At 41.7% G+C, this 72,089-nt stretch overlaps 1 long non-coding RNA gene across 1 annotated transcript; it reads left to right on the top strand.

The window, feature by feature from the left end:
* The first annotated feature begins 891 nt into the window (after positions 1-891).
* LOC128655661 (uncharacterized) lies at positions 892-32,252 on the top strand. The gene is made up of 3 exons (XR_008401871.1): positions 892-929; positions 4,394-4,542; positions 32,197-32,252. It is a non-coding gene; the product is annotated as an uncharacterized LOC128655661 (long non-coding RNA).
* The last annotated feature ends 39,837 nt before the right edge of the window (positions 32,253-72,089 follow it).

Raw genomic sequence — 72,089 nt, forward strand, 5'->3', positions numbered from 1 at the left:
CACACACAGCCCCATACCCAGTACCTCATATAGAGATATATAATGTTATAGAGAGGTCCCCTCACATACACACAGACCCATCCACGGTGCCTTATATACATATATATAATATTATAGAGAGGTTCCCTCTGTCTCTCACAGAGTCCCCTCCCCAATACATTATATACAAATATATAATATTATAGAGAAGTTTTCACGGCCTCCCACATATAAATCCCCCTCCCCAGTACCTTATATACAGATATATATTATTATAGAGAGGTTCCCTCTGTCTCTCACAAGCCACCTCCCCAGTACTCTATATACTGTTCTACAATATTATAGAGGTTCAATTTTTCTCACACACAGCCCCCTCCCCAGCACCTTATATACACTTATAAAATATTATAGATAGGTTCTCCACACACACAACCCCCTCTTCAGTACCTAATATAAAGATATATCATTGTATATGGAAGTTATCTCTGCTTCACACGCACACATATTTCCCTCCCCAGTACCATATATACAGTTAAACATTATAGAGATGTCCTCTTCCACACACACACTGTACCTTATATATAGATATATAATTGTATATGAGGTTCTCTCTGCAGGTACTGCAGAAAAATCGTCTGCAGTACCTTTTAAATAAATAGCTATTATCAAAAAGGTATTTATTCTGACACACATAAACAGTTACCTACATAAAAAACACCATACTAAGTGCTGAGACTGTAGCAGCTTATTCCATACAACAGTAACTACATGTCTGCAGCGATCTAATTGCACTGTCTTCCACTGAGCTACCGGAAACTGCTTTTAAACTTCCTGTAGTCCTCTTTCCCGTGTGGCCACAGCAGTCATGTGACATGTGACGTCACAGGTCATTCAGCTCGAAGGGATCTAGTTGCTATTTTAAAAAGTAGTAATATAGCGGTTTCACGAAGGTAAATATGAGCAAATACATAATTGCTTAGTATATACTGTACTAAAGACTGAGTCTGTTTATTAGGCAGCAGGCTCTGGTAGGGAGCTGATGGCCCAAGTGTGAGGCATAGGGAACCTGTGTATACAGTATTATAAATCTATATGTTGCTGGGGAGGGGGCTGTGTGTGAGAGGGAAAGGAAACCTCTCTAAAATATATGTATATCATGTACTGGGGAGAAGTTGTGTGTGAGTGAGAGAGGCAGAGGAATCTATAGTATATTTTTCTATATAAGGTACTGTGGATGGAGTTGTATGTGTGAGGCAGAGGGGAACTCTTTATAGTATTTTAATATGATGCACTGGGGAGGGAACTCTGTGTGAGAGGCAGATGAACCTTTTTATATTATTATATATCAGTAGTTTATATAAGGTGCTGGTGACGGTCCATGAGTATGTGAGGCAGAAGGAACCTCTCTATAATATTATATATCTGTATATAAGTTACTGGGGAGAGGGCTTTCTGTGTAAGACAGAGGGAACCTCTCTATACTATTATATATTGATTTATAAGGTACTGGGGACTCAGGGGGGCTCTGTGTGTGGGGCAGGGGGAACTTATCTATAATATTATTTATAGGTATAGACAAGGGTCTTTCTGTTTAAGAAAGAGGGAACCTCTATATACTATTATATATTGATTTATAAGGTACTGTGGGAGTTGTGCGTGTGAGGCAGAGGAAACCCCTCTATAATATTACTGTATATATCATTCTGTTTACAAGACACTAGGGAGGGAGCTGTGTGTGTATGACAAAGAGAACCTCTCTGTAATATTATATATCTGTATATTAGGTACTGTAGAGGGGATTGTGTGTTTGAGGCAGAGAGAACCTCTCTCTATAATATTAAATATCTGTATATAAGGTACTAGGTAGGGAGCTGTGTGTGTATGGCAGAGGGAACCTCTCTATAATATGATATATCTGTATATAATGTGCTGTGGAGGGGATTGTGTGCATGAGGGAAGCTCTCTATAATATCTTATATCTCCATATTAGTTATCCGGAAAGGGAGTTGTGCGTGTGTGTGTGTCAATTGCTACATAAATATCTATTAGTGTTAAATGTGTACATATAAAGTGCTGTCTGTGTTTGTGTGTTTAAGACATATGGAACCTCTTTATAGTACTGTGTATCTCTACATAAGGGGCTGTAGGAGGGGGTGGTGCATGTGAGACAGGGAATCTCAGTTAAATGTCTGTGTATAAGGTGCTGGGTTGGAGGTGTGTGGGTAAGACAGATATACAGGGATGTAGAATGTGGCAATGGCTATGATAAATGCATAATTAATTACAAAAAGCTTTATTACATTGTTTTATACACACTGGCACCAATGTCTGCTATATCCCTTTCAATACAGCAGTCTTTTTTTTTTTTTTTAAGTTCTGCAGTGTAGTTCTTAAAAGGACGTAGAACCCACACAATTTATTTCATGATTCTAACAAAGCATACAGTTTTAAACAATTTAGTCTATTATGAAATGTTATTTGTTCTTTTGGTATCCTTTGGTGAAAATCAGGGAGGTAAGATCAGTAGCATGCATCATGCACGTGTCTGCAGCAGTTCTAGTGTTATACTTTTGCAAGAGCACTAGATAGCAGCATTTTTCCTGCCATATTGTCCTCCAAACGTGCACACTACCTACTTAGATATCTTTTCAACAAACACTATTACAAGACGGAAGCAAGTTTGATAATGGAAGTAAATTGGATTTTTCTTTTAAAGTGTATGCTCCCTCTGAATCACAAAAGAACAATTCAACAATGTACTGTACAAGTTTTAAGACAATTGTTACCAATTTGGTCACGTGATCTCATAAAGGTTCATTGCCTCTGTCTGTCTGTCTGTCTGTCTGTCTGTCCTATCTACATGTATCTATAATATGTATATCTATTTATCTGTCTGTCTTTCTGTATCTATAATATGTATATTTCTAATCTATCTATATATTTATTAGTCTGTATCTATATCTATATGTCTGTCTGTCTGTCTGTCTATCTATCTATCTATCTATCTATCTATCTATCTATCTATCTATCTATCTATCTATCTATCTATCTATCTATCTATCTATCTATCTATCTATCTATCTATCTATCTATCTATCTGTATCTATAATATGTATATCTCTATCTGTCTGTATATATAATGTGTATTTATCTTTATAACCAAAATATACACAAATACTCTGTATAGATGTTATTACAAAAATGTGTGAAAAATAGATTAGAACAATAATCCCCTCTATTAATGAACTGCCGTCTCACAGTCTCTCCCAAAAGAACTGTTTCAAATGTATGTGTTGGTAAAGGAGGCGCAGGAAGGACCCGGGGTTCCAATATGTTCAATCAAACTGCTCCAAATCAAAGTGATATCTTCAAATTCGGAATAGCCTCTGTTTGGCACTGGAAATTAAAGTTCACATGTATGTGCAAGCCAAACTCTGTGTGCAAAAATTCAAAATACTCACTGGGAGTCGTTTCCAAACTCAGGCAATTTATTTAGACCAAATGATCCTTCCAAGTAAAATAATACAACTTTTATTGTTGCTCTGTTGCTCAATGCGTTTCAACAAATACAGTCGTCTTTCTCAAGAGCTTTTAACTTACAGAAAAAAACAGAGGAATTGAAATTAAAGAGACAGTCAACACCAGAATTTTTGTTGTTTAAAAAGATAGATAATCTCTTTATTACCCATTCCCCAGTTTTGCATAATCAACACAGTTATAATAATACATGTTTTACCTCTGTAATTATATTGTATCTATGCTTCTGCAGACTGCCCCCTTATTTCAGTTCTTTTGACAGACTTGCATTTTAGCCAATCAGCGCTGACTCCTAGGTAACTTCACGTGCATGAGCTCAATGTTATCTATATGAAACACAGGAACTAACGCCCTCTAATGGTGAAAAACTGTCAAAATGCTTTAGGATTAGAGGCGGCCTTCAAGGTCTAAGAATTAGCATATGAACCTCCTAGGTTTAGCTTTCAACTAAGAATACCAAGAGAAAAAAACAAAATTGGTGATAAAAGTAAATTGGAAAGTTATTTAAAATGACATGCCCTATTTGAATCATTAAAGGTTTTTTGGACTTGACTGTCCCTTTAATTACAAAAATGTGCAAATTGTTAGAAACCGCTTCAGCACAGGGATGTTAATTGCCTGAGTTAAAATGGTTAAAGATCTGCAATTAGTAACATTAAAAAATGTCTTGTTAGTTAATTGTTTAATTAATTTTTGATCATCGCCATTTTCAGTTGGATTAATCAGTTTTATTCACTTTAATTACTTTGTGACCAAGCACAGTGATTCCTGTATCCTGGTCTGTTTATGATGCTCAGATGCGGGTGTTGGATGCTTCTTCTTCATATTTTCCCCTATGACAATGAACTGTACATGAGACCTCTCTCCCTGTGTTTAGGCTGTTACTGTGAAGATCACGTACAATAAACGTCACTGCATTTGTCAGTAAAGGAGAAACATTATAAGAATATCTGACACATTCAGTTGCGCTGAACAAGACGATGTCTGACAAGAACCAAACCTCAGAGCTTCCTGATGCGCAAGGAGGTAAGCAGGACGTCGCTTGCATGTCACCTGGTGCACGCGGAGGTAAGCAGGACGTCATGTGTATGTCACGCTCCGTGTCAATTTGTGCTTAAGTTCAGACAGAGCATATCATTGTAAGAAACTTTTAAATTCACCTCTATCAAATGTATTTTGTTCTCTTGGTTTCCTTTGTTGAAAAATGTATGTACATACCCTTAGCGGCAGCAGTGTACTACTGTGAGCTAGCTGGTGGCTATACAGTAGTCTCCTGTCATTGGCTCCCCAGGTGTGTTCATAGTTATATGCAAGCAATAGAGCAATAATAACGTGTTGTAACATATTAGAACATTTTCTGTGTTTTTCTGTCCTATTAAATTTGCTCTGATTGGTAGATAAGCTGTGTGCACACTGATAACATTGTACCTACCAGTCAATGCTTCTCTTAGCTCTAAGGTCAGCACCAGGCGCTTACACATTGTGCTGATGTAATGTTACAAAAAATGGCTAAAGTAATTTTATTTTTAGGTCAGTGTGTATTGTACAATCTCTTGCACTAGTGTGCTTGAACTGTTTAACACCAGCATACTACTGACGTCTATGCCTCTTTAAAGGGACATTGTACACTAGATTTTTCTTTGCATAAATGTTTTGTAGATAATCCATTTATATAGCCCATCTGGGAGTCTTTTTGTAACATTGTATAGTTTTCTTATTTTTATTAACATTGAGCTGATTTTCAGACTCATAGCCAAGCCCCAAAGTATCAGATGTAGACTCAGGTCTACAGATTCCTGCTGCTATTGTTTGTATAATCTGTCTTTTCATATGCAGGGAAGGGGAAGTGTCTACTCTTTCTGTTTTCTCAGCCCCTTTCACTGGGTGTCCCAGCCTAACCTCATCAACAGTGCTAAACTGGGAGCTTCTAAGTACGTTTTTAAAGGTTTTATACTGGATTTTTTTTATCAGTATTTGTGGATATGCTTCTTGATAGTATTGACTATTACATGCATTTAAATGAAAATTGGTGTACACGGTCCATTTAATTAACTGAATATTTGCTGGTTTAATAAGGTTTATAGACACAGAGCTGTGCATTTATTATAATGTGTATGTGCTGTTGTTTGTCACATACAGGGAGCATTAAATCAGGGGTTTAATAAGGTTTATAGGCACAGAGCTGTGTAGTTACTATAATGTGTAATGTGGTGTTGTTGGTCACATACAGGGAGCACTAAATCAGGCGTTTAATAAGGTTTATAGGCACAAAGCTGTGTAGTTACTATGTGTATGTGGTGTTGTTTGTCGCATACAGGGAGCATTAAATCAGGGGTTTAATAAGGTTTATAGGCACAGAGCTGTGTAGTTACTATAATGTGTATGTGGTGTTGTTTATCACATACAGGGAGCATTAAATCAGGGGTTTTACTGGTTTCTAATGACGTTTCCTACTGTGATGGTCACACTTCTTTTTTTATACTGTCATAGACATAGATCATTACAGATTTATCTAATATCCTATATAATAAAAGGCCAGGTATGTTTGACAGATGCAATCATGCGCAGTAGAGACTGTGCAAGGACAAACATACCTGGCAGTAATGAAGGATCAGTCAGCAGAGAGAGTGGGCGGGAGAGGGTGTGGTTGTGCCGGTGCGGCCGGACGGCTTCGTGTGTGATCTGACGGGAGCGTGGGCGGGACCGCTGCACTGCAGAAAATTGCCCTTGTCCATAGAGGGATGGGGCAGCTATACTACAGAAAAGGGTTTGCTACAGAACAAAAAAAAAGGGACATGGAGGGATGGGGTAGCTACACTACAGAAAAGGGGTTGCAACAGAACATAAAAAATGGGGCAACAACACTACAGAAAAGGGGTTGCTACAGAAAAAATGGGACAGGGAGGGATGGGGCAGCTACAATACAGAAAATTAGTTACTATAGAAAAAAAGGGACAGGGTGGGATGGGGCAACTACACTACAGAAAAGGGGTTGCTACAGAAAAAAAAGGGACAGGGAGGGGTGGGGCAGCTACACTACGGAAAAGGGGTTGCGACAGAAAAAAAGGGACAAGGAGGGATGGGGCAGCTACACTACAGAAAAGGGGTTGCTACAGAAAAAAAGGGACAGGGAGGGATGGGGCAGCTACACTACAGAAAACGGGTTTGGGGGTACTAAATGGCGATCGCGCGCGTGTGTGTGTGTGTGAAACAACATAATTTATGCTTACCTGATAAATTCCTTTCTCCTGTAGTGTAGTCAGTCCACGGATCATCCATTACTTATGGAATATATCTCTTCCTAACAGGAAACTGCAAGAGAATTACCCAGCAGAGCTGCTATATAGCTCCTCCCCTCACATGTCATATTCAGTCATTCGACCAAAGCAGACGAGAAAGGAGGAACCATAGGGTACAGTGGTGACTGAAATTTAATTAAAATTTAGACCTGCCGTAAAAACAGGGCGGCCGTGGACTGACTACACTACAGGAGAAAGGAATTTATCAGGTAAGCATAAATTATGTTTTCTCCTGTTAAGTGTAGTCAGTCCACGGATCATCCATTACTTATGGAATACCAATACCAAAGCTAAAGTACACGGATGAAGGGAGGGACAAGGCAGGAACATTAAACAGAAGGAACCACTGCTTGAAGTACCTTTCTCCCAAAAATAGCCTCTGAGGAAGCAAAAGTGTCAAATTTGTAAAATTTTGAAAAAGTGTGAAGCGAAGACCAAGTCGCAGCCTTGCAAATCTGTTCAACAGAGGCCTCATTTTTAAAGGCCCAGGTGGAAGCCACAGCTCTAGTAGAATGAGCTGTAATCCTTTCAGGAGGCTGCTGTCCAGCAGTCTCATAGGCTAAGCGTATTATGCTACGAAGCCAAAAAGAGAGAGAGGTAGCCGAAGCCTTTTGACCTCTCCTCTGTCCAGAGTAAACGACAAACAGGGAAGAAGTTTGACGAAAATCTTTAGTTGCCTGCAAATAGAATTTCAGGGCACGGACTACGTCCAGATTATGCAAAAGTCGTTCCTTCTTTGAAGAAGGGTTAGGACACAGAGATGGAACAACAATCTCTTGATTGATATTCCTGTTAGTAACTACCTTAGGTAAGAACCCAGGTTTAGTACGCAGGACTACCTTGTCTGAATGAAAAATCAGATAAGGAGAATCACAATGTAAGGCAGATAACTCAGAGACTCTTCGAGCCGAGGAAATAGCCATCAAAAACAGAACTTTCCAAGATAACAGCTTGATATCAATGGAATGAAGGGGTTCAAATGGAACGCCTTGAAGAACATTAAGAACTAAGTTTAAGCTCCACGGCGGAGCAACAGACTTAAACACAGGCTTAATCCTAGTTAAAGCCTGACAGAAAGCCTGAACGTCTGGAACTTCAGCCAGACGTTTGTGTAGAAGAATAGACAGAGCAGAAATCTGTCCCTTTAACGAACTAGCAGATAAGCCCTTTTCTAAACCCTCTTGTAGAAAGGACAATATCCTAGGAATCCTAACCTTACTCCATGAGTAACTCTTGGATTCGCACCAATGTAAATATTTACGCCATATCTTATGGTAAATTTTTCTGGTAACAGGCTTCCTAGCCTGTATTAAGGTATCAATAACCGACTCCGAGAAGCCACGCTTTGATAGAATCAAGCGTTCAATCTCCATGCAGTAAGCCTCAGAGAAATTAGATTTGGATGTTTGAAAGGACCCTGAATTAGAAGGTCCTGTCTCAGAGGCAGAGACCACGGTGGACAGGACGACATGTCCACTAGGTCTGCATACCAGGTCCTGCGTGGCCACGCAGGCGCTATCAGAATCACTGAAGCTCTCTCCTGTTTGATCTTGGCAATCAAACGAGGAAGCATCGGGAATGGTGGAAACACATAAGCCATGTTGAAGACCCAAGGGGCTGTCAGAGCATCTATCAGCACCGCTCCCGGGTCCCTGGACCTGGATCCGTAACAAGGAAGCTTGGCGTTCTGACGAGACGCCATGAGATCCAGATCTGGTTTGCCACAACGACGAATCAGTTGAGCAAAGACCTCCGGATGAAGCTCCCACTCCCCCGGATGAAAAGTCTGGCGACTTAGATAATCCGCCTCCCAGTTCTCCATGCCTGGGATGTAGATCGCTGACAGGTGGCAAGAGTGAGACTCTGCCCAGCGAATTATCTTTGAGACTTCCAACATCGCTAGGGAACTTCTGGTTCCCCCTTGATGGTTGATGTAAGCCACAGTCGTGATGTTGTCCGACTGAAATCTGATGAACCTCAGAGTTGCTAACTGAGGCCAAGCTAGGAGAGCATTGAATATTGCTCTTAACTCCAGAATATTTATTGGGAGGAGTTTCTCCTCCTGAGTCCATAATCCCTGAGCTTTCAGGGAATTCCAGACTGCTCCCCAGCCTAGAAGGCTGGCGTCTGTTGTTACAATCGTCCAATCTGGCCTGCGAAAGGTCATCCCCTTGGACAGATGTGGCCGAGAAAGCCACCATAGAAGAGAATCTCTGGTCTCTTGATCCAGATTTAGTAGGGGGGACAAATCTGAGTAATCCCTGTTCCACTGACTTAGCATGCACAATTGCAGCGGTCTGAGATGCAGGCGCGCAAATGGTACTATGTCCATTGCCGCTACCATTAAGCCGATTACTTCCATGCACTGAGCTACTGACGGGTGTGGAATGGAGTGAAGGACACGGCAAGCATTTAGAAGTTTTAATAACCTGGCCTCTGTCAGGTAAATTTTCATCTCTACAGAATCTATAAGAGTCCCTAGAAAGGGAACTCTTGTAAGTGGTAATAGAGAACTCTTTTCCACGTTCACCTTCCACCCATGCGACCTCAGAAATGCCAGAACTATCTCTGTATGAGACTTGGCAGTTTGAAAACTTGACGCTTGTATCAGAATGTCGTCTAGGTACGGAGTCACCGCTATGCCTCGCGGTCTTAGTACCGCCAGAAGTGATCCTAGAATTTTTGTAAAGATTCTTGGAGCCGTAGCTAATCCGAAGGGAAGAGCTACAAACTGGTAATGCCTGTCTAGGAAGGCAAATCTCAGATACCGGTAATGATCCTTGTGAATCGGTATGTGAAGGTAGGCATCCTTTAGGTCCACTGTGGTCATGTACTGACCCTCTTGGATCATGGGAAGGATGGTTCGAATAGTTTCCATTTTGAATGATGGAACTCTTAGAAATTTGTTTAGGATTTTTAAGTCCAAGATTGGCCTGAAGGTTCCCTCTTTCTTGGGAACCACAAATAGGTTTGAATAGAATCCCTGCCCGTGTTCCGTCCGCGGAACTGGGTGGATTACCCCCATTAGTAAGAGGTCTTGTACACAGCGTAGAAACGCCTCTTTCTTTATTTGGTTTGCTGATAACCTTGAAAGATGAAATCTCCCCCGTGGAGGAGAAGTTTTGAAGTCCAGGAGATATCCCTGAGATATGATCTCCAACGCCCAGGGATCCTGGACATCTCTTGCCCAAGCCTGGGCGAAGAGAGAAAGTCTGCCCCCCACTAGATCCATTTCCGGATAGGGGGCCCTCTCTTCATGCTGTTTTGGGGGCAGCAGCAGGTTTCTTGGCCTGCTTGCCCCTGTTCCAGGACTGGTTAACTTTCCAGCCCTGCCTGTAACGAGCAACAGCTCCTTCCTGTCTTGGGGCGGAGGAAGTTGATGCTGCTCCTGCCTTGAAGTTACGAAAGGCACGAAAATTAGACTGTTTGGCCTTTGATTTGGCCCTGTCCTGAGGTAGAGCATGGCCCTTACCTCCCGTAATGTCAGCAATAATTTCTTTCAAGCCGGGCCCGAATAAGGTCTGCCCTTCGAAAGGAATATTAAGCAATTTAGATTTAGAAGTCACGTCAGCTGACCAGGATTTAAGCCATAGCGCTCTGCGCGCTTGGATGGCGAATCCGGAGTTCTTAGCCGTAAGTTTGGTTAAATGCACAACGGCATCAGAAACAAATGCGTTAGCTAGCTTAAGTGTTTTAAGCTTGTTGATTATTTCATCCAATGGAGCTGAGCGAATGGCCTCTTCCAGAGACTCAAACCAGAATGCTGCCGCAGCAGTGACAGGCGCAATGCATGCGAGGGGCTGTAAAATAAAACCTTGTTGAACAAACATTTTCTTAAGGTAACCCTCTAATTTTTTATCCATTGGATCTGAAAAAGCACAACTATCCTCCACCGGGATAGTGGTACGCTTAGCTAAATTAGAAACTGCTCCCTCCACCTTAGGGACCGTCTGCCATAAGTCTCGTGTGGTGGCGTCAATAGGAAACATTTTCCTAAATATGGGAGGAGGGGTAAAAGGCACACCCGGTCTATCCCACTCCTTGCTAATAATCTCTGTAAGCCTTTTTGTTATAGGAAATACGTCAGTACACACCGGTACCGCATAGTATCTATCCAACCTACATAATTTCTCTGGAATTGCAACCGTGTTACAATCATTCAGAGCCGCTAATACCTCCCCTAGCAATGTGCGGAGGTTCTCTAGCTTAAATTTAAAATTGGAAATCTCTGAATCCAGTCTCCCTGGATCAGATCCGTCACCCACAGAATGAAGCTCTCCGTCCTCACGTTCTGCAAACTGTGACGCAGTATCTGACATGGCTCTCATCTCATCCGCGCACTCTATCCTTAACCCAGAGCTATCGCGCTTGCCTCTTAATTCTGGCAACTTAGATAATACTTCTGTCATAACAGTAGCCATGTCTTGCAAAGTGATTTGTAAGGGCCTCCCTGATGTACTTGGCGCCACAAAATCACGCACCTCCTGAGCGGGAGGCGAAGGTACTGACATGTGAGGAGAGTTAGTCGGCATAACTTCCCCCTCGTCGTCTGGTGATAATTTCTTTACATGTAAAGATTGACTTTTATTTAAAGTAGCATCAATGCAATTAGTACACAAATTTCTATTGGGCTCCACATTGGCCTTTAAACATAGTGAACAAAGAGATTCATCTGAGTCAGACATGTTTAAACAAACTAGCAATGAGACTAGCAAACTTGGAAATACTTTTCCAAATTAATTTACAAGCAATATAAAAAACGTTACTGTGCCTTTAAGAAGCACAGAAAAACTGACACAGTTGAAATAACAATGACCAAAACAGTTATAGCAACCAAATTTTCACAGTAAATGTATTAAGTTAGCAAAGGATTGCACCCACCAGCAAATGGATGATTAACCCCTTAGTACCCAAAAACGGATAACAATTATATAATTAACGTTTTTCTCACAGTCAAATACACTGTCACAGGACTGCTGTGCCTGATTACCTCCCTCAAAATGGATTTTGAAGACCCCTGAGCTCTCTAGAGACGATCTGGATCATGGAGGATGAAGTAGACAAATTGTGACTGAATTTTTACTGCGCAAAAAAGCGCTAAAATAGGCCCCTCCCACTCATATTACAACAGTGGGGAAGCTCAGAAACTGTTTCTATGCAGAAAACAAAAATGGCCATGTGGTAAAAATCATGCCCTAATAAGTTTTATCACCAAGTACCTCACAAAAACGATTAACAAGCCAGTAAACGTTTTAAACATACATTTGAAAGTTATGTATTATTATTAATAAGCCTGCTACCAGTCGTTTTTACTGCAGTTAAGGCTCATACATTATTTCAGTATTAACAGTATTTTCAGAGTCAATTCCATTCCTTAGAAAAATACATTCAGTGTACACACACACACACACATCAGCCTGATACCAGTCGCTATCACTGCATTTAAGGCTGAACTTACTTTACAAAGGTATCAGCAGTATTTTCTCAGTCAATTCCATTCCTCAGAAAATAAATTACTGCACATACCTCATTTGTTGCAGGGGAGCCCTGCATGCTATTCCCCTTCTCTGAAGTTACCTCACTCCTCAGATGAGAAACAGCCAGTGGATCTTAGTTACGTCTGGTAAGACCATAGAAAAAAACCCAGGCAGATTCTTCTTCTAATGCTGCCTGAGAATAAACAGCACACTCCGGTGCCATTTAAAATAACAAACTTTTGATTGTAGAAATAAACTAAGTTAAAAAACACCACAGATCTCTCACAGCTTCCTTTTTAGTTAGGCTGCAAGAGAATGACTGAATATGACATGTGAGGGGAGGAGCTATATAGCAGCTCTGCTGGGTAATTCTCTTGCAGTTTCCTGTTAGGAAGAGATATATTCCATAAGTAATGGATGATCCGTGGACTGACTACACTTAACAGGAGAAAATAAACAAAAGGGTTTATAAGTACTGGCAGACAGCTGCCAGTACCTCAGATGGTGGCAAAAGTTAGAGAGGGGAGGGTTAGAGAGCTGTTTGAGGGAGGATCAGGGAGGTTGGAGGGTTAGGGGTTCCTACACTGCAGAAAAATAAAGATAGAGGGATAGTGGGAGAGGGATAGATGGATAAAGGTATAGGAATAGGAGGGAGAGGAATAGAGGGATAGGGATGGATGGAAAGAGGAGGTTGATGGATAGAGGGATAGGTATATTTCTTTCCTTAAACATTTTGGCCCATGTACACAGGCTTTAAAACTAGTGAGACAATAAATAACCATCACTATTTAGCATTAAAGGGACATTAAACCGCTAGGCACAACTACAACACAACGGTCACTACTCACCATATTATTGTCTTCCCTCCTCTGCCTGCAGCTCTCTTTAGAACTTTACTCATATTTCACCTTTTTACAGGTGCTGAATGCTGTATCTTTACTTTTTAATACAGAGCAATGCCATATTTGAGTTTTCTCACAGCAGTATTGTACGCTTCAGGTTATCACATAATAAAGTGTGTGAGGTTTTATATTTGTGCAGTTTTTATACACAGTGTAATAGTTAAATAACTTGTATAAAAAGCCACATGAATAATATAGAGCAATGCAGGGGCTGCAAAAATATAAAGCTCCAGGTTAGTCCTAAACACTAATCCCAGGTGCACAGTACAGATGGTAAAAAGCAGAGAGCATCACTGTTCTGTGAATGCGCACGGCTACTGTCCCAGGGTGCGAGAATACCTACACTCCAAGATGGTGGCACCCACTGTAAATGTGCAGGACATCAGCAACTGGCACCTGTAAAGGGTTATAGGGATATGGAACCCACAATTTTTCTTTCATGATTCAGATAGATTCTGCAATTTTGAACAACTTTCTAATTTACGTCTATTATCAATTTTTCTTCATTCTCTTGATATCTTTTGTTGAATAGCATAGAGGTAAGCTCAGGAGCCGACCCATTTCTGGAGCACTATATGGCAGCAGTTTTGCAAGAATATTATCCATTTGCAAGAGCACTAGATGGCAGCAGCACTATTTCCTGCTATGTAGTGCTCCAGATGCGTACCTAGGTATTTCCTTAGCACAGAATATCATGAGAACGAATTTAAATTTAGAAGTAAATTGGAAACTTTTTAAAAATCGTATTCTCTGTCTGAATGAGAAAAAAAAATGTAGCAGACTCGGCAGGATGGCAACAATTGATGATCCATTTATGAAGCCCATCTGGTAGTGTTTTTATAAAAATGTATAGTTTAGCTTATTTTTTAAGAACATTGTGCTGATTTTCACACTCCTAACAAAGCCCCCACAGTGTCAGAATGGCTAATAATAGGATGTGACATGCATTCTTGCAATATACATGGGCCACCACCACTTGCCACTGCCCTCACAGCATAAAGTGCAGATGAATACTATGCACCAGAGGGTTTTTATGCAGCTGCACTAACAGAGCTACTACACCACAATCATCCACACAAAACACACACTACATACAACCCCCCCCCACACACACACATACATACCTACACAAACTCATGCAAGAAACAAGTAATCTGCATACTGGGCGACTTTTGGGTTGAAAATCTAAATTGTTATACTTAATATTGTCATTTTTTTTTTTTCTTTAAACTTTTGTTATACAACAGGATTTTATTTAAAATTGTTTTAATTGTTGGGTGGTGTAGATCAGGGTTCTTCAAACCAAGGGTCGGGACCCATTACTGGGTCACAACTAGATGTTTACTGGGTCGCGACCTGTGTGTGTTTGTTTTCTAGGAGAGTGTGTGTGGTGTGTTGTGTGTGTGTGTGTGTTGTGTTGTATGAGTGTGTGATGTGGGTTGTATGAGAGTTTGTGAGGTGTGTGTGTGTGTTGTGTTGTTTGAGAGTGTGTGATGTGTGTTCTATTACCTTTTACAACACTTTAAAGTTTGACTACAATGAGGAATTATGTACACACACATTGTTGCATAATACTTTAGAAATTTTCAGCCTAAGGGGCCGATTTATCAGGGCCCAAATGGGGCCGTGTACCCCTGTTTTCGCGCGAGCCTTCAGGGAGTTAAGAAGCAGCGGTCTTAAGCGTATGCTGTCGATGTCGGGCAGACATGATCGCTACAGCGGATCATGTCAATCCGACAGTTAGTAAATCGGCCCCCAAGGATACAAATAGGGTCACAAAGGTATATAGTATCATTGCACTGGGTCTTGGGGAAAAAAAGTTTTAAGAACCCTGGTGTAGATAGTACCCCTCTGTGACAAATATATTGGTCCCAATACATTTGCGTGTCAGGACAAGTAGATTGTCATAAGGGACAAGTAGACTAGGCTACCACTTTATTCCTGTGGACAAGTAGAATTTTTTTAAATTTCCACACCCCTGAAGATGTCTACACGCGTTAACATAAACAGGAGCCTGCAAGAGTCTGTAAACTGTCTTTTCATATGCAGGGGAGGTGGGGAGTGTCTGCTCAATTTGTTTAGCCAGCCCCTTTCACTGGGTGTCCCAGACTACCTCATCAACAGCGCTAAACTGGGAGCTTCTATGTAAGTTTTTAAAAGGTTTTATACTGGATTTTTAGATCAGCATCTGTGCATATTCTTCTTTATGGTAGTGTCTATTACATGCAGTTATATGAAAATTGGTGTTTACTGTCCCTTTAAAGTATGCTTTGAAGCACGCTCTATATATGAGAGTAGTGCTTGTCATGAGAGCATACTGAGGTAGGCAGAGGGGTGTGCTGTTTATATAGCAGCAGTGCTTTTTATGAGAGCATACTGATATAGGCACAGGAGCGTGCTGTATATATAGCAGCAGTGCTTGTTATGAGAGCATACTGAGGTAGGCACAGGAGCGTGCTGTATATATGGTAGCACTGCTTGTCATGAGAGCATACTGAGGTAGGCACAGGAGCGTGCTGTATATATGGCAGCAGCGCTTGTCATGAGAATATACTGAGGTAGGCACATGAGAGTGCTGTATATATAGCAGCAGTGTTTGTCATGAGAGCATACTGAGGTAGGTACAGGAGTGTGCTGTATATATAGCAGCAGTGCTTGTCATGAGAGCATACTGAGGTAGGCACAGGAGTGTGCTGTATATATAGCAGCAGTGCTTGTCATGAGAGCATACTGAGGTAGGTACAGGAGTGTGCTGTATATATGGCAGCAGTGCTTGTCATGAGAGCATACTGAGGTAGGTACAGGAGTGTGCTGTATATATGGCAGCAGTGTTTGTCATGAGAGCATACTGAGGTAGGTACAGGAGTGTGCTATATATATGGTAGCAGTGCTTGTCATGAGAGCATACTGAGGTAGGTACAGGAGTGTGCTGTATATATGGCAGCAGTGTTTGTCATGAGAGCATACTGAGGTAGGTACATGAGTGTGCTGTATATATAGTAGCAGTGCTTGTTATGAGAGCATACTGAGGTAGGTACAGGAGTGTGCTATATATATGGTAGCAGTGCTTGTCATGAGAGCATACTGAGGTAGGTACAGGAGTGTGCTGTATATATAGCAGCAGTGCTTGTGATGAGAGCATACTGATATAGGCACAGGAGCGTGCTGTATATATGGCAGCAGTGCTTGTCATGAAAGCATACTGAGATAGGCACAGGAGATGTTTATCATCAGAGTATACTGAAGCAGGGCATATGAATAGACCGGTCCGGTCGCCAAAACGACCTTAATTTCTTGCGGGCAAGTAAAATTTCTAAGTTACCAGCCCGAGCAGTGACCTGACATTTTAAGTGGGATACAAGAAGCAATAATAAAAAATGTCAAATTGCATTCCACATATGCGCACACACGGGAAAGTAGGGCAGAAAGGGGAGACTTTCTGTTAAATGAATTCAGAGACCTCCCCTTATCTCCATGACTCTTGGTCTCTTCCTTGTCAGTTGCTACTTCTCACCCCTAAGTGTTTCTTTTCTGTGTGTGCATGAATGAAGTATGGGTTAAAGTGACTATATAGTTATGGTAGGCAGCTTGCTCACGTGCATTATGCTGACGTACTCCAGGGTCCTCTGCAGTACTTCATTACAATGTACACGAACAAGCTGCCTACCATAACAATATAGAGCAGTGCACAATTTTTCTGGACGCTATTGGTGCTCCAAAAACTGACTTTACCAATTTGTAGAGAACATACCATCTCCATGCACCCAGTCAAATCTGCTAGCGCAGCACTGACAGTCGCGCTAGTAGTTGAAAGGCAGCCGGGCAGAAAGGAGAAAAAAAAAGTATTTTTAACATGCTTGTTATGTCACTGTCCAGCTAAATGCAGTAACACTCAAAGCGCTATAGGCAGAATTAAATATACTTAGTCAATCGTAACCCCACATATGCTGAAGTAAATAAAAAAAAGCTCAATTATATCTTTTTTTCCCCCTTAGGACGGTACATACAGTATTAAAAAGATAATATCCCTGTTTTTTTCTACCTGGTGATAGAAAATATTTTCTAAAGTTAAAGCCTTTTTATTAATGCTCAAGTCCCAAGTAGTAAGCAGCTTGCAAAGCATTAAAATTGGGACCTCTGTCTGCAATGCATGTGAGATTACAATAACGCTATTTATATTGCCTTTTTAAATAAGATATATACACACTACATGCAGATATGCACGGGCGACTAAAGTTTCTTGCAGGCTGGTAAGTTTTGTGATTTACTGGCCTGGTGGGCGAGGGACGTTTTTGGGTATTCATAGGCCCTAATTCAGTAGGCTGAAGAGTGTGTACTCTACATACAGTTCTCCAGACACGTGCACCCTTCTGAGCATACTTAGGTATTTTGTCATGCGAAGGAGCTACATTTGAACAAAGGATACTAAGAGAAAAGAGTAAATATAATAACATAAGAAGCATTGTAGGGCTGTAACTAACGATTATTTTCATAATCAAGTAATCGGACGAGTATTTTTTCTATTAATCGACTAATCAGAATAATTCCCCCCCCCCCCGATATTTAAAATAAAATCCACATACTGAGTGTTACAAATACAAACTTCATACTAAAACTAATACAGAAACAAAGGAGCGAGAGGAGCACTCACCATATTAAACTTGACTTTATTTCATCGTTTTAAAATAAGACAAATCCATAAAACAGCATCAAGCAATAGCCCATTCTAGACCAGAAGCAGCTTACGCATTTCGGCTACATGCCACACTCATAGCTGATAGCAAACTCTAAAAAGCACATGTTCTTTAAAAGACCTGACTCAATCTCATTGGTTCACATGCATATGACATCACAAATGAGCCTGCACCTTCACCTGCATTGCAGCAATGTGCCATCATTAACCATAACATTGTATTCATATATACCTGATGTTACATGTGTTAAGATGCTGTATTAACTGCTAGTAATTGATTCATTTACATTACCTAGCTAAGGAAAATCTATTTTTAAAATAACCTACTCTTACCCCTGCACCAGTGTTATTCAAAACCAATTCTTATAATAATATATATAGTCACTATGGGTATTAGTAAAAAGAGGGTTAAATAGAACTACCTATACAATATATTGACTATTAAATAAACTTTACTTTGATGGTAAACATCACATAATTCTTTTCATATATAAACTTTTTGTACTCCCTGGTGAACTAATTTAGACCTATTCCGCAATGAGCTTAAAGCAGGAGTCAATAATGGTATTAGTTATATACATACAGTATATATACATATACACAAGAAAAGAAACAGTGCTTTTTATAGTTTGCTATCAGCTATGAGTATGGCATGTAGCTGAAACGCGTAAGCTGCTTCTTGTCTAGAATGGGCTATTGCTGGATGCTGTTTTATGGATTTGTCCTATTTTAAAACGATGAAATAAAGTCAAGTTTTATATGTTGAGTGCTCTTTTGTTTCTGTATTCATGTTTGGCCATTGGGAGTTGAGCACTAGTGAATGACCCCTGCTGTTACGGTAGTACATCAAAGCAGTTTCTGCCTGCCATTGCTGTTATCGCTACTCCTTTGGGGTGACCGTTGTGGATGACATCATCATTCAGAGCTGGGACTGGCTCGGCCTGAGCGAAGAACATGGAAGTTGCTGGAGGAGAGAGTCTTGTCGAGCGTGAGTGGCTCCAAGAATATACCAACGGAGAGACTCAGGAGCTTCCAAGTATTAGTGATACCGGTATATCCGGAATTTCCTGCTACCAGCTGCAGACTCACAACGCAGGACTGCCGCCATTGGGGTTAAGCGTGCATGGTTTACTGTGATTCTACACGGATTACACATGCAGGTCTATTTTTGACCCATATTATAGTTAAGCTATCTTGGGCTACAAGTGCATAACAGGGTCTCCTCTAGGGGAACTATTTTATTAAAACTTTACATTAAAACAACTGTTTGTCTAATTTCTAATCAGCAGAACAAATTTTTATAATTAAGCAAAACAAAACCATAAACGGTTTGAAAAGAGGTAGAACTAGAAAGAGGTAGACTAACACTGTTTATAACATTCTGTTATTCACACTTTCAGAAACTTTGCATTGAAATGCAAAAATGAAAGTCAGACAAGTGGGCTTCCTAAGGTATAAAAATCCCTTTATTTATTATCTCATAAGTGGGGATACTGACAACAGCACCATGTGTTGATTCCCAAGGTATTTGTATACCTTGGGAATCCCACTTGTTTGACTTTCACATTGGATTTGAGCTTGGCAGTTGCTCTTGGTGATGTCCTGAACATTGGTATAGGTGCTGGTCTGACTCTTTGTTTGTTGAAATGCAAAAATGTCAACATGTCCACATCTCTCTTTTTGCAAGCTATTTTTCCTGCAGCAGAAAAGAGGCGCTCAGATTGTGTTGAGGTGCCTGAGATGCATTTGTTAGCTCCACCAATGCAAATGGTTTTCCTCCTTGGCAAGGGACCTCTTAACAAAGTAAGCCTGGACTTCATTCCAACATAAAAATATCTTGAATGTTAGGGAAAAAATATTAAGTCCTCTCTTAAAAAACAGATATATACTTACAGAGGTTGAATCTGGTACATATCACAATTTATTAAAAATATAAAAATTTTTTTTTTAAAAGTCAAAAAGTTCTAATGACTATATTTCTTCTATAAGGTACGACGAGTCCACGGATTCATCCTTTACTTGTGGGATATTATCCTCCTGCTAACAGGAAGTGGCAAAGAGCACCACAGCAGAGCTGTCTATATAGCTCCTCCCTTAGCTCCACCCCCAGTCATTCTCTTTGCCTACTCTAAGTACTAGGAAGGGTAAAGTGAAAGAGGTGATAAAATATTAGTTTTTACTTTCTTCAAGCAAGAGTTTTTTGTTTTAAATGGTCTCGGTGTATACTATTTACTCTCAGGCAGCAGATGGATGAAGACTTCTGCCTGGAGGATGATGATCTTAGCATTTGTAACTAAGATCCAGTGCTGTTCCCACAGAGGCTGAGGAGTACAGGAAACTTCAGTGTGAGGAATGTTTTCATGCTATATAGCAGTGAGGTATGTTCAGTCATTTTTTCTGGAGAGACTGTGTATTTCAGAAAGGCTGACAGTATCCCTATGAGGGTAAGGGTAAGCAGTAATCCTAAGAGCTATAGGAAGGCATTACTAAGCTTGCATAAGGGGCGTATTAAAAAATGGTTGACACTGGTTTTTGAATGTTTGTGGGCAAACGTTTTATGAACTGGGAGTGCTATTAACGTTTTGTGGGCAATAACGTTTTTGTTGGCAACTTTATTGAGGGTACACTTGGCTTATTTTTTTGGTCTCAGAATCCACATGGCTAGTTAAAACCGCTCTGGTCCGGTACTTTGAGGCTGTAGAGACATTGAGTGAGATGGGCGGGGCCTATTTTCGCGCCTCAGATGCGCAGTTGTTTTCACGCAGCAAGCTCCAACTCCTGAGGGCCCTTGTGGATGTTTTGGGCCAAATCGAAGCTTTAACCCCATATTTACTATCCCTTACGGCAGGTAGGCGCCACAGCAGGGCTGTGGCAAGGTGCTGGGGGTGTTTTTTTTTCGTATTTAGGCCTTAATTCAATCCGGTTTGCACAATAAAGGGTTAAATTTTCTTGTGGGGCAAACTTAACTACACATATTGAGTCTGCTATAAAAATTTGAAAAATTTGGAGCATTTTAAAGCAGTTTTGCAGAACGTGTATGCTTTTTTTTCTCTTAAAGGCACAGTACCGTTTTTTAAGATTGTTGTTTTTTTCACTAAATAAAGTGTTTTCATGCTTGTTTGTAGTCATTACTAGCCTGTTCAACATGTCTGACATTGAGGAAAGTCATTGTTCAATATGTTTAGAAGCCATTGTGGAACCCCCACTTAGAATGTGTCCCTCATGCACTGAAAGGTCAATAAATTGCAAAGAACATATTTTAGCTACTAAAAGTATGTTGCAGGATAATTCTCAGTCAGAAGGGAATCAGGTTATGCCATCTAATTCTCCCCAAGTGTCACAACCATTAACGCCCGCACAAGTGACGCCAAGTACTTCTAGTGCGTCTAATTCTTTCACCCTGCAAGATATGGCCGCTGTTATGAATACTACCCTCACAGAGGTTTTATCTAAGCTGCCTGGGTTGCAGGGGAAGCGCAGTAGGTCTGGTGTGAGAACAAATGCTGAGCCCTCTGACGCTTTATTAGCCATATCCGATGTACCCTCACAATGTTCTGAGTTGAGGGTGAGGGATTTGCTGTCTGAGGGAGAGATTTCTGATTCAGGAAATATGTTCCCTCAGACTCAGATATGACGGCTTTTAAATTTAAACTAGAACACCTCTGCTTATTGCTCAGGGAGGTTTTAGCGACTCTGGATGATTGTGACCCTATTGTAGTTCCAGAGAAATTGTGTAAAATGGACAGATTTCTAGAGGTTCCTGCTTACACTGATGTTTTTCCGGTCCCTAAGAGGATTTCGGACATTGTTACTAAGGAGTGGGATAGACCAGGTATTCCATTCGATCCCCCTCCTACTTTTAAGAAAATGTTTCCCATATCAGACACCATGCGGGACTCGTGGCAGATGGTCCCTAAGGTGGAGGGAGCTATTTCTACCCTGGCTAAGTGTACAACTATACCTATTGAGGACAGTTGTGCTTTCAAAGATCCTATGGCTAAAAAATTAGAGGGTCTCCTAAAGAAAATATTTGTTCATCAGGGTTTTCTTCTCCAACCTATAGCAAGCATTGTTCCCGTAACTACTGCAGCTGCTTTTTGGTTTGAGGCTCTGGAGGAGGCTCTTCAGGTTGAGACCCCATTAGATGATATTCTGGATAGAATTAGGGCTCTTAAGCTAGCTAATTCTTTCATTACAGATGCCGCTTTTCAACTGGCTAAATTAAGAATTCAGGTTTTGCCATTTTAGAGCGTTATGGCGTAAGTCCTGGTCTGCTGATGTGTCATCAAAATCTAAGCTTTTAGCCATCCCTTTCAAGGGTAAGACCCTATTCTATCTCAGACCACTGCAACTATGCATGCTGAAACAGTGGAATGGGGATTATGCAGATTTATCTCCTCAGATAAATCTGGATCAAGAGATCAGAGACTCTCTTCTTTGGTGGTTGTCACAGGATCATCTGTCCCAGGGAATGTGTTTCCTCAGGCCAGCATGGGTCATAGTGATGACGGACGCCATCCTATTGGGCTGGGGTGCAGTCTGGAATTTCCTGAAAGCACAGGGTTTGTGGACTCAGGAGGAGGCTCTCCTCCCGATAAATATTCTAGAATTGAGAGCGATATTCAACGCGCTTCAGGCGTGGCCTCAGCTGGCTTCGGCCAGATTCATAAGATTCCAGTCGGACAATATCACGACTGTAGCATATATCAATCATCAGGGGGGAACAAAGAGTTCTCTAGCAATGATAGAGGTTACCAAAATAATTTGATGGGCAGAGACTCACTCTTGCCATCTATCAGCAATCTATATCCCAGGAGTGGAGAACTGGGAAGCGGATTTTCGTCAGACTTTTCATCCAGGGGAGTGGGAACTCCATCCGGAGGTGTTTGCACAATTGATTCAGCAATGGGGCACACCAGAATTGGATCTGATGGCGTCTCGTCAGAACGCCAAACTTCCTTGTTATGGGTCCAGGTCAAGGGATCCTCAGGCAGTACTGATAGATGCTGTAGCAGTACCCTGGTCGTTCAACCTGGCTTATGTGTTTCCACCATTTCCTCTCCTTCCTCGTTTGATTTCCAGAATCAAACAGGAGAGAGCTTCTGTGATTTTGATAGCACCTGCGTGGCCACGCAGGACTTGGTATGCAGACCTGGTGGACATGTCATCTCTTCCACCATGGACTCTGCCACTGAGACAGGACCTTCTGATTCAAGGTCCGTTCCAGCATCTAAATTTAGTTTCTCTGCGGCTGACTGCTTGGAGATTGAACGCTTGATTTTATCCAAACGGGGTTTCTCTGAGTCGGTCATAGATACCTTGATTCAGGCTCGAAAGCCTGTCACTAGGAAAATTTATCATAAGATATGGCGTAAATATCTTTATTGGTGCGAATCCAAAGGCTACTCATGGAGTAAGATCAGGATTCCTAGGATTTTGTCCTTTCTCCAAGAAGGATTGGAGAAGGGGCTATCAGCTAGTTCCTTAAAGGGACAGATATCTGCTTTATCAATTCTACTGCAGAAGCGTCTGGCAGATGTTCCAGACGTTCAGTCGTTCTGTCAGGCTTTAGTTAGAATCAAGCCTGTGTTTAAACCTGTTGCTCCGCCATGGAGTCTGAATTTAGTTCTTAAAGTTCTTCAAGGGGTTCCGTTTGAACCTATGCATTCCATAGATATTAAGCTTCTATCTTGGAAAGTTCTGTTTTTAGTTGCTATCTCTTCGGCTCGAAGAGTTTCTGAACTATCTGCGTTGCAATGCGACTTGTTTTTTTTTTTTTTTTTTGCGTACCAAACCTGGATTCCTTCCTAAGGTTGTTACTAATAGGAATATCAATCAGGAAATTGTTCCTTCTCTGTGTCCTAATCCTTCCTCTAAGAAGGAGCGTCTGTTGCACAACTTGGACATGGTTCGTGCTTTGAAGTTTTACTTGCAAGCAACCAAGGATTTCCGTCAAACATCTTCTTGGTTTGTTGTCTATTCTGGAAAACATAGATGTAAAAAAGCTACGGCTACCTCTCTTTCTTTTTGGCTGAAAAGCATCATCCGCTTGGCATACGAGACTGCTGGACAGCAGCCTCCTGAAAGGATTACTGCTCACTCTACTAGAGCGGTGGCTTCCACATGGGCTTTTAAAAATGATGCTTCTGTTGAACAGATTTGTAAGGCTGCGACTTGGTCTTTGCTTCATACCTTTTCAAAATTTTACAAATTTGATACTTTTGCTTCTTCGGAGGCTATTTTTGGGAGAAAAGTTCTTCAATCAGTGGTGCCTTCTGTTTAACCATCTGTCTTGTCCCTCCCGTTCATCCGTGTCCTGTAGCTTTGGTATTGTATCCCACAAGTAAAGGATGAATCCGTGGACTCGTCGTACCTTATAGAAGAAAAGTAAATTTATGCTTACCTGATAAATTAATTCCTTCTATGGTACGACGAGTCCACGGCCCTCCCTGTCATTTTAAAACAGATTATATTTTTTTATTTTAAACTTCAGTCGCCTCTGCACCTTGTAGTTTCTCCTTTTTCTTCCTGTACCTTCGGTCGAATGACTGGAGGGTGGAGCTAAGGGAGGAGCTATATAGACAGGTCTGCTGTGGTGCTCTTTGCCACTTCCTGTTAGCAGGAGTATAATATCCCACAAGTAAAGGATGAATCCGTGGACTCGTCGTACCATAGAAGAAATTTATTTATCAGGTAAGCATAAATTTACTTATCAATAACAGGACAAAGCCTTACACATTTATCTATACAGTACATATAATCAGCAATAGTAAGCAATCTGGTAATAATTGTGCAAACAGATAATAGTGCACATCATTTCAAATAATAACTCCCATCAATCTAGGGCTAAATGTAAATAACAAGCTCGGCACTATATCATGCAAAGCATCGTCCCAAATCAGCTGATTTAATATAAACAATGCAAATGATGACTCCTTTTATTTCTAGGTTGCACATAAGCCAGGAGTAGCTGTAAACTTATACTGTCCTGAAAAATTGAAAAGACGTCCTTTAGGCTAAAGGCATAACCGTAAAACACAATACCATGTGCAGAAGCTTATCTGAGTGAAGCAGCTGGTGCCGTGCAACCTACTAATCGCAGACCAACTAATCGATAATGAGATTCGTTGACAACTATTTAGTTGTAGCGCTAAAGCATTGTTTGTTTTTACCCTAGCTGTGTGCGTCTACAGACAACATCACTGTGTGCAGCACTGAGGCATCTAATATTCTGTTACCGCTGGTTACATAAACTTATTATATACAATATGGTGCAGCTCTTCAGTGTGTAGCTGGGGGCAGAAGTATGTGCGGCGCTGGTGGTGCTGCTAATATTATGATGGTGTCTAGCCGGAACTTCCTGTCACTAGTATCTGTCTGATCTTTCTGGTGCTCACAACACGCTGCTTCCTATTTGCCAGTTTTATGTAGTTCTGAGCCGGACTTTCCTCCTTTTTAAATGGCACTAATTTTCATACAGTGTTATTAGCTATCCAGCCTCCCGGGTTTACTGCATGCTGACTCCTCTATTAGATCACCTGCTTAGCCCTGTATTGTGTATATCACAAACCACAACTGTTACCTGTGTACAGATACAAAAGTAAAGCAGGCTCAAGCTTTTCCTTAAGGTTTATTTGTGTAGCTTTTATTATATCAGTCATGTAAAACCCCACAGTACACTGGTATAGACTCTCTCATGTATACAAAATAACGACACTTTTCCAAGATGCTGGTTCCTATTAACCTTTAGAGGGATGTAAAACCCAACATTTCTCCTGTTAAGTGTAGTCCGTCCACGGGTCATCCATTACTTATGGGATATTAACTCCTCCCCAACAGGAAGTGCAAGAGGATCACCCAAGCAGAGCTGCTATATAGCTCCTCCCCTCTACGTCACACCCAGTCATTCTCTTGCACCCAACTAATAGATAGGATGTGTGAGAGGACTGTGGTGATTAAACTTAGTTTTTATATCTTCAATCAAAAGTTTGTTATTTTAAACGGCACCGGAGTGTGTTGTTTTCTTCTCAGGCAGAATTTGAAGAAGAATCTACCTGAGTTTTGTGTATGATCTTAGCGGACGTAGCTAAGATCCATTTGCTGTTCTCGGCCATTCTGAGGAGTAAGGTAACTTCAGATCAGGGGACAGCGGGCAGGTTCACCTGCAAAGAGGTATGTTGCAGTATATTATTTTCTAAGGAATGGAATTGACTGAGAAAATACTGCTAATACCGATATAATGTAAGTACAGCCTTAAATGCAGTAGTAGCAACTGGTATCAGGCTGATATGTATGTATGTTTACACTTAAGTATTTCTGGGGAATGGCACTTCACTGGGAAAATACTGTATGCATATAACTTTTAGCCTAACTTGCAGTGTGAGCGACTAGCAGCAGGCTTTTAATGACATTTCATAAATTAGATTTTAAACGTTTGCTGGCATGTTAAATCGTTTAATTATCTGAGGTACTTGGTGAAAAATTGTTTTGGGCGTTATTTTCCACATGGCTGTCGTTTGTTTTAAATTAAAACAGTTTACTGAGCTTCCCTCACTGTTGTATTGTGAGTGGGAGGGGCCTATTTTGGCGCTTTTACTACGCATCAGAAATTCAGTCACAGTCTGCCTTTTTCTCCCTGCATGATCCAGGACGTCTCCACAGAGCTCAGGGGTCTTCAAAACTAGTTTTGAGGGAGGTAATCACTCACAGCAGACCTGTGAGACTGTGCTTTGACTGTGATAAAAACGCTTATATTTTCAATTGTTATCCGTTTTTTCTGATATTAAGGGTTAATCATCCATTGCTAATGAATGCAATCCTTTGCTAAATTTATGCTTTTTACTGTGAAAATGTGGTTTCTATAACTAATCCAGTTCATTGTTATTCAACTGTGACAGTTTTTGTGTGCTTCTTAAAGGCACAGTAACGTTTTGCATATTGCTTGTAAATTTAGTTGAAAAGTATTTCCAAGCTTGCTAGTCTAATTGCTAGTTTGTTTAAACATGTCTGACACAGAGGAATCTCTTTGTGCAATATGTTCAAAAGCCAAGGTGGAGCCCAATAGAAATTTATGTACTAATTGCATTGATGCTACTTTAAATGAAAGTCAATCTGTACATGTTAAGCAACATTCACCAGACAACGAGGGGGAAGTTATGCCGACTAACTTGCCTCACGTGTCAGTACCTGCATCTCCCGCTCAGGAGGTGCGTCATATTGTAACGCCAAGTACATCAGGGCGGCCATTACAAATCACTCTACAAGACATGGCTAATGTTATGACTGAAGTTTTGTCTAAATTGCCAGAACTTAGGGGTAAACGAGATCACTCTGGGGTGAGAACAGAGTGCGCTGATAATGCTAGGGCCATGTCTGATACTGCGTCACAATTTGCAGAGCATGAGGACGGAGAGCTTCATTCTGCGGGTGACGGATCTGATCCAAATAAACTGGATTCAGACATTTCAAATTTTAAGTTTAAGCTGGAAAACCTCCGTGTATTACTAGGGGAGGTGTTAGCGGCTCTGAATGATTGTAACACAGTTGCAGTCCCAGAGAAAATGTGTAGGTTGGATAAATATTTTGCGGTACCGACGAGTACTGACGGTTTTCCTATACCTAAGAGACTTACTGAAATTGTTACTAAGGAGTGGGATAGACCCGGTGTGCCTTTCTCACCCCCTCCTATATTCAGAAAAATGTTTCCAATAGACGCCACCACACGGGACTTATGGCAAACGGTCCCTAAGGTGGAGGGAGCAGTTTCTACTTTAGCTAAGCGTACCACTATCCCGGTGGAGGATAGTTGTGCCTTTTCAGATCCAATGGATAAAAAGTTAGAGGGTTACCTTAAGAAAATGTTTGTTCAACAAGGTTTTATATTGCAACCCCTTGCATGCATTGCGCCTGTCACGGCTGCGGCAGCATTTTGGTTTGAGTCTCTGGAAGAGACCCTTGACTCAGCGCCATTAGATGAGATTACACACAAGCTTAAAACCTTAAGCTAGCTAATTCATTTATTTCTGATGCCGTAGTACATTTAACTAAACTTACGGCTAAGAATTCCGGATTCGCCATTCAGGCAAGCAGAGCGCTGTGGCTAAAATCCTGGTCAGCTGATGTAACTTCTAAATCTAAATTACTTAACATACCTTTCAAGGGGCAGACTTTATTCGGGCCCGGTTTGAAAGAAATTATCGCTGATATTACGGGAGGTAAAGGCCATGCCCTGCCTCAAGACAGAGCCAAACCTAGGGCTAGACAGTCTAATTTTCGTGCCTTTCGTAACTTCAAGGCAGGAGCAGCATCAACTTCCTCTGCTCCAAAACAGGAAGGAGCTGTTGCTCGCTACTGACAAGGCTGGAAACCTAACCAGACCTGGAACAAGGGCAAGCAGGCCAGAAAACTTGCTGCTGCCCCTAAGACAGCATGAAGTGAGGGCCCCCGATCCGGAAACGGATCTAGTGGGGGGCAGACTCTCTCTCTTCGCCCAGGCTTGGGTAAGAGATGTCCAGGATCCCTGGGCGTTGGAGATCATATCTCAGGGATATCTTCTGGACTTCAAAGCTTCTCCTCCACAAGGGAGATTTCACCTTTCAAGGTTGTCAACAAACCAGATAAAGAAAGAGGCGTTTCTACGCTGTGTACAAGACCTTTTACTAATGGGAGTGATCCATCCAGTTTCGCGGTCGGAACACGGACAAGGGTTTTACTCAAATCTGTTTGTGGTTCCCAAAAAAGAGGGAACCTTCAGACCAATATTGGATTTAAAGATCCTAAACAAATTCCTAAGAGTTCCATCGTTCAAAATGGAAACTATTCGGACAATCTTACCCATGATCCAAAGAGGTCAGTACATGACCACAGTGGATTTAAAGGATGCTTACCTTCACATACCGATTCACAAAGAACATTACCGGTATCTAAGGTTTGCCTTCCTAGACAGGCATTACCAGTTTGTAGCTCTTCCCTTCGGGTTGGCTACGGCTCCAAGAATCTTTACAAAGGTTCTGGGCTCTCTTCTGGTGGTACTAAGATCGCGAGGAATTTCGGTAGCTCCGTACCTAGACGACATTCTGATACAAGCGTCAAGCTTCCAAACTGCCAAGTCTCATACAGAGTTAGTACTGGCATTTCTAAGGTCGCATGGGTGGAAAGTGAACGAGGAGAAGAGTTCTCTCTTACCACTCACAAGAGTTCCCTTCTTGGGGACTCTTATAGATTCTGTAGAAATGAAAATTTACCTGACAGAGGACAGGTTAACAAAGCTTCTAAATGCTTGCCGTGTCCTTCATTCCATTCAACACCCGTCAGTGGCTCAATGCATGGAGGTAATCGGCTTAATGGTAGCGGCAATGGACATAGTTCCTTTTGCACGCCTGCACCTCAGACCGCTGCAATTGTGCATGCTAAGTCAGTGGAATGGGGATTACTCAGATTTGTCCCCTACGCTGAATCTGGATCAAGAGACCAGAGATTCTCTTCTATGGTGGCTTTCTCGGCCACATCTGTCCAGGGGGATGCCCTTCAGCAGGCCAGACTGGACAATTGTAACAACAGACGCCAGCCTACTAGGTTGGGGCGCTGTCTGGAATTCCCTGAAGGCTCAGGGATCATGGACTCAAGAGGAGAGTCTCCTTCCAATAAACATTCTGGAATTGAGAGCAGTTCTCAATGCCCTTCTGGCTTGGCCTCAGTTAGCAACTCTGAGGTTCATCAGGTTTCAGTCGGACAACATCACGACTGTGGCTTACATCAACCATCAAGGAGGGACAAGGAGTTCCCTAGCGATGATGGAAGTATCAAAGATAATTCGCTGGGCAGAGTCTCACTCTTGCCACCTGTCAGCGATCCACATCCCAGGAGTGGAGAACTGGGAGGCGGATTTCCTAAGTCGCCAGACTTTTCATCCGGGGGAGTGGGAACTTCATCCGGAGGTCTTTGCCCAAATACTTCGACGTTGGGGCAAACCAGATATGGATCTCATGGCGTCTCGCCAGAACGCCAAGCTTCCTTGTTACGGGTCCAGGTCCAGGGACCCGGGAGCGGTCCTGATTGATGCCTTGACAGCACCTTGGACCTTCAGGATGGCTTATGTGTTTCCACCCTTCCCGATGCTTCCTCGTTTGATTGCCAGGATCAAACAGGAGAAAGCATCAGTGATTCTAATAGCGCCTGCGTGGCCACGCTGGACCTGGTATGCAGATCTAGTGGACATGTCATCCTGTCCACCTTGGTCTCTGCCTCTGAGACAGGACCTTCTAATTCAGGGTCCTTTCAAACATCAAAATCTAATTTCTCTGAAGCTGACTGCATGGAAATTGAACGCTTGATTTTATCAAAGCGTGGATTTTCGGAGTCAGTAATTGATACCTTAATACAGGCTAGGAAACCTGTTACCAGGAAAATTTACCATAAGATATGGCGTAAATACTTACACTGGTGCGAATCCAAGAGTTACTCATGGAGTAAGATTAGGATTCCTAGGATATTGTCTTTTCTACAAGAAGGTTTAGAAAAGGGTTTATCTGCAAGTTCTTTAAAGGGACAGATCTCAGCTCTGTCCATCCTTTTACACAAACGTCTGTCAGAAGTTCCAGACGTTCAGGCTTTTTGTCAGGCTTTGGCTAGGATTAAGCCTGTGTTTAAGACTGTAGCTCCACCGTGGAGCTTAAATTTAGTTCTTAACGTTTTACAGGGTGTTCCGTTTGAACCCCTTCATTCCATTGATATCAAGCTGTTATCTTGGAAAGTTCTGTTTTTAATGGCTATTTCCTCGGCTCGTAGAGTCTCTGAGTTATCAGCCTTACATTGTGATTCTCCTTATCTGATTTTTCATTCAGATAAGGTAGTTCTGCGTACTAAACCTGGGTTCTTACCTAAGGTAGTCACTAACAAGAATATCAATCAAGAGATTGTTGTTCCATCATTGTGCCCTAACCCTTCTTCAAAGAAGGAACGACTTCTGCACAATCTAGACGTAGTCCGTGCCCTGAAATTTTATTTACAGGCAACTAAGGATTTTCGCCAAACTTCTTCCCTGTTTGTCGTTTATTCTGGACAGAGGAGAGGTCAAAAAGCATCTGCTACCTCTCTATCCTTTTGGCTTCGTAGCATAATACGTTTAGCCTATGAGACTGCTGGACAGCAACCTCCTGAAAGGATTACAGCTCATTCTACTAGAGCTGTGGCTTCCACTTGGGCCTTTAAGAATGAGGCCTCTGTTGAACAGATTTGCAAGGCTGCAACTTGGTCTTCTCTTCATACTTTTTCCAAATTTTACAAATTTGACACTTTTGCTTCTTCGGAGGCTGTTTTTGGGAGAAAGGTTCTTCAGGCAGTGGTTCCTTCCGTATAAAGATCCTGCCTGTCCCTCCCGTCATCCGTGTACTTTAGCTTTGGTATTGGTATCCCATAAGTAATGGATGACCCGTGGACTGACTACACTTAACAGGAGAAAACATAATTTATGCTTACCTGATAAATTCCTTTCTCCTGTAGTGTAGTCAGTCCACGGCCCGCCCTGTTTTTTTATGGCAGGTCTAAATTTTAAATTATACTCCAGTCACCACTGCACCCTATAGTTTCTCCTTTCTCGTTTGGTTTTCGGTCGAATGACTGGGTGTGACGTAGAGGGGAGGAGCTATATAGCAGCTCTGCTTGGGTGATCCTCTTGCACTTCCTGTTGGGGAGGAGTTAATATCCCATAAGTAATGGATGACCCGTGGACTGACTACACTACAGGAGAAAGGAATTTATCAGGTAAGCATAAATTATGTTTTTTCTTTTGTAATTCAGATAATACAATTTTAAAAAAGTTTCCATTTTATTTCTATTTTTAAATTTGTTTTGTTCTCATGATATTCTTTGTTGAAGAGATACCTATGTAGGTGTTTGGAGCAGGAAACTGTGCTGCCACCAGTGTTTCTCAGCTGCGGTTCTCAAGTACCCCCAACAGGCCATGTTTTCATTATAGCTGAACCAGTGCACAGGTGAAGTAATCAGCTGATCAGTAACCATGGTTACTAACCTGGTCTCAACCACCAGCTGATTATTTCACCTGTGCACTGGTTCAGCTATAATGAAAACCTGGACTGTTTGGGGTACTTGAGGATCGCGGTTGAGAAACCATGATCTAGACACATGCATATTCATCATTTATTAATATTTTTGTGATACTATTTGCTAAATGATTAGGCTTTCACTAATTGTGTAATAAACTAAATCAGAAAGTACAAATTTCTGTTATATAAGTTTATGTTGCACCCTGTACCCGTGTACTATCAGGTAACTTCCTGCTGTAATTACAGGGCGTCTAGAGGAAAACCCGGCCACTGGGCTATTAAATGTGAAGGAAGAGGATGAGACGGATAACATGAATAGTCATCAGACTGAAATACATTGCTCCCTCCCTGCCGGTGAGTAGTAATACGTGAGAGTCTGCCGGGGCTGTGCACACAGTTACTTACTGCTCTCCCTCCCTGCCGGTGAGTAGTAATACGTGAGAGTCTGCTGGGGCTGTGCACACAGTTACTTACTGCTCTCCCTCCCTGCCGGTGAGTAGTAATATGTGAGAGTCTGCTGGGGCTGTGCACACAGTTACTTACTGCTCTCCCTCCCTGCCGGTGAGTAGTAATACGTGAGAGTCTGCCGGGGCTGTGCACGCAGTTACTTACTGCTCTCCCTCCCTGCCGGTGAGTAGTAATACGTGAGAGTCTGCCGGGGCTGTGCACACAGCTACTTACTGCTCTCCCTTGTAGTTTACTGTCTGGTTTATAAGCGCAGATAACAAAATGAGTTTAACCCTTGTTTAGTTCATGTTGTAGTTTTATACTGGAATATAGAGAATCACGGTAAAAAAAAAAAAGGATGAGAGGAAAAAGGAGGAGAATGTGTGAATATGGTGCTATTGCCTGTCTAGGAAATACACAAACTATTTTATGGTAAAGCTATAAAAAAAACTAGATCATGTGATATAAAAACTGAATCTGCTTTATTTGTGCAGATGAAGATAAAGCTGATATAGTGAAAGTTGAGATAACAGAAGATCTGTGTGTTAGGCATCAACTGGAAGCACCAGATGAGGAAACCAGTGACAGTATCAGCCCAGGTGAGCACGTGTGGTGTGTCTGAGGGACACAGGAGACAGGTGAGTGTGCATTTATGTGTATCTGAGGGATGAAGGTAGCATGAGTGTATTGTATGTGAGGTACATTGGTTACAGGTGAGTGCACATATATTGTGTGTGAGGTACATGGGTTACAGGTGAGTGTGCACATATATTGTGTGTGAGGTACATGGGTTACAGGTGAGTGTGCACATATATTGTGTGTGAGGTATGTGAGTTACAGATGAGTGTGCACATATGTGTGTGAGGTACCTGGGATACAGGTGAGTGTGCACTTATATTGGGTATGAGGTACGTGTGTTACAGGTGAGTGTGCACATATATTGTGTGTGAGGTACGTGGGTTACAGGTGAGTGCACATATATTGTGTGTGAGGTACATGGGTTACAGGTGAGTGTGCACATATATTGTGTGTGAGGTACATGGGTTACAGGTGAGTGTGCACATATATTGTGTGTGGGGTATGTGAGTTACAGATGAGTGTGCACATATGTGTGTGAGGTACCTGGGATACAGGTGAGTGTGCACATATATTGTGTGTGAGGTATGTGAGTTACAGCTGAGTGTTCACATATATTGTGTGTGTGAGGTATGTGGGTTACAGGTGAGGGTGCACATACAGTATATTGTGTGTGAGGTATGTGGGTTAAAGATGAGTGTGCACATACAGTATATTGTGTGGTATGTGTGTTACAGGTGAGTGTGCACATATATTGTGTGTGAGGTATTTAGGTTACAGATGAGTGTGCACATATATTGTATGTGAGGTATGCGAGTTACAGGTGAGTGTGCACATATATTGTATGTGAGTTACAGATGAGTGTGCATAGTAAGTGTTATAGTCTACTTAATAATTCTCTTGTGTGCACATAGTAATTTTTGGGTCATCACATGATTTGTATTTATATATAATGAGAGATACATAGATACATCCCACTAGTACTACAAACAACTTACACATATGTATGTATATTCTTACTGTACAGGCCGTATGAATGTGACAACTTCAGATGGCTCAGTGGTTGAGCACAGAGGAAAACCGTATGTGTGTGATCACATGAAGACTGAGGAGGATGAAGTTCCTATAAATTCTGCAGCAGGTAATTAGCACTGATTAACACATTACCGTCAAACATCCGCCAGATGAAGCACAGGTCTTGCCTCCGGCATGCAGTCCTAGCACAACTTAAAAGGCAAAGCTGCTCTAGTTAAACTCTTAATGACCATGGATGTACAGGGTAAGTCTGTCATTAAGGGGTTAAGTAAAGGGAATATTCTGTGATGGTGACAATTTACCTCATGTAAATAACACAGCAGACACAAGTCAGTGAGCAGCTCGTGTATGAATAACTAAGGGCTAGATTACAAATGATAGGCACAGGTGTGTGTGTGTGAGGTGTCTGAGGGATGCAGGACACAGGTGAGTGTACGTGTGTGATGTATCTGAGGGATACAGGGCACAGGTGAGTGTACGTGTGTGATGTGTCTGAGGGATACAGGGTACAGGTGAGTGTATGTGTGTGATGTGTCTGAGGGATACAGGGCACAGGTGAGTGTACGTGTGTGATGTGTCTGAGGGATACAGGGCACAGGTGAGTGTACATGTGTGATGTGTCTGAGGGATACAGGGCACAGGTGAGTGTACATGTGTGATGTGTCTGAGGGATACAGGGCGCAGGTGAGTGTACGTGTGTGATGTGTCTGAGGGATACAGGGCGCAGGTGAGTGTACGTGTGTGATGTGTCTGAGGGATACAGAGCGCAGGTGAGTGTACGTGTGTGATGTGTCTGAGGGATACAGGGTACAGGTGAGTGTACGTGTGTGATGTGTCTGAGGGATACAGGGTACAGGTGAGTGTACGTGTGTGATGTGTCTGAGGGATACAGGGCACAGGTGAGTGTACGTGTGTGAGGTGTCTGAGGGATACAGGGCACAGGTGAGTGTACATGTGTGTGATGTGTCTGAGGGATACAGGGCACAGGTGAGTGTACGTGTGTGATGTGTCTGAGGGATACAGGGTACAGGTGAGTGTACATGTGTGTGAGGTGTCTGATGGATGCAGGGCACAGGTGAGTGTACATGTGTGATGTGCCTGAGGGATACAGGGCACAGGTGAGTGTACATGTGTGATGTGCCTGAGGGATACAGGGCACAGGTGAGTGTACATGTGTGATGTGCCTGAGGGATACAGGGCACAGGTGAGTGTACGTGTGTGATGTGTCTGAGGGACACAGGGCACAGGTGAGTGTACGTGTGTGATGTGTCTGAGGGATACAGGGCACAAGTGAGTGTACGTGTGTGATGTGTCTGAGGGATACAGGGCACAAGTGAGTGTACATGTGTGATGTGTCTGATGGATGCAGGGCACAGATGAGTATACGTGTGTGATGTGCCTGAGGGATACAGGGCACAGGTGAGTGTACATGTGTGATGTACCTGAGGGATACAGGGCACAGGTGAGTGTACATGTGTGATGTGCCTGAGGGATACAGGGCACAGGTGAGTGTACGTGTGTGATGTGCCTGAGGGATACAGGGCACAGTTGAGTGTATACGTGTGTGATGTGTCTGAGGGATACAGGGCACAGGTGAGTGTATGTGTGTGATGTGTCTGAGGGATACAGGGCACAGGTGAATGTAGATATGTGATGTGCCTGAGGGATACAGGGCACAGGTGAGTGTACGTGTGTGATGTGCCTGAGGGATACAGGGTACAGGTGAGTGTACATGTGTGATGTGCCTGAGGGATACAGGGCACAGGTGAGTGTACATATGTGATGTGCCTGAGGGATACAGGGCACAGGTGAGTGTACGTGTGTGATGTGCCTGAGGGATACAGGGCACAGGTGAGTGTACATGTGTGATGTGCCTGAGGGATACAGGGCACAGGTGAGTGTACATGTGTGATGTGTCTGAGGGATACAGGGCACATGTAAGTGTAGTCATGTGACGTGTATGAGGGATACAGGGCACAGGTGAGTGTACATGTGTGATGTGTCTGAGGGATACAGGGCACATGTAAGTGTAGTCATGTGACGTGTATGAGGGATACAGGGCACAGGTGAGTGTACATGTGTGTCTAATATTACAATTTTCTTGTTCAGTGCTAAACTGTGACTATATTTATATGATCTGTGCAGGTGATGTTAAGACTGAAGTTACACTTAATGCTGAACAAACAAATGATCTTTATGTAAAGAGTCAGCAGGAAGCTGTGAAGCAGGAAATCAGTGACAATATCAGTACAGGTGAGTGCACGTGTGTGATGTGTCTGAGATAGATTATCTGCCCCACTAAGCACAGGGAGGTTTTTATTAATTGAGAGGGAGAGACATATTTTTTTTTAGCCATCATCTCTTTTCAGTGAAACACACAGATAAAAATGCCACTGTTATTTGTAGATAATTGTGATATAATTTATGTAGGACTGAAATCCAAGTCTAAATTATTAAAGAAAAAATATATATTTTTGTCTGAACTTTATTAGATCCCTTAATATATCTGACATGTTTTGTCATATCTGTTATATTCTCCCCCACTAGCAACACTTGCTAACATACAGGTATTTTAACTAGGTAGTTAGTAAATAGTTAATAACTATTTACTAACTAGTCTACCTAGTTAAAATAAATACAAACTTACCAGTGAAATAAAAATAAAACCTAAGCTAGCTACAATATAACTATTAGTTATATTGTAGCTAGCTTAGATTTTATTTCACAGTCAATTATGTATTTAGTTTTAAATAGGTATTATTTAGTTAATAATTATAACTTTAATTTAGCTCTATTAATGAATAGTTAATAGTTTAATTTAGTTTGTTGCGATGTGGGGGTCTGGCGGGTTAGGGGTTAATAGGTTTATTTAGTGGTAGTGATGTGGGAGGCCAGAGGTTTAGGGTTTAATAACTTTATTTAGTGGCGGCAATGTTGGGGAGCGGCGGAATAAGGGTTAATAACTTTAATTTAGTGGCAGCGATGTTGGGGTGCGGCGGAATAGGGGTTAATAACTTTATAGTGGCGGCAATATCAAGAGTGGCAGATTATGGGTTAATAACTTTTTTTTAGTGGCAGCGATATCGGGGAGTGGCAGAATAGGGGTTAATAGATGTATTATAGTGTGGAGGATGTTTGGGTGCAGGGGAATAGGGGTTAATAACTTTAGTATAGTGGCGGCGATATCAGGAGCGCCGGATGTCTTCAGGATGGACCCGCTCCGCGCCTCCGGGATCAAGATAGAAGGTGCCACCTGGATGAAGATAGAAGAGGCCGTCTGGATGAAGTATTCTCTGCGCTTGGATGAAGATCGTTCAAGCGGGACCTCAAAAACTGTAAGTGGATCGTCGGGGGTTAGTGTTTTTTTTTTTAGGGTTTTTTTGGGTGGGTTTTTCTTTTTTAGATTAGGGTTTGGACTTTCTTAAAAGAGCTAAATGCCCTTTTCAGGTCAATGCAAAAGAGCTAAATGCCCTTTTAAGGGCAATGCCCATAAAAATGCCCTTTTCAGGGCAATGGGTAGATTAGTTTTTTTTAGATAGTCTATTTTTTATTTGGGGGGTTGGGGTTTGTAATGTTAGTGGGTGTTTGTATTTTTTTCTCAGGTAAAAGAGCTGTTTAACTTAGGGCAATGCCCTACAAAAGGCCCTTTTAAGGGCTATTGGTAGTTATTATAGATTAGGTTTTTTATTTTGGGGTGTTTTTTTTTTTAAATGGGTATTAGAATAGGAATAATTGTTATTATTTTTGATAATTCGTTTGTTATTTTGTGTAATTTTTTTTTTAGTTTTGGGGTGGATTTTTCTTTTAAGAATAGCCATTTTTTTATTTTTAAAGGGCAGCAAAAGAGCTGAATGCCATTTAAGGGCAATGCCTATACAAAAGCCCTTTTCAGGGCAATGGATAGATTAGGTTTTACTTTATTTTTATTTTGTGGGTTTGGAGGTGGGGGTTTGTATACTGTTAGGGGGGGTTTGATTTTTCTTTTGTAGAAAAAGAGCTGATATCTTTAGGGCAATGCCCTGTAGTTTATTATAGATTAGGTTTTTTTATTTTTGGGTGTTTTTTTTAAATTTTTTTAAAGGGTATGAGAATAGGAATCATTTTTATTGTTTTGGATAATTTCGTTTTTGTTTTCTTTTGTAATAGTAGTTTTGTTATTTTAGTGTTTTTTTATTTTTTGTATTGGTAGTTTTTTTTTGTAATGTTAGGTTTTAAGTTTTTTAGTTTGTATTTATTGTAACTAAGTAGTTAGTAAATAGTTATTAACTATTTACTAACTAGTCTACCTAGTTAAAATAAATACAAACTTACCTGTGAAATAAAAATAAAACATAAGCTAGCTGCAATATAACTATTAGTTATATTGTAGCTATCTTAGATTTTATTTCACAGGCAATTATGTATTTAGTTTTAAATAGGTATTATTTAGTTAATAATTATAACTTTAATTTAGCTCTATTAATTATGTTAAAGTTAAGGAGTGTTAGGGTTAGGGGTTAATAGTTTAATTTAGTTTGTTGCGATGTGGAGGTCTGGCGGGTTAGGGGTTAATAGGTTTATTTAGTGGCGGCGATGTCGGGGAGCAGCGGAATAGGGGTTAATAACTTTAATATACTGGCAGCGATGTTGGGGTGCGGCGGAATAGGGGTTAATAACTTTAATATAGTGTCAGCAATATCGGGAGTGGCAGATTATGGGTTATTAACTTTATTTAGTGGCGGTGATATCGGGGAGCGGCAGAATAGGGGTTAATATCTTTATTATAGTGTGGGCGATGTTGGGGTGCAGGGGAATAGGGGTTAATAACTTTAGTATAGTGGCGGCGATATCGGGAGTGGCAGATTAGGGGTTAATAGTTTTTTTTCGGTGGCGGCAATATTGGGAGCGGCAGATTAGGGGTTAATAAGTTTATGGAGGTGTCGGCGATGTTGGTGGGGGGCAGATTAGAGGTGTTTAAACGTGGGGTTTATGTTAGGGTATTAGTTCTAAACGTAACTTTTTTTCCCCATAGACATCAATGGGGCTGCGTTACAGAGCTTTTCATTCCGCGATCGCAGGTGTCAGGTTTTTTCTAACCCGCTCTCCCCATTGATGTCTATGGGGAAAGCGTGCAAGGGCACGTCAAAATATTGTATTTTGTGCAGTATGGAGCTCAACGCAACCATATTGCACGCACAAGCCAGCTGTTTCAAAACTTGTAATGGCTGCGCTATGGAGGGTGAAATAACTCATCTTTTGTTGCGTTCGTTAAAAACCCTGTAGCGCGAATAACTCGTAATCTACCTGGTAATTTAGATATACATTGATAAATCATTGAAATACATGAAATTATTGGGAGTTTAAATATCTTCAGTTTAGTAGGTTCTTATTTGATCAACTTTTCAGCTGTACTTTATTAGAGGGAGAAAAATGATTACGTTAATAATAACAATTTTAATAGTTTTATTGAACTAAAACAATAACATATTTCATTTTTACTGCCTGCCCTCCTTCAATCTTCTATTCATTGAGCTTCTTGAAATATAGTAAGGATTGATTCTGTGTACATAGAATTTCAGGGGGGCAATAGCATTACAGGGACAGTAAAGTCAAAATTAAACTTTTATGATTCAGATAGAACAATTCCAATTTACTTTTCTTATCTAATTTGATTTGTTCTCTTGGTTTCCATTGTTGAAAATCATAGGAAGGCTCAGAAGCAATGCACTACTGTAAGCTAGCTGCTTGTCGTTGGCTCACCCAGTGTGGTCAGCTAGCTTACAGTAGAGCATTGTTCTTTAACAAAAGATACAAAGAGAATGAAGCCAATTTATTGAATCATTAAATAAATAATTTGTGTTTATGTCCCTTTAAGGTCAATTTCTCAACTCTGTTTATTTTATAACTTTTTGCCTTGAAGAATTCAGAATTCTGCAGACACAGATTCACAGTTTGAAAACTATAAAACCAAGAATATGTGATTTCTTCTAGACAGAAAGATGCCCAAATAATCTTACAGAAGCCTTTGTGAGAGCATGACATTGTGAATGTATTAATAGAATGAAACACAACAGCCATGAATATACAGCCTTATGTTATATAGTTACAAACGAATCCTTATATTAGGATTAATACATTTTAGATTATAATGTATCTTAAATAGAAACTTTAGCCAAATTTTACCTCTAAAAAACATTTTATTTTAAACAAAATCCTATTTAAATTATATTCAGGGTGCAGCAAAAGATATGGATAGTCAGTAGGACAAAGCACACTCCAATAGGAATTTTTATTCAGTCACTGTTTATTGTGAACGTTTTCAGACCAATAGGTCCGTCCTCATGACAAATAAGTGAAACAACATAAACTTACCCTCCACCATTCTTATATTAAGTGCAGCAGACGCTGGTCTCCACGTTCTCCCGGGTAGACGCGCCCACCATCGTGATGTCATCATCCCGGGCAACGTGGGGCCAGTCCAAAATAAGATCCTATCTGTTATATGACCTGGTAGAGGATCTGCGACAGCTCATAAAGTTAATATAATCAATATGCAAAAACATCTATTGAATTGTATCGACCGTTCCGATCATAAACATATTATGCCATGGAGATTGTCATAGCAACCAAGGAAACAAAAAAGAGTAGTGTGATAGGCTCATTAGGCACCAATCAGAAACAGGGCCGGCTGATACAATGAAAAAGCACCAGAGCGGCAATACAATTTTATATGCGCCGCGGCAAACACCAACAAACATAAAACTACAATATAATACACACACTAGAGCATCCTAACAGCCCCTTGAGAGAATACTTTGATGTGTCAGCAATGGTCTGCTGCGATGTCGTATATTCAGTTGCTATGGCAACAGGCTTGGTAGTGTACTGTTTCCTCATTATTGGCCAGAGTCGGTCGGTAATACATATGATTAGTCACTATGTTAGGATGCTCTAGTTTGTGTATTCTATTGTACAGTTTTATATTTGTTGGTGTTTGCCGCGGCGTATATAAAATGATATTGCCGCTCTGGTGCTTTTTCATTGTATCAGCCGGTCCTGTTTCTGATTGGTGTTGAATGAGCCTATCACGCTCCTCTTTTTTGTTTCCTTGGTTGCTATGACAACCTCCATGGCACAATATGTTTATGATCGGAATGGTCGATACAATTCAATAGATGTTTTTGCGTATTGATTATATTAGCTTTATGAGCTGTTGCAGATCCTCTATCAGGTCATATAACAGATATTCCACAGTCTCAAAACGACTCAAACACCAGTGATGTAGATTTGGTGTGCAAAGCTGGAGGAGCCACTGCTCAAAGACTCCCATACATCAAAAGCAAAGAAAGTCCAGCAGCACCACAGTAGTTTATCTTTCAAACTTTATTAGTACCTGGAGGTAAGAAGATGACGTTTCGGGCTACTGAGCCCGAAATGTCATCTTCTTACCTCCAGGTACTAATAAAGTTTGAAAGATAAACTACTGTGGTGCTGCTGGACTTTCTTTGCTTTTGATATAACAGATATTGTTATGTTATGATTTTATTTTGGACCGGCCCCACGTTGCCCGGGATGATATCACAATGGTGGGCGTGTCTACCCGGGAGAGCATGGAGACCGGCGTCTGCTGCACTTAATTTAAGAATGGTGGAGGGTAAATTTGTTGTTTCACTTATTTGTCTGAGGATGGACCTGTTGGTCCGAAAACGTTCACAATAAACAGTGACTAAATTGAAATTCCTATTGGAGTGTGCTTTGTCCTGCTGATATATATAATTTTTATTTTTAATTTAAATAATTGATTTATATCCACCCTGCTGCTAATACCTCTGCATGTCCACCTAACGTTCTGTTGGCTTTTCCTACTGCATTAGAGTAAAGTAACCCATATTTTGTTATCCTAAATACATATTTGTTGTTTTGTTGTTTAGATACAAATCACTTATTCTTTCTTCTTTTTTTAATACTATTAATTTGCTTTCAGAAATGTCAACATTTTTGCAAATGCTTCTATTGTATATAAAAAGACACATGTTCATTAAAGGGACATAAAACAGGTTGAGATCTGTGCATATCCTAAAAGGGCTAATTAATTTAAAATAGTTTGCATTAAAAATTGTTTAAAAATAGTTGGCAAGTATTTTAAAATCATTTAAAAAAAATAAGCAAAATGAATTACATAGCTAAGCTGCCTGGAACAGCCACTCCACCCCCCTTATCAGTGTTTAAACACAGGCATTGTATTTCAACTGAGTTCACAGCTTCTAGGCATGCTCCAGCAGATAATCCCTTTGCATTGTTCCATTCTACCAAAACAACAATAGATATAGATACAGTCATAAAAGGAATTGTGGGGGGAGAGAGCTTTACAATTCAGAAACTAAAAAGAAAGGGTTAATGGCGAGGCACTGCAGTATAAATTTGCAGGTAAAGTAATTAAAGTACATATAATTATATTTTGTCTCTATCTCAACTTCCTTTATGTCCCTTTAATGTCCTTTCACAGTATTACCGAAAACTGTATTAAACATAATAGGTCTCTTCAGTGAACCCTGGGGTACGCCACAACATACTGCCCTACTACATTTTGAGCACTTATTTATTTAAACTCTCTGCTATTTATGCTTTAACTGAGATTATAACCAGAAGCAAACCTGGCATTGTACTACCCAAAGGCTAAATTAATCTCAGCACCAGCGATGTCTAGAAAATGGGCTCTGGCACTTGAGAAATGCTTTGATATTTGCTCCCTTGACAGCCACACCTCTCCCCTTTGTATTGCCTGCACTTCTGGCACAGACACTTGTTCTTTTTTCCCAGCTTATACAGAAACACGACTCTGTACTCCCCTAAACCACACAGCCATGGTGTCATATACAAAACTTACTTTATTCAAAAAAATATTCTAAAAATATGTGACAAACACAGGAAACCCCACAAACAAGGGGTGCAAGGGGATCTTGTCCACTGATACTGAGGGTGGAGAATACCAGCTTATGATACATACAAATTGGTACTAATCACTTTCCCCTGACGGTATGATCAAACTTTAACCCTTTTTTATTTTTATACCCCAATAAGTAAACAGTCATATATACCAAGTAAAATTGCATTTTAAATAACAATAAACAGGAAGCAAGATACAAAATAACATTCTGACTATCTCATAGGTATCAGTGTTTTTGATACTGTATGAAAATATAACCTCAATACCCTAGAAGTTATGCAAAAATAAGGAAATGCTCAAACGTATTTAATGAATAGATTAATATCCATTTGTAAATAAAATCCCAGAGGCTGGTTTGTCTTTAAAGGGACAGTACACTGTAAAATTGTTTTCTTTCCATAAGGCTGGGAGAGTCCACAACGTCATTCCTTACTCTTGGGAAATACAACACCTGTCCACCAGGAGGAGGCAAAGACACCCCAGCCAAAGGCTTAACTATCCTTCCCACTTCCCTAATCCCCCCAGTCATTCTTTGACTTTCGTCACAAGAGGAGGTGGCAGAGAAGTTTCAGAAGATTTGGATAGTCCTGTAATGGGTATGTTCCTTTCAAGAGAGGACTGGAGTTTTAAAGGGACATTATACACTAAAAAAAAATATGGGCTATTTAAATAAAGCACTCAAAGAAGATAAAGTTTGTAATTGACATGTATTATCAATTTTGCTTCTAAAGTGCCTAAAAATGATGATAAAGTTTATATTGCTCTGACTATATTTGAATACGTCCGTAATACCCACTAGCTACAAACAAAGGATTTTTTCCTCAGTCCCTAGCTAGTCCTTACAGCCAGCCCCCATGCTGTGTAATGTGCAATCCCCTCACCTCTCACTTTACAAACACAGTAATCACAACAGTATGTATGGTAAATAGAATGTACTGCATATGCCAGTACTAAGCAGTTTATTATATATATATATATATATATATATATATATATATATATATATATATATATATATATATATATATATATATATATATATATATACAAAAATCTCATTTACATAACATATATTCCAGCCAACCATCCACAGTTGTCCATCCCTCAAACAAGGCAGTAAAACGTTGGCATCAAGTACTCTAATTAGAAAGAAAAAAATGAAGCAAAGATTCAATAGCGAGCAGCGGTCTACCTTAAGTGACGCTGACCATCTGTCAATTACAATCAGAACCGGAGTGAGAGGACAGACAGTCACTGGAGCGGCAGTCTATAAGTGTGACAGACCGCGTAGCAGTATAAAGGAGCAAGCGGCGTCTGCCTTCACTGATTATGCAGCTGAGCCTGTCACACCGGGTGTAAGTGGTGGGCCCGTGGGGGGTGCTATGTTGAGAACGCCAGCTACATACAGACCGGAGGTGCTGCTATCTACAATGGAGTTTTTTCCATACTATAGTACTAATAGGGCTAAACTTCCACTTGACCCGTTACAGACATCACCGATCCAGCTTGTCTTTACAACCACTCTGGAAGTTTAGCCCTATTAGTACAATAGTATGGAAAAAAAACTCCATTGTAGATAGCAGCACCTCCGGTCTCTGTATGTAGCTGGCGTTCTCAACCTAGCACCCCCCACCACTTACACCCGGTGTGACAGGCTCAGCTGCATAATCAGTGAAGGCAGACGCCGCTTGCTCCTTTATGCTGCTACGCGGTCTATCACACTTATAGACTGCCGCTCCAGTGACTGTCTGTCCTCTCACTCCGGTTCTGATTGTAATTGACAGCGGGTCAGCGGCACTGAAGGTAGACCGCTGCTCGCTATTGAATCTTTGCTTCATTTTTTTTTTTCTAATTAGAGTACTTGATGCCAACGTTTTACTGCCTTGTTTGAGGGATGGACAACTGTGGATGGTTGGCTGGAATATATGTTATGTAAATGAGATTTTATATATATATATATATATATATATATATATATATATATATATATATATATATATATATATATATATATATATATAATAAACTGCTTAGTACTGGCATATGCTGTACATTCTATTTACCATACATACTGTTGTGATTACTGTGTTTGTAAAGTGAGAGGTGAGGGGATTGCACATTACACAGCATGGGGGCTGGCTGTAAGGACTAGCTAGGGACTGAGGAAAAAATCCTTTGTCTGTAGCTAGTGGGTATTACGGACGTATTCAAATATAGTCAGAGCAATATAAACTGTATCATCATTTTTAGGCACTTTAGAAACAAAATTGATAATACATGTCAATTACAAACTTAATCTTCTTTGAGTGCTTTATTTAAATAGCCCATATTTTTTGAGTGTATAATGTCCCTTTAAGTAATCATGTCAACCTCTCAGTGATAGTATTGATGAAAACTTAGAGTCTGGGGATGCAGGGAACGTTTTTCTGCGAACCCATTCAGACTGTTGCCTAACAACTCCTGAGCAATCAGTGTTGATGAGTTTCACTGCTTGTAGTTTCACACTCAGGTACCTGTCAGAGCGTCGCTGCAAGACTGTCACACTTGAGAGGCTGCATCTGTTCCACAGCGTGGATCCTGGAGGGTATGCCCGCTTTATTATATATAGCAAGGAAATATAGGGTCACAGTGTGGATCCTTTATACCTCAATAAGATCAAGGGTTAATATCTTCTTCAGGGAGATTATTTGGAACAGTTTTGGGGATTTTTATGTACTGCTTTCACTTTGTGATGGTTTGGGCTCATAAGACTGTGTGCTTTTGACTTGGAACAAACAGGTTTCACTTTCGTTTTTGAAGAGTTGTGCAGCTTATATTAGCTTAGCGCAATTTTTCATAGCAGGGAAAGTCCTGTCTTATGCACCAGGTGACCGAATGCAGTCTCTTTCACTTCCTTACGATCCTGCTGCAGACTTTGCTCTGGAGAAGAGCGTTTTTTTCACTGATAGCCTGTCTGGGTCTAGGAGGTGGTGAGTGCCCCAGCCATTGGGAATATAAAGGTGCAGTTTTAAATAAAAGCGTTTTTATTTTTGTTCAGTTTTTTTATTCCATCTGTGAAAGTACATACCAAAGTTATGGAGGACTCTGATACTACATTAGAAGGTTCCACTCCTTCTGTTGTGAATAATAATACCTGTTTATATTGTTAGGAGGCTATGGTTTGCCCGCCTGCTCAATTTTGTTCCATTTGCCTAGACACTGTTTTAAAGTCTAAGAAGGGAGCTAAGTCTGCGAATACATATAGTGCAATTAGAATCCTGAGAGGTTGATGGCTCAGAGGGACTATGTCCTGAGAGATTACTACCCTTTCTACTCAAACCGCTTCACATACAGTTCCCCGCGGCACAACTACTTCTCCATCTGGAGGGGGCCTTTTTCCTGTGGACTTTACTGCGCAGCTACAATCGTCGGTGTCTGCGGCCCTGAGTGCCCTACCTATCTCTGGGAAACGTAAGAGGAAGGTCAAACATAGTTCTCCTGACTTTGAGTCATTTAAGTTTCTGTCGGCTCTAGCTTGTATGTCCCTGCTATCCGAGGGTGAACTTTCTGAGTCACAGACTTCCGTTACTAAATCTCCTCCAGCGGAGGAACCATCCTTTAGATTTAAAATTCAACTTCTGTGTTTTTTTAATATAGGAGGTTCTGTCTACGCTAGAGGTTCCACAGGCTGAGCTACCTGAGGAACCTAAGATCCCTAAGTTAGACAGGTTTTATGAAGACAGAAAGGTCCCACATACTTTTTTCCTGTACCAGTTCGTATGGCGAACATTATTAGTAACGAATGGGAAAGAATAGGAACTTCATTTTCTCCCCTGTCAACCTTTAAGAAATTGTTTCCAGTCCTTGACTCTCAATTGGAACTGTGGGGTTCCATCCCTAAGGTGGATGGCGCCATTTCGACGCTAGCTAAGCGTACTACTATCCCTCTCGAGGACAGTTCTTGTTTTAGAGAGCCTATGGACAAGAAGTTGGAAACTTTTTTGAGGAAAATGTTCCAACACACAGGATTTCCTTCTTAATATAAGGAGAGTCCACGGCTTCATTCCTTACTGTTGGGAAATACTGAACCTGGCCACCAGGAGGAGGCAAAGACACCCCAGCCAAAAGCTTAAATACCTATCCCACTTCCCCCATCCCCCAGTCATTCTGTGCCTTTCGTCACAGGAGGATGGCATAGAGTGTCAGAAAATTTCAGAGTAGTTCCTTAGGAGGGGTATCTGCCCTTCAATATGGGACTGGAGTTTTAAGTAGTCTTGTCAGAGTCTGGAGATGCAGGGAAAGTCTTTCTGCAAACCCATCCATACTGCCTCCTAACAGCTCCTTAAGCAATCAGTGTTGACAAGTTTCACTGCCTGCTTGTTTTCTTCACTCAAGTCCATGTCAGGAGCGATGCTACAAGATTGTCACACTTGAGAGGCTGTGTTTCTGTTCCACAGCATGGATTCTGGTAAGATTGTTTCAATTTTTACATTTGTTGAAAATGCTAGAAGACAGGGTCACAGTGTGGCTCCTTTTTATCTTAATAGAATCATGGGTTAATGTCTCCTGAGGGGGATTATTGAACAGTGGGAATTAATCAAATGTGATGCTTTGATTTTATACTGCTTTATGTGTGAGATTTTATTGGGCTCATAGACTGTTTGTTATGTGGCTGGAACACACAGGTTTTTACTTTCACTTTAAACGTTGCGCAGCTGGTAGCTTTGGCGCACTTTTTCTCATAGCAGGGGCAGTCCTGCCTTGCACACCACGTGACCAGGAGTGGTCTCGTTTTCATTTCCTCTTTCCTGACCGAGCTGGCTGTCGGAGAACACGCTTTTTTCTCTGTATTGTCTGGGTCTAGGAGGTGGTGAGTGCCCCAGCCATTGAGAGTATAACGGTGCCGTTTTTGTGAGAAATAAAAAGATTGTTTTATTTTCTGTGTCCTACTGTCAGTTGCTTAAGCCATGGAGGATTCTGATATACTTGAGGTTACTCCCTCTATTCCAAATAGTAATAACTGTTTATATTGTGAGGAGGCCTTGGTATGCCCGCCCTCTCAACTATGTTCCACATGCCTTGACAACGTTATTAGGTCTAAGAAGGTTAACCCCTTTAGTACCACTGAGCTGTCCACCTCTGTGGACTCGCGGCCCCGTGAGGTGCATACCCATCAGTCATCTCCCTCTACACATGCAGCTTCCCGTAGCATGCCTGATCCTCCATCTGGAGGGAGCCTTTTACCATCATATTTTACCGTGCAGTTAAAAACGGCGGTGTCTGAGGTCCTAAGTGCTAAACGCAAGCGAAAGATTAAACATAGCTCTCCTGCCCAGGGGTCATCAAGTAATGTATTGTATTTATCTGTTTTGACTTAGTTATCCGAGGATGAGTCACACTCTGAGGCTTCAGAGGGTGAACTTTCTGGGTCGGAGTCTGCAACCTCTAAGCCTCCTGCTGCGGAGGTACCAGCCTTTAGATTTAAGATTGAACACTTACGTTTTCTTCTAAAAGAGGTCCTGGCTACATTAGAGGTCCCAGAGGCCAAGCTGCCTGATGAACCTTTGATTCCTAAGTTAGACAGAGTTTACGAGGATAGGGTAGTACATTTAACTTTTCCTGTACCTGTAAAAATGGCAAACATTATTAAAAACGAGTGGGATAGAATTGGATCTTCCTTTTCTCCTTCATCTTCCTTTTCATTTAAGAAATTATTCCCAGGCCTGGACTCTCAATTGGAGTTGTGGCGATCCGTCCCTAAGGTGGATGGCGCTATCTCCACGCTGGCCAAACGTACTACTATCCCACTTGAGGATAGCTCGTCGTTCAGAGAGCCGATGGATAAGAAGATGGAAACTTTTCTAAGAAAAATGTTTCAACATATGGGATACTTGTTTCAACCGGCAGCGGCTGTTGCCTCGGTTACTGGAGCTGCGGCCTACTGGTGCGACTCCTTATCGGAATTGATTGAGGTGGAGGGTCCCCTCGACGTTATCCAGGAAAGAATTAAAGCCTTGAGAATTGATAATTCTTTCATCTGTGATGCAAACGTGCAGATTATTCACCTAGATGCTAAGGTTTCTGGCTTTTCAGTTCAGACCCGTCGGGCGCTCTGGCTGAAGTCCTGGTCTGCGGATATGACTTCTAAGTCTAGACTTCTTTCACTTCCTTTTTGTCAGGGTTTTTTTCCTGCCTTGTTTGCCATGTGCTGCTGGCAGCCATTTTACTCACCTCTCTTGCTGACTCTGGTGCATACTGTGTGATGCTGCTCATTTCCTGCACGCACTTTTATGGCCAGACTGGTATACATCATCCGTGTGAGACAGGATGCAGTCTCAGAATTGTGATGTCATCACTTATTATTTAAAGGGCCTCTATTCAGTATGCTTTGCCCTTGCATTGTCTCAGACCTGTTTGTGAGAGCTCCTGTGTATTACCTGGCTGTCCCTCCTTGTTCCTGACTCTGCTGTTCTCCTTGTTCCTGCTCGTCTGACTACTCGCTTTGGCTCCTGACTCGGCTTGTCTGACTATTCGCTTTGGCTCCTGACTCGTCTTGTCTGACTACTAGCTCTGGTTTTGATCCCTGGCTTGTTATTTGACTTGTGGACTTTTTATTATTTTTTGCTATTAATATAGGTGTGATTATTTTTGCACTTCTCGTCTCAGTCTGATTCCTAGCACCCTGACATTATGAAAGGGCCATGAATCCTGATGGTGCTAATAATCCACCTTTTACCTGCCATAATATACAGGGTGGATGTACAGGATCACCGCTTGGATAAATTTGCACTAGCACTGCAAACCCTGCTGACTCGCACTGAACATTTGGACCAAAGTGTCCCGCAAGTTATGGCTGCTACTGTTTCCGCTGCTGCACCTAGTCCTACCAGGAGCATGTCCGGTTCTACACCTCTACCTCAGCGATATGGAGTCGATCCTAATCAGTGCAAAGGGTTTTTGAATCAGGTGGGCATTTACTTTGAGATGTTACCTCAGACGCTTCCCTCTGACAGAGCTAAGGTGGGATTTCTCATCTCTCTGACACAGCTCTTGCCTGGGCTAATCCCTTGTGGGAGACTAATAAACCTGTGATTTCAAATTACCCTGAATTTGTGGCCTCCTTTTGAAGGGTATTTGATGTTCCGGCTCGCTCCTCCTCTGCTGCTAAACGACTCATGTCCATTCTGCAAGGTACAAGATCTGTTGCTCAGTATGCCATTGAGTTCCGTACGCTTGCCGCAGAAATAGGTTGGAACAATGAAGCCCTTGTTGCCGCCTTCTTTCATGGGCTCTCTGATGCGATTAAAGACAGAGTTGCTGCCAGAGATTTACCAGAAGATCTCGAGACATTGGCGTCTTCTTTGATCCTATTGACATCAGACTAAGTAAGAGGCCCTCTTTCAAGGAGCGCTTGTGGAAGCCTCCTGTTCCATTGTCTTCTTCGTGTTCGTTCCCACTCTCCTCCCATGCCCCCTGGTCCCGAGTCACCAGGTACTACTGAGCGGATGCAGTTGGGATTCACGCGTCTCTCCGCGGCGGAGAGGGCCTTTAGGAGGAGGGAGGGGCTCTGCCTCTATTGTGGGTTACAGGGCCACCTTTTGAAGTCTTGTCCTACACGGCCGGGAAACGCTCACACCTAAGGTCCTGTCGGGGGCAGACCTTGGGTGGTTTATCCTCGTCCCCGGAACCGCTAAAGGAGAAACCTTTGGTCACGGTTGTCCTTTCCTGGGTGGACTCCTCCATAGTCACCCAGGCTCTTGTTGACTCCGGTGCTGCGGGCTATTTCATTGACAGTGCTTTTGTATCAAAGCACTCCATTCCTGTTTTGCCTCAGTCCGTACCGCTTGCTATTGAGGCCATTGATAGCAGGCCCCTTCAGCCTGCACTCGTTACTCACGAAACTTCTCCGTTATCCATGGCTGTTGGGGCTCTCCATTTTGAAACCCTCCAGTTCCAGTTGATAAACTCTCTGCATTTTCCGGTTATTCTGGGTTATCCCTGGCTCCAAAAGCACAATCCCAGTCTTGACTGGAGCAGGTCCGAAATTTTGTCGTGATCTCCGCAATGTATTTCCACTTGTCTTCAGAGACATATCTTCGGTATCTCAATTGCCAGAGGAGTACCGAGAGCTCCTAGACGTTTTTGACAAGGTGCGTGCCAGTACGTTGCCTCCTCACCGGTCTTGCGATTGTGCCATAGACCTGCAACCCGGAGCCATTCCTCCTCGGGGACGGGTTTACCCTCTGTTGCGGGGAATTGTGCTATGGAGGAGTATGTTGCCGATGCTCTGTCGTGGGGGATCATCCGCAAATCCTGCTCTCCTGCAGGGGCTGGCTTCTTCTTTGTGAAGAAAAAGGGTAGCGAGTTAAGACCATGCATCGATTATAGGGGTCTTAATCGTCTTACCATTAAGAATGCTTACCCTATTCCGCTCATTACGGAACCCTTTGACCGCCTCAAGGGAGCTCTGGTCTTTACTAAACTTGATTTGAGAGGAGCGTACAATTTCGTTAGGATCAAGGAGGGCCACGAATGGAAAACAGCATTTAACACCAGGAGCGGACATTATGAGTATCTTGTAATGCTCTTTGGCCTATGTAATGCTCCTGCTGTTTTCCAGGAATTTATTAATGATGTACTACGAGATATGTTGCAACAGTGTGTTGTGGTGTACTTAGACGACATCCTCATAACTCACCCACACTTGAGGCTCATCGTTCTGATGTTACACTGGTTCTTCAGAGACTACGTGAGAACGGCCTGTTTTGTAAACTTGAGAAATGTGAGTTCCATCAGACTCTAGTAACCTTCCTAGGTTATGTTATCTCTGTTACAGGGTTCTCCATGGATCCCAGTTGGTCTTCGGTCTATTCAACGTTTTTTTGGGGTTCGCCAATTACTATAGAAAGTTTATTAAAAACTTTTCTTCCTTGGTCAAACCTATCACAGACATGACCCGTAAAGAGAATGATCCACTCCATTGGTCACTTACTGCCAATAAGGCATTTGATAGTCTTAAGACTGCCTTTGCTGCAGCTCCAGTTCTGGCTCATCCTAACCCTGTCCTGCCTTTCGTTCTTGAGGTCGATGCGTCTGAGACTGGAGTAGGTGCCCTCTTGTCTCAACGTCCTACGCCTGACGGTTCCTTGCATCCATGTGGTTTCTTCTCTAAGAAATTGTCTCCAGCGGAGTGCAATTATGAAATCGGTGATAGGGAATTACTGGCCATAATTTTGGCACTCAAGGAATGGAGGCATCTTTTCGATGGTACTAGCCTGCCAGTGCTCATTCTTACTGACCACAAGTTTAACTTATCTATCTAAAGCAAAACGTTTGTCGCCCCGACAGGCCAGATGGGCGCTATTTTTGTCTCGGTTTAATTATGTGATCTCCTACCTGCCTGGTAGTAAGAATGTTAGGGCTGATGCCCTCTCTCAACAATTTTCACCTCTGTTCAAGGAGGAGTCTGTACCTACTCCAGTTTTACCTCCTGACCATATTTTGGCTACCATACGTACTAATTTGACTTCTCCCTTGGGGGAGGAGATCCTGGCTGCACAAACCAATGCACCTCCTGAGAAACCTAGTGGTAAGTGTTTTGTTCCTGAGAATATTCAAACTAAACTTTTGCACACTTATCACTATCCTAAAGTCGCAGGTCACCCAGGCAAGAACCAAATGATTTGGTCTGTCACTCGACAATTCTGGTGGCCAGCTCTTCGTTCTGATGTTTCTGCATATGTTGTCTCCTGCTCAGTTTGTGCACAGAATAAGACTCCTCAACGTCTTCCTGTGGGTCTTCTTCAACCTATTTCTAATGGTGAGCATCCTTGGACACATCTTTCCATGAACTTCATTGTCGAGCTGCCTGTTTCCAATGGCAATACTGTTATCCTTATGGTGGTTTACCGTTTTTCTAAAATGTCACATTGCATTCCCTTAAAGAAGTTGCCTACCGCTCAGGAGCTTGCTTCAATTTTTCCCTGGGAGGTCTTCCGTTTACATGGGTTACCCAAGGAGATAGTGTCGGACCGGGGTAGCCAGTTTGTTTCCAGATTTTGGCGTTCCTTTTGTGCTCAAATGGGGATCCAGCTTTCCTTCTCCTCGGCATATCACCCTCAATCCAATGGGGCTGCGGAACGGTCTAATTAAGCTCTGGAACAGTTCCTCCGTTGCTATGTCTCAGATCACCACAATAATTGGTCTGAACTGTTACCTTGGGAAGAGTTTGCCCGTAACAGTGCTATTAATGCTTCCTCCAATTTATCCCCGTTTCACTGATCCTTGTTGGCCGATTCATTAATGTCTCAGGGTATTCCGGCTTTGGAGGAGCATCTCCGGCAACTCCGTTCCACATGGGTGCAGATTCAGGATTGCCTTCATCGTTCTATGCAGTGCCAAAAGTTCCAGGCTGATCATAGGCGTCTGCCTGGGCCTTCCTACCAGGTTGGTGAGAGGGTTTGGCTGTCCTCCCGAAACTTGAACCTTTGTGTGCCTTCCAATAATAATAATACTCCGACTGGTCAATCCTGTGGCTTACGCTCTTGACCTTCCTCCTGCAATGCGCATCTCCAATGTTTTTCATGTCTCCCTCTTGAAACCATTGGTTTGTAATCGGTTTACCACTGTGTTGCCTCGTCCCCATCCTATCTTTGTTGACAACCATGAGGAGTATGAGGTCAGCAACATTATTGACTCTCGTATGTCCAGGGGCCGTGTACAGTATTTGGTTCACTGGAGGGGCTACGATCCGGAGGAGCGTTCATGGGTTCCCTCCTCTGCTGCTCCTCATGCTACCGCGCTCCTCCGTGCCTTCCATGCCCGTTTTCCCAATAAGCCTTTTGTCCTCCCGCGGGGGAGGGGTTGTTGAGGGGAGGGTACTGTCAGGGTTTTTTCCCTGCCTTGTTTGCCATGTGCTGCTGGTAGCCATTTTACTCACCTCTCTTGCTGACTCTGGTGCATACTGTGTGATGCTGCTCATTTTCTGCACTTCCTTTTATAGCCAGACTGGTGTACATCAGGATGCAGTCTCAGAATTGTGATGTCATCACTTATTATTTAAAGGGCCTCTGTTCAGTATGCTTTGCCCTTGCATTGTCTCAGACCTATTTGTGAGAGCTCCTGTGTATTACCTGGCTGTCTGACGTCCCTCCTGATTCCTGATCCCTGGCTTGTTCCTGACTCTGCTGTTCTCCTTGTTCCTGATTCTGGCTCGTCTGACTACTCGCTTTGGCTCCTGACTCGGCTCGTCTGACTATTCGCTTTGGCTCCTGACTCGGCTCGTCTGACTACCAGCTCTGGTTTTGTTTCCTGGCTTGTTATTTGACTTGTGGACTTTTTATTTTTTTTTGCTATTAATAAAGGTGTGATTATTTTTGCACTTCTCAGTCTGATTCCTGGCACCCTGACACTTTTAAGGGAAATATTTTATTTGGTCTAGGCCTGGACTCCATTATCTCCATGGTTACAGGCGGCAAGGGTGCCTTCCTACCACAGGATAAAAAGAACAAGTCTAAGGGACAAGGTTCTAAATTTTGTTCCTTTTGTTCTGAGTAATCGCAACGACAACAGTCCTCCGCTAAGCCTGAGCAAGCCAAGAATACTTGGAAGCCGGCTCAATCCTGGAATAAATCCAAGCAGAGCAAGAAGCCTGCCGAGACCAAATCGGCATGAAGGGGTTGGCCCCCAATCCGGCGCTGGATCGTGTAGGGGGCAGACTGCCGCTCTTTTTAGACTCTTGGTTCAGGGACGTGCAGGATCCATGGGTCCTGGAGGTCATAGCTCAGGGATACAAGATAGGTTTCAAATCTCATACACCCAAGGGCAGATTTCTCTTCTCAAGCCTGTCTTCCAGACCAGAAAAGAGGGAAGCCTTTCTGGGGTGCGTGCGGGATCTGTCCTCCTTAAGGGGCATTGTTCTTGTTCCTATCGCAGAAAGAGGTTCGGGATACTATTCAAACCTTTTTGTGGTCCCAAAGAAGGAGGGAACTTTCCGCCCAATTCTGAAACTAAAGTGCTTAAAGAAATTTCTAAATGTCCCCTCGTTCAAGATGGAGACCATAAGGTCCATCCTTCCTCTAGTTCAGGAAGGACAGTTTATGAACACTATAGATCTGAAGGATGCTTACCTTAACGTTCTAATCCACATGGATTACTTCCAGTTCCTAAGGTTTGCGTTCCTGGACCAGCACTTCCAGTTCATTGCACTTCCGTCTGGTCTAGCTATTGCTCCAAGAATTTTTACGAAGGTTCTAGGGTCTCTTCTAGCCGTTGCCAGAACCCGGGGTTTAGCAGTAGCTTCCTACTTGGACGATATTCTGGTACAAGCACCATCTTTTCGTCTGGCAGAGGACCATTCGGTATCTCTTCTTTCTCTTCTTCGATCTCATGGATGGAACTTAGAAAAGAGTTCTCTTATTCCAAGCACCAGGGTAGAATTTCTGCGTACTGTAATAGACTCCATATCCATGAGGATATTTCTATTAGACCAGAGACATTGCAAGCTAGCTTCGGCATGTCTTGCCCTCCGGACCTCCTTAAGGTCATCTGTGGCTCATTGTATGGAGGTAATTGTTCTCATGGTCTCCAGCATGGATATCATTCCCTTTGCCAGGTTCCGTCTCAGACATCTCTGCATGCTGAAGCAGTGGAACGGCGATCATTCGGATCTGTCTCAACAGATTTCTCTGGACAACCGGTTGAGAGAATCGCTCTCTTGGTGGCTCTATCCAGATCATCTGTCCCAAGGGACATCCTTTCTAAGACCATCCTGGGATATTGTGACTATGAACGCGAGTCTATCAGTATGGGGAGCTGTTTAGGGTGCCAAGAAGGCACAGGGCCTATGGTCTCAGGAGGAACGCTCTCTTCCGATCAACATTCTGGAACTTCGGGCAATCTTTAATGCTCTGAAGGCTTGCCCCTTTCTGGGTTCGTCCTGGTTTATCAGATTCCAATCAGACAATATAACCTCGGTGGCTTACATCAACCATCAGGGGTGGACGAGAAGCTCCCTAGCATTGAGGGTAGTTTCTCGGATTTTGGAGTGTGCGGAGGCCCACAGCTGTTCGCTGTCAACAATCCACATTCCGGGTGTGGGCCTCTGGGAAGCAGATTTTTTTAGCAGACAATCCTTTCATCCAGGGGAATGGTTTCTCCATCCCGATGTGTTTGCTGTGATATGCAACAGGTGGGGGATGCCGGGGATAGATCTCATGGTCAAGGTAGATCTCAGGTCTAGGGATCCTCAGGCGGAGCTAATAGATGCATTAGCGGTGCCTTGGAGGTTCAATCTAATTTACCTTTTCCCGCCGTTACCACTCCTTCCTCGTGTAGTAGCCTGAATCAAGCAGGAGCAGGCATCATTGATACTGATTGCTCCATTGTGGCCGCAATGGATGTGGTTTGGGGATCTAGTAGGGATGTCATCTTCTCCTCCATGGAAGTTACCTTGTCGCAGGGATCTGCTGGAACAAGGTCCTTTTGTTCATCAAAATCTAGATTCTCTGAGGCTGACTGCGTGGAGATTGAACGCTTAGTCCTAGCCAAGAGAGGTTTTTCTGAGAGAGTTATTGATACTCTCATTCAAGCTCGTAAGCTGGTTACTCGTCGCATCTATCATAAGGTGTGGAGAACCTATTTATTCTGGTGTGAAGAGCGTGGATTTCCCTGGCATAGAGTTAAGGTTGCCAGGATCCTATCGTTTCTCCAGAATGGACTGGAGAAGGGTCTTTCTGCCACTTCCCTGAGGTGACAGATTTTGGCCCTGTCTGTTTTTCTGCATAAGAGGCTCTCAGAGCTTCCAGATGTACAGTCCTTTGTTAAGGCTCTGATTAGGATCAGACCTGTGTTCAGATCTAAGGCTCATTCTTGGAGTCTGAATCTTGTTCTTAAGGTTTTGCAATGGGCTCCTTTTGAGCCTTTGCATGAAATTGACATTAAGTTGACCTGGAAGGTTCTTTTTCTACTCGTTATTGCTTCGGTGCACAAAGTTTCTGAGATTGCCGCTTTGCAATGTGAGCCTCCTTATCTGGTGTTCCATTCTGATAAGGCTGTCCTACCTACTAAGTTAGGTTTTCTTCGTAAGGTCATGTCAGACCGCAACATCAATCAAGAAAATGTGGTTCCTTCCTTGTGTCCCAATCCTCCTCCTTCGAAGGAACATTTGCTTCATAATTTGGACATGGTTTGCGCCTTTAAGTTCTATCTTCAGGCTACTACGGATTTTAGACAAACTTCTTCCTTGTTTGTTGCCTATTCTGGGAAGCGTAAGGGTCAGAAGGTCTCTTCGACTTCCTTATCTTTTTGGTTAAGGAGTGTTATCTGCTTAGCTTATGAGACAGCGGGACATAAACCTCCTCAGAGAATTGCGGCTCATTCTACTAGAGCAGTGGCTTTCTCTTGGGCCTTTTAGAACGAGGCCTCTATGGATCAGATTTGTAAGGTGGCTACCTGGTCCTCCTTACATACTATTTCTAAATTTTACAAGTTTGATGTTTTTGCTTCAGCTGAAGCAGCCTTTGGGAGAAAGGTTTTGCAGGCTGTAGTGCCCTCAGATTAGGGTCCGCCTCTATTTATTTTTTTCCCTCCCGTTATCATTCAGTGTCCTCTAGAGCTTGGGTATAAGTTTCCCAACAGTAAGGAATGAAGCTGTGGACTCTGCTTACCAGATAATTGCATTTCTTTCTGTATAAGGCCCCAATCCGTGTTCTCTGATGGGCGGCCCTCTAAATTATATTTTTCTTCTGGCACCTTTTATACCGTGATATTTCTCCTACAGTTCCTTGTTCCCTCGGCAGAATGACTGGGGGATGGGGGAAGTGGGAGAGGTATTTAAGCCTTTGGCTGGGGTGTCTTTGCCTCCTCCTGGTAGCCAGGATCAGTATTTCCCAACAGTAAGGAATGAAGCCGTGGACTCTGAACTTATACAGAAGGAAATGAAATTATCTGGTAAGCATAATTTTATGTTTTTTATTCCAAACTGTGAGAGCTGTAGCCATGGTTGCTGGAGCAGCTACCTACTGGTGCCACTCTCTGTCTGAACTTTTTGAGGTGGAATCTCCCCTCGAGGATATTCAGGAGAGAATTAAGGCCCTAAGAATTGCTAATTCCTTCATATGTGATGCGAATATGCAGATTATAAATGCAAAGGCTTCAGGTTTTGCTGTCCTAGCCCTGGTTGAAGTCTTGGTCTGCGGATATGACTGCCGATATGACTTCTAAATCCAGACTCCTTTCTCTTCCCTTCAAGGGGAAGATATTATTCGGACAAGGTCAGGACTCCATTATTTCTACATTTACTGGGGGGAAAGGTGCCTTCCTACCACAGGATAAGAAGAACAGACCTAAGGGACGGAAATCCTCTAATTTTCATTCCTTTCGTTCGGACAAGTCCCAACGATCTCAATCTTCATCCATGCCCGAGCAGCCCAAGAGTACTTGGAAGCTGGCTCAGTCCTGGAGCAAGCCCGTTGAGAACAAATTGACAAGGGGCGGCCCCCAATCCGGGATCTGACGGGGTAGGGGGCAGATTGTCGCTTTTTAAGACGCATGGTTACATGATGTTCAGGATCTTTTGGTTCTGGATGTCGTATCCCAGGGTTACTGGAGAGGATTCAAATCTCATCTGTCCAGGGGCAGATTCCTACTCTCCAGACTGTCTACAAGACCAGAAAAGAGGACTGCCTTTTTAGGTTGCGTATGAGATCTTGCCTCTTTAGGAGTAATTGTCCCGGTACCTACATCAGAAAGAGGTCTGGGGTTCTATTCAAACCTCTTTGTGGTTCCCAAAAACGACGGTACTTTTTGTCCAATACTGTACCTTAAGTGCCTAAACAAGTTTCTGAGTGTCCCCTCCTTCAAGATGGAAACAATACGGTCAATTCTTCCCCTGGATCAGGAAGGACCGTTTATGACCACCATAGACCTGAAGGATGTATACCTTCACGTTCCGATACACAAGGAACATTTTCAGTTCCTGAGGTTTGCCTTTCTGGACCAGCACTTCCAGTTCATAGCACTTCCATTTGACTTAGCTACTGCTCCAAGGATATTTACAAAGGTTCTGGGGGCTCTTCTAGCGGTTTCCAGAACACAAGGTATTGCAGTAGCACCTTACCTGGATGATATCTTTGTACAAGCAACATCTTTTCGTCTAGCAAGGGAGCACTCATAATTCCTTCAGTCTTCTTGGATCACATAGATGGAAGATAAACTTGCAAAAGAGTTCTTCAAATACCAGGGTGAATTTCCTGGGTACAGTGATATACTCTTTATCCATGAAGATCTTTCTAACATATCAGAGACGTTGCACTCTAACAGCATGTCTTGGCCTCCTTGAGACCTTCGGTGTGAGGAGTGTCAGTGGCCTGCATCAAGCAGATGCATCTGTGATTCTAATTGCACCATCCTGGCCGCGAAAGACCTGGTTCGCTTATCTGGTGGGGATGTCCTCTTCTCCTCCGTGGAGGTTATTTTGTCGCAGACACCTGCTGCTACAGGATCCCTTTCTACATCAAAATCTAGATTCTCTGAGGCTGACTGCATGGCGATTGAACGCTTAGTCTTAGCCAAGAGAGGGTTCTCTGAGAGTGTCATTGACACTAATTCAAGATCGTAAACCAGTTACTCAACGCATCTACCATAAGGTGTGATGGACTTACCTGCACTGGTGTGAGGAGCGTGTTTTTTCTTGGCATAAGGTTAAAGTTGCCAGAATGTTATATTTTCTCCAGGATGCACTGAAGAAGGGTCTATCTGCTAGTTCCCTGAAGGGACAGATATCGGCCCTGTCTGTGTTGCTGCACAAGAGATTAGCGGAGCTTCCAGATGTGCACTCCTTTGTTAAGGACCTGACTAGGATCAGACCTGTGTTTACAAAGGTGGCTCCACCTTGGAGTCTCAACCTTATTCTCTGTGTGTTGCAGCAGGCTCCGTTTGAGCCCATGCATAATCTTGACATTAAGCTGTTATCTTGGAAGGTTCTATTTCTATTGGCTATTGCCTCGGCTTGCAGAGTTTCTGAGATTTCTGCTTTGCAATGTGATCCCACCTTACCTTGTTTTTCATGCAGATAAGGCGGTTTTACATACTACGTTAAGTTTCCTTCCTAAGGTGGTTTCAGATCGTAACATTAATCAAGAGATTGTTGTACCTTCCTTGTGTCCCAATCCTCCTTCATCGTAGGAGCGTTTGCTTCACAATCTAGATGTGGTTTGTGCCTTGAAGTTTTACCTTCAGGCTACTAAGGATAAAAACATCCTCTGGACTAGGATAGAAGCTGACATAGGGGGATACGAAAGCCCGGCAGATATACAATGGGGCACTATACATAAACAAGGCAAACGTTATTATAACTCAATTATCACAACCGACACTGTTAGTTTATGGAAATCCCTAACGGCATCTCTGAAACTAATCCACCCAAGATCACAAACTATTCCTCTGAAATTCCTCCTGCACCCAGACTCACACCAACAACTAGGGAAATGGTTCAATAAGGGTCTATATAGAGTGGCAGATTTCTTAGACTGAGGAAGAATTCTAACTTGTACTCAGATACAAGACAGAATTCAACCCTTGAAACTGCAGTGGTTTTTATATCTGCAGATTTCCTCAGCTATACATAAATACTGTTCCCCTTGGCCATTACAAATGTATACTACACTAGAACGCATATGCACTACTCCCATGAGAAAGAAAAAATATGATCTCCATTATGTATCTAACCTTGCAGAAAGTGAGGTCCACTGGATAACTCATTGCTTATATATAAATGGACAAGAGATACTGGACTTGACCTACCGAAAGATGATTGGATTCAAATTTTATATGACTCGGGTAGAGGGCGGACAGGGGCTGATTTAAAGGAGAACTGTATTAAAACAGCTTTCAAGAATTTGTTATAGAGGTTGCGGACAAACAGGAACTTATCTACACATGTGGTGGGAGTGTCCTAGGGTTAAGGTGGTTTGGGACAAGTTACAGGAACCATTTGGTCAGATTCTACAGGAACCTGTTTCCCTGAATGTAGCTCAAGCCCTCCTAAACCGTAAGCTTACTTCTTTTGGTGTGGCAATTAACACATTTATCAAAACTCTTTGTACAGCAACTAGAATTTGTATTGCCAGACATTGGAAGGAAGGAGCTTCAGAGTGACAGGAAGTCTTAGACAATATTAAATATATATATATATATCATGTCAGAATTATCAGCCGCAATTAAGGGGACCAGGGAGCAATTTACTAAGGTATGGTTCTATTGGATTATGCAGCAGGGGGAGAGAAATACACTTTAGAAGGGGAACTACGCCATAGTACACCTAGGGCAAGACCTATGAACTTTAGTTTTAGGAGCCTGGAGATAGGATACGTTATACCCCAACCACACCTAGCAACTGAGGTATTTAGCTTTAATACGACTCCAATGCAGATAACTATGGTTAGATGACCATTGGGATATCTCCGATGTTTCATGTTTAGAAACCTCTATCTACATCTGCTTATGTCAAGGCTGGGTAGATACCTAGCGCGGACAGATACAGACACTATTGTATGTTACTCATTGTTACGTGTTCTATTGTCACCATATATTTTTTCTCTTTTTATTGATGTGACTTAATAAAGAAATATTTCAATTAAATAATATACAACCCCAATGCCAAAAAAGTTGGGACAGTATGGAAAATGCAAAAAAACAAACAAACAAAAAGAGTCATTTAAATATTCATTTCACCCTATACTATATTGAAAACACATTATTAACACATTATTTGATATTTTACTTTGTGAATTTAATGTATTTTTGAAAATATACAATCATTTCAAATCTGATGACGGCAACACGTTTCAAAAAAGTTGGGACAGGGGCAATTTAGGACTAATATCGATGTGACAAGTTGAAAAAAGAAGGTGATGTGAAGCAGGTGAAGCAATATTGCAATCATAGTATATAAGGAGCCTCCAAAAAAGGCCTAGTCCTTAAAGAGCAAGGATTGGTCGAGGCTCGCCAATAAGACAAAAGATGCTTCAGTGAATAATCCAACACTTTGAGAACAACATTCCGTAAAGACAAATAAGTAGGATTTTGGGCATTTCACCTTCTACTGTGCATAATATAATTACAAGATTTAAGGAATCCGGTCAAATCTCGGTGCGTAAATGGCAAGGCTGAAAACCACTTCTGAATGCCCGTGATCGCCAATGCCTCAGATGTCACTGTCTCAAAAACCGTCATGAGTCTGTAATGGATATCCTGACATGGGCTCAGGAATACTTTGGTAAACCTTTGTCAGTCAACACCATTTTCCGCTGCATCCACAGGTGCAAGTTAAAGGGACAGTCTAGTCAAAATTAAACTTTCATGATTCAAATAGGGCATGCAATTTTAAATGTTCCAATTTACTTTTATAATCAAATTTGCTTTGTTCTCTTGGTTTTATTAGTTGAAAACTAAACCTAGCAATGCTCATATGCTAATTTCTATGCTCTTGAAGGCAGCCTCTTATCTGAATGCATTTGACAGTTTTTCACAGCTAGAGGGTGTAAGTTCATGTGTGCTATATAGATAACATTGTGCTCATGCACGTGGATTTATTTAAGAGTTAGCACTAATTGCCTGAAATGCAAGTCAATAGATAATAAATAAATAATAATGTGGGGGGCGGAGCGAGCCTAGAACGGAGCGGTCGCATGTTCATGAAGCGTCTTAAAAATTATAAGAGTAAAAATATTGTTTTATATATATATATATATATATATATATATATATATATATATACACTGCTCAAAAAAATAAAGGGAACACTTAAACAACACAATGTATCTCCAAGTCAATCACACTTCTGTGAAATCAAACTGTCCACTTAGGAAGCAACACTGAGTGACAATCAATTTCACATGCTGTTGTGCAAATGGGATAGACAACAGGTGGAAATTATAGGCAATTAGCAAGACACCCCCAATAAAGGAGTGGTTCTGCAGGTGGTGACCACAGACCACTTCTCAGTTCCTATGCTTTCTGGCTGATGTTATGGTCACTTTTGAATGCTGGTGGTGCTTGCACTCTAGTGGTAGCATGAGACGGAGTCTACAACCCACACAAGTGGCTCAGGTAGTGCAGCTCATCCAGGATGGCACATCAGTGCGAGCTGTGGCAAGAAGGATTGCTGTGTCTGTCAGTGTAGTGTCCAGAGCATGGAGGCGCTACCAGGAGACAGGCCAGTACATCAGGAGACGTGGAGGAGGCCGTAGGAGGGCAACAACCCAGCAGCAGGACCGCTACCTCCGCCTTTGTGCAAGGAGGAACAGGAGGAGCACTGCCAGAGCCCTGCAAAATGACCTCCAGCAGGCCACAAATGTGCATGTGTCTGCTCAAACGGTCAGAAACAGACTCCATGAGGGTGGTATGAGGACCCAACGTCAACAGGTGGGGGTTGTGCTTACAGTCTAACACCGTGCAGGACGTTTGACATTTGCCAGAGAACACCAAGATTGGCAAATTCGCCACTGGCGCCCTGTGCTCTTCACAGATGAAAGCAGGGGCACACTGAGCACATTTGACAGACGTGACTGGAGTCTGGAGACGCCGTGGAGAACGTTCTGCTGCCTGCAACATCCTCCAGCATGGCCAGTTTGGCAGTGGGTCAGTAATGGTGTGGGGTGGCATTTCTTTGAGGGGCCGAACAGCCCTCCATGTGCTCGCCAGAGGTAGCCTGACTGCCATTAGGTATCAAGATGAGATCCTCAGACCCCTTGTGAGACCATATGCTGGTGCGGTTGGCCCTGGGTTCCTCCTAATGCAAGACAATGCTAGACCTCATGTGGCTGGAGTGTGTCAGCAGTTCCTGCAAGATGAAGGCATTAATGCTATGGACTGGCCCTCCCGTTCCCCAGACCTGAATCCAATTGAACACATCTGGGACATCATGTCTCGCTCCATCCACCAACTTCACTTTGCACCACAGACTGTCCAGGAGTTGGTGGATGCTTTAGTCCAGGGGGTCGATCCGATAAAAATCGTCGCCCGCAAAAGCCGGCGACGCCAATAATTGCGCGGATTTGGTATCCTATATACGGCGTAAGCTAGAAGTTACGCGCGTATATTTCTGCCATCGCCCGCAGTTTTTTGGGCCATAGGCAGGTATACCAAACCCGCGCAGTTTGGTATCCAATATGCAGCGTAAGGACTTACGTGGCGAAAATGGAGAAAACTTACTCCATTTTCACCTCGCCACAAAAAGCAGCCGTAAGAAGCCTTACGCTGACTATTGGAGCCCCGTAACTCCCTAAACTAACTAGAAAATAAACCTAACACCTAACGCATGCGCAATGTCTATCTCCCTGTCAACCGCGATCTGCTAAAATAAACCTAACACCTAACGCATGCGCAATGTCTATCTCCCTGTCAACCGCGATCCCCCCCCCCCCCCCCCGAAATCCCTAATAAAGTTATTACCCCCTAAACCGCCGCTCCCGGACCCCGCCGCCATCTACATAAACTAACCCCCTACTGTGAGCCTCTAAAACCGCCGCCATCTACCTTATCTATCCCCTAATCTGACCCCTTACACCGCCGCCACCTATATAAAAATTATTAACCCCTAATCTAATCCCCCTATACCGCCGCCAGCTATATTAATATTATTAACCCCTAATGTAAGCCCCTTACACCGCCGCCATCTCTATTAAAATGATTAACCCCTAATTTAATCTACCTACCCCGCCGCCAGCTATATTATCTATATTAACCCTAAGTATATTATAGTTAATATAGTTATTACATTATATATATTAACTATATTAACCCTAATTATATTAGGGTTAATATAGTTACTATAGTATTTATATTAACTATATTAACTCTATCTAACACTAACACCCCTAACTATATTTATATTAAATTAATCTAATTAATTTATAAACTAAAATATTCCTATTTAAATCTAAATACTTACCTATAAAATAAACCCTAAGATAGCTACAATATAATTAATAATTACATTGTAGCTATGTTAGGGTTAATATTTATTTTACAGGTAAATAGTTAATTATTTTAACTAGGTATAATAGATATTAAATAGTTATTAACTATTTAATATCTACCTAGTTAAAATAATTACCCAATTACCTGTAAAATAAATCCTAACCTAAGTTATAAATACACCTACACTATCAATAAATTAAATAAACTACAAACATCTATCTAAAAATACAATTAAATTAACTAAACTAAATTACAAAAAAAAACAAACACTAAATTACAAAAAATAAAAAAAAGATTACAAGATTTTTAAGCTAATTACACCTATTCTAAGCCCCCTAATAAAATAATAAACCCCCAAAATAAAAAAAATTCCCTGCCCTATTCTAAATTAAACAAATTTCAAAGCTCTTTACCTTACCAGCCCTTAAAAGGGCCTTTTGTGGGGCATGCCCCAAAGAATTCAGCTCTTTTGCATTCAACAAATACAATCCCCCCCCCCCCCCATTACAACCCACCACCCACATACCCCTATTCTAAACCCACCCAAACCCCCCTTAAAAAAGCCTAACACTACCCCCCTGAAGATCTCCCTACCTTGTCTTCACCACACCGGGCCGAACTCCTGATCCGATCCGGGCGATGTCGTCCTCCAAGCGGCAAAGAAGAATTCTTCCTCCGGCGATGTCATCCTCCAAGCGGCAAAGAAGAATTCTTCCTCCGGCGACGTCTTCCTCCAAGCGGCATCAAAGTCTTCATTCTTCCGGCGGCATCTTCAATCTTCTTTCTTCGCTCCGCCGCCGCGGAGCATCCATCCCGGCCGACTGCTAAACTTGGAATGAGGTACCTTTAAATGACGTCATCCAAGATGGTGTCCGCCGAATTCCGATTGGCTGATAGGATTCTATCAGCCAATCGGAATTAAGTTAAAAAAATCTGATTGGCTGATTGAATCAGCCAATCAGATTCAAGTTCAATCCGATTGGCTGATCCAATCAGCCAATCAGATTGAGCTCGCATTCTATTGGCTGATCGGAACAGCCAATAGAATGCGAGCTCAATCTGATTGGCTGATTGGATCAGCCAATCGGATTGAACTTGAATCTGATTGGCTGATTCAATCAGCCAATCAGATTTTTTTAACTTAATTCCGATTGGCTGATAGAATCCTATCAGCCAATCGGAATTCGGCGGACGCCATCTTGGATGACGTCATTTAAAGGTACATCATTCCAAGTTTAGCAGTCGGCCGGGATGGATGCTCCGCGGCGGCGGAGCGAAGAAAGAAGATTGAAGATGCCGCCGGAAGAATGAAGACTTTGATGCCGCTTGGAGGAAGACGTCGCCGGAGGAAGAATTCTTCTTTGCCGCTTGGAGGATGACATCGCCGGAGGAAGAATTCTTCTTTGCCGCTTGGAGGAAGACATCGCCCGGATCGGATCAGGAGTTCGGCACGGTGTGGTGAAGACAAGGTAGGGAGATCTTCAGGGGGGTAGTGTTAGGCTTTTTTAAGGGGGGTTTGGGTGGGTTTAGAATAGGGGTATGTGGGTGGTAATGGGGGGGGGGGGTATTGTATTTCTTGTATGCAAAAGAGCTGAATTCTTTGGGGCATGCCCCACAAAAGGCCCTTTTAAGGGCTGGTAAGGTAAAGAGCTTTGAAATTTGTTTAATTTAGAATAGGGCAGGGAATTTTTTTTATTTTGGGGGTTTATTATTTTATTAGGGGGCTTAGAATAGGTGTAATTAGCTTAAATATCTTGTAATCTTTTTTTTATTTTTTTGTAATTTAGTGTTTTTTTTTTTTTGTAATTTAGTTTAGTTAATTTAATTGTATTTTTAGATAGATGTTAGTAGTTTATTAAATTTATTGATAGTGTAGGTGTATTTGTAACTTAGGTTAGGATTTATTTTACAGGTAATTGGGTAATTATTTTAACTAGGTAGATATTAAATAGTTAATAACTATTTAATATCTATTATACCTAGTTAAAATAATTAACAATTTACCTGTAAAATAAATATTAACCCTAACATAGCTACAATGTAATTATTAATTATATTGTAGCTATCTTAGGGTTTATTTTATAGGTAAGTATTTAGATTTAAATAGGAACATTTTAGTTTATAAATGAATTAGATTAATTTAATATAAATTTAGTTAGGGTTAGATAGAGTTAATATAGTTAATACAAATACTATAGTAACTATATTAACTATATTAACCCTAATATAATTAGGGTTAATATAGTTAATATATATAATGTAATACCTATATTAACTATAATATACTTAGGGTTAATATAGATAATATAGCTGGCGGCAGGGTAGGTAGATTAAATTAGGGGTTAATCATTTTAATAGAGATGGCGGCGGTGTAAGGGGCTTACATTAGGGGTTAATCATTTTAATATAGATGGCGGCGGTGTTAGGGGCTCACTTTAGGGGGTTATAGATATAATATAGCTGGCGGCGGGGTACGGGAGCGGCGGTTTAGGGGTTAATAACTTTATTAGGTTGCGGCGGGGTACGGGAGCGGCGGTTTAGGGGTTAATAGCATTTTTATTGTTAGGCTAGTGAGGGGGGATAGCGGATAGAGGGTTAGACAGTGCGGGCTATGTTAGGGAGGCGTGTTAGACAGTGCGGGTGTTTTAGACTTTAGTCAGGTTTTATAGGCGCCGGCAGTTTCTAACGTGGCGCAAGTCACTGGCGACGCCAGAAATTTGTACTTACGCAGATTTCTGGACATCGCTGGTTTGTCAGACTTACGGCACGTTAGCATCTGACGGCGACCTATATGGGATAGCTCGAGTTGCGAGCTGAAACTGCGGGCGACGCCGGTTCCCTCGCTTGCGCCGCAAACTGCGATCGATATCGGATCGCGCCCCAGGTCTGGGAGGAGATCCCTCAGGAGACCATCCGCCACCTCATCAGGAGCATGCACAGGCGTTGTAGGGAGGTCATACAGGCACGTGGAGGCCACACACACTACTGAGCCTCATTTTGACTTGTTTTAAGGACATTACATCAAAGTTGGATCTGCCTGTAGTGTGTTTTTCCACTTTAATTTTGAGTGTGACTCCAAATCCAGACCTCCATGGGTTGAAAATTTTGATTTCCATTTTTTAATTTTTGTGTGATTTTGTTGTCAGCACATTCAACTATGTAAAGAACAAAGTATTTAATTAGAATATTTTATTCATTCAGATCTAGGATGTGTTATTTTAGTGTTCCCTTTATTTTTTTGAGCAGTGTGTATATATATATATATATATATATATATATATATATATATATATATATATATATATATGTATATATGTATATATATATATATATCCCAGAGTGACAATTTAGCTATGTCCATAAAATATATCTGTTATTATTATTATTTACACAGCTTTTATGGCTCATTTAGGAATTAACAATTAAATTCTAATTAATCCAGAAATATATACTTATACTTCTTGACCATGCAAGACATAACTATATGAAATCTGGCTTATTATTTAGCTAAAAAAGGGTTTACAATATACAATTTGTAGCTATGGGATTAGATATTTCTATATTAGATTAATAAACAGAATTGACTAGTTTCTATCCTAAAATATTGCATAAATACACATATAGATGAGAAAATGATAAATAACCCAATGTAATAAGACTCTTAAAAATACTGTTGGTTTCCAAATACACAATTATTTATTAGATCAGCTAAAAACATGAAATTACACAATATTCAACGCTTAGGCCTAACTACAATAACAATTACATTTACTTATAAGACAAATATACACTTATACATAAATACATGATACAGGTACCTTATTTAGATGTTCTAATAGGGTTATCTGGGACAGTCTGAATGTTTCTGCTAGCTTCCTGTCCTCATCCTCCCCTTTCTCCTCTCCTTCCTCTCCTTCTCCCTGACTAACTGACTGACTGACTGAATCTCTTCTATATATTTAAACCATGCCCCATCTGTTAGTATTACTTTTGATTTAATTGGTTCAATGTTCCCTATCTCACTATATTTGGAAAACTGAACGCCATTGGTCCTAGCTGTTTACATGTAAATAGGGGCTGTTGTAGGGGGTGGATATCTATAAATCATATGGCTTGAACAGCTGTTCTGATTGTAAGGTCAGATGTTCTTTTGTCTATGATAACCTGTTATTTACCACCTCCACGCCAACAGCCACATGGAAAGACTCCTATATACATGTAAACGTTTGGTGACTCTAATGTATGGGAGGAAGCCTGAGGAAATAACTCCCCTTGTTTACCATCCCTGACCTTCTTTGAGGTTTTTGTTCATGTAAACAGAGCATGCTAAACAAACGGCTTTATGGCTTTTGTAACTGAAATAGGTCATAGTAAATAGACAGCTTCTATATTTCTCATGGCTAGTTAATATGACTAGAATATTATACCAATATATAAATATGTTCATACATACAATATATACATAGAAATGGAACTATAACATAAGCAATTTCCCAAACTGTAACAAGCGCTACACAGTTAAGGACTAAATAGTAATAATATCTACTGCACTACGAATCAGGTTTGGCTATTGAAGCGAGATAAGCCCTGAGGTTTGAAGAGCGATAGCAAATAATGCAGGAACCTCGCAAACGCTAAGGAAAATCTATTTTAAGAACATTGCCAGCCTGCTGTGATCTGCGGACACCATTTTGATTTTAACACCTGAAGGCCCAAACTATCATACCCGTCTTATCCGAACAAGATCTGCAGCACACTGGAGACACAGTAGAGGGATAATTATCCATATAGATATTGGGCTTCAGTTGACTACTGAGTTAATCTGATTGCAACACCCTAGCCCCGCTACGGCGCAATATACTGTTCGATCCTACAGGCAATATGGCGGCTACTGCTAGATGAAAAATTAAGTTTTGCAAACCCTCGAGACGGCTTTCCAACTAGTCGAATAGCAACTGATCAGAGCCATCTCAGACACGGTGCACTGCTGTGCACTGCCGATGTATTAATATTCTGAGGGGCTCTAGATGTGTAGCCCCATATACTGTATGTATACATATATATATATATATATGTGTATATATATATATATATATGTAATAGATTGTGGAGCTTGGGAGATCATGGAAACTTCTGATGGCGCAGTGGAAGACTGTGTTATCGAGGTGGTGAAAACTCTGGATCCTGACACATCAGCAGAAGACCAGCAGAAACATGAAATAGGAAATGCGATGCCCACTGAAGCTGTGTCGGCATTCACTTCTGATGAGGAGGTGAGAGCACCGGATCCTCACAGGCCAGCTGCAGATTGGCAGAAATATGGAATAGGAAATGTAATGTCCAGTAAAGCTGAGGCTGTGTCAACAGATAGTTCTTGCTATGTAGAGGACTCATTACTGATACAGCATCGGTGTATTAAAAAAAACTGAAAACAAAAATTGATTTTTTTTAATAAAAATGTTTTTTACTATAACACAAGTATGGTGATTTTTACCTTACCTCTCATTGCCCAATATTGGGCTGTTTGTGTATTTATCCTGTCTTTGGACCATATGGTTGGCAACACCTGGAGTGGGTGAGCTGATACGGCCGAACCTAAAATGATCAGTCTGCATCTACCAGCACATAGGTGTGCTATTGGACATTGTGACTACCCATTTGGCATAATTATCTCCATTGTTCCATCTGTTTGGTTGATCTGCACATGTGGTTTCCTTTGTTGTCTTGACTCACAGACACACCTGGCGGTGATATCCTGGAGTGGGTGTACTGACACACCATATTATGTCAGTCTGCTTCCATCACAGTGACTTTCAACATGGGACTTTGATATAATTGTATGTTAATAGGTACAAGTGCCATATATTGAATGAGCTGTGTATGTTGTGTTTTTTTATTGTATAGTGTATATATAGTATATGCGCCCTCTCTTATCTTTGATATTTCTGTTATTTTATACTATATGTCTGTAGCTATGTACTCTACTAGCAGGTATAGATGTGTTTCCCATTATATTTGAAATGTTCAGTCTGCGAAATATTACGCTACCATTATCCCCCTTGATGACAACTTTCTCTTTGTATTCAGTGCTATGTGGTATTATAGATTATACTATATCTAGTTAATGTTTTATGTGCTTTGTTAGATTACAGGTTGATGGTTTAGACTAAATGGGATGTGCTAGTCATATTGAACTGATCACTTTCTGAACCCTAGGTTTTTTAGGAATTATTTTGTATGTATTTGATATTTCTGTGAAGTCATGTATAGCATAACTAGTAAGAGGACTTTTGGTACAGATTTTTACATAGGTTTGTTTTATGTCTGGTAGAACGGAAATCTCTACTGCAATGTGTGTGATAGATACTCATTTCCGCAGGCTGATCTGTTTTATAACTAATGGGAGTAAATACAAAGTTATTTATAGTGCTATCCTAGGCGCCAGGTTAGTCCATCTACACGTACACCCTAGACATACTAGTGGGAGTACATTTAGTGACACCCTAGTTACACTCTATGCTGCCTCTACCCTATAGGATAATGAGAGCCAGATAGCATAACTATGTACATGTTGGATTCCCTTTTATATGTATCCCAACAATTTTACCTCTCATAATACAACTAAAAACGTCCCTATACACTATACTATATCTAGATGTTTGCTCTATTTACCTATAGCATGTGGATACACTTGTTTCAGCTAGTTTTATTGATTTATATATGTTTCTCATAGTCACAGGGTTGTGATATAGAATAAGTTAAGGCGATATATTGTTGGGACTCACAAATATCTATCTCAGAAAGTAGAAGTTCATTCTGGTTTAGGACCTTATTTCAATAAGTTATAAGGGTCTTTTATAGGCAAATAGTGTGTATATTTCTAACAAGTTTGCTGGGATCTATAGGGAACATAAGAGATGTGATGGCTATACTACATTAGTGCTACATTTGAAATACCTACCTTATAGGGGAAGAGTTGTTTGTAAATTGTGATATACTCTGGCATTGCTCTCTAAGGGTCCAGTGCATTTTGTATGTGGTTATCTATGTTTATTGTATATAAACTATGGTAGCAATATATGTAGGGAAGTTAAAATTGTAATTATCTTGTATTATATCGTTGGGATACAACAAACTAAAGTCTATTATTGAGAGCATACTTACATCTATACATCTTGTTTAAAACAAAATTTAT

Source organism: Bombina bombina, chromosome 4 (genome assembly GCF_027579735.1).
Source record: "Bombina bombina isolate aBomBom1 chromosome 4, aBomBom1.pri, whole genome shotgun sequence".
Lineage (NCBI taxonomy): Eukaryota > Metazoa > Chordata > Amphibia > Anura > Bombinatoridae > Bombina > Bombina bombina.